At 42.2% G+C, this 72,089-nt stretch overlaps 2 protein-coding genes and 1 non-coding gene across 5 annotated transcripts in view; 2 read left to right on the forward strand and 1 right to left on the reverse strand.

Annotated features, from left to right (window-relative positions):
* Nucleotides 1–16,318, forward strand: part of Megf11 (multiple EGF like domains 11) — a 325,074-nt gene extending 308,756 nt beyond the window's left edge. Inside the window, exons 19-25 of one of the 3 annotated variants that reach the window (XM_028752345.1) lie at nucleotides 548–784; nucleotides 2,048–2,166; nucleotides 3,987–4,053; nucleotides 4,494–4,595; nucleotides 7,027–7,083; nucleotides 12,829–13,035; nucleotides 13,660–16,318. In XM_028752345.1, the coding sequence (XP_028608178.1) occupies nucleotides 548–784; nucleotides 2,048–2,166; nucleotides 3,987–4,053; nucleotides 4,494–4,595; nucleotides 7,027–7,083; nucleotides 12,829–13,035; nucleotides 13,660–13,826 (956 nt within the window). In that variant the 3' untranslated portion in view covers nucleotides 13,827–16,318. Of the gene's footprint in view, nucleotides 1–547; nucleotides 785–2,047; nucleotides 2,167–3,986; nucleotides 4,054–4,493; nucleotides 4,596–7,026; nucleotides 7,084–7,294; nucleotides 7,923–12,828; nucleotides 13,053–13,659 lie in introns of those variants that run through there. The other 2 variants (XM_028752347.1, XM_028752346.1) reach the window with 2 other exon arrangements.
* A 7,197-nt stretch (nucleotides 16,319–23,515) lies between these two features.
* Rab11a (RAB11A, member RAS oncogene family) lies at nucleotides 23,516–44,807 on the reverse strand. The gene is made up of 5 exons (XM_028752395.1): nucleotides 44,647–44,807; nucleotides 35,359–35,554; nucleotides 33,748–33,941; nucleotides 32,661–32,741; nucleotides 23,516–23,900 (listed from the first exon to the last, which is right to left on the reverse strand). The coding sequence occupies exons 1-5, from the start codon at nucleotides 44,684–44,686 to the stop codon at nucleotides 23,761–23,763; spliced, it is 651 nt and encodes a 216-aa protein (XP_028608228.1). The 5' UTR covers nucleotides 44,687–44,807; the 3' UTR covers nucleotides 23,516–23,760.
* Nucleotides 44,808–45,106: 299 nt separating this feature from the next.
* Nucleotides 45,107–45,178, forward strand: Trnaq-cug. The gene has a single exon. It is a non-coding gene; the product is annotated as a tRNA-Gln (tRNA).
* Nucleotides 45,179–72,089: the final 26,911 nt, after the last annotated feature.

Here is a 72,089-nt window from a genome sequence, read left to right on the forward strand (position 1 = left end):
CACATGTATAATCAAGAGGTGTCTTGGGGCGGTAAAAGGCAGTCAGAGTTCCCAGCTGTCAAGGCTAGTCTATCATTTGGTGTTATGAACCCCCAAGGAAGCTGGAGTTGCTGTTCCCACGAACCTTCTAAGTCACATAGCTGGTAGAGCAGGAGGAGTAGCTGAAGCCAGTTTTTCCTGACTGAACTACTGGTTGGGTAAACTTAGACAAGTTCCCTAACCCTAGTGACTCAGTTTATTTATTTTTTCCCAATCATGTAGAAAGGGTAAATAATTAGATCCCTTTCTGTAGGCCTGCCGTGATAAAGCAAGTAACTTTAACTCACGCGTGGGTCAGCATTCAGCAGGCATTTATTTTGCTTCACACGTAAGTCACATTTTCTCCTTGTAGCCCTGAGACTCAATCACTTTCTGGCATTGGAAGAAATGGAGGCACTGTGAGGGTTGGGTTAGACAGGGTTGGGTTAGGTAGGGGTGAAGGGGCAAAGGCAGGATGGAAACATTGGGATCAGGCCCACCTCTGGCTCAGGCCTCTCTCTGCCCACAGCTGCCCTCATGATGGACGAGCTGAATCCCTACACCAAGATCAGTCCAGCTCTGGGAGCAGAGCGGCATTCAGTGGGTGCCGTCACAGGCATCATCCTCCTGTTGTTCCTGGCTGTGGTGTTGCTGGGTCTGTTTGCCTGGCGACGGAGGCGGCAGAAAGAGAAAGGCCGTGACCTGGCTCCCCGTGTCTCCTATACCCCAGCCATGAGGATGACCAGCACAGACTACTCTCTCTCAGGTCAGGCTATGCCTCAGCATCTCTTCTTCACCCATACAACCTGGTAGGAAGCACGTGGTCTTCTCAGGACATCCACATTCTGGATCAACATGGGTGGTCAAATCTGCAGATAGGTGGCTGGGGATGGTCACCCCAGAGAGACAAAATGGGGTGGGAGCAATATGTGGTATTCCAAGAGGAATTGCTTCCTGGAGCCCAAGCTCCTAACAGCTAAGTCTGAGTGCCACTCTCCACTTCCCAATCCTCCTCACATGGCTGTGCCTACAGGAGCATGCACAGTAAGTAGTGACTTTTTAAAGCAACCCAGACAATAGTTCCCCAGTGTGAAGCCAGGGCACGTGATAAGCTGTATCCTATCCACTTTTTGCTTCCTCTGGGATGGTCTCAGGCCATCCCCAAGGAGTGTGTAAGAAGCATACTGGCAAAGGTGGTGCCTTACGTAGGAAAGGCCTACATGTGCCTACATACGGTAGAAATGCCAATGGGCATCCTGTGGTAGGCTGGTATGTATGCAACTGCACCAGATCCTTTGCTTTCCCCTGGACTGGGACCTTGAAGAGAAGGCTTTGTGCTTCATATTTAGCTAACCAGTAGAAGCTCCCAAACTGCCCTGTTGAGAGAGAGTGGTTCCTTTCCAATGGCTCATAGCTTGCTTAATTTCAGAGTGCCCAGACCACATGTGCCGTTGCTGCTAAGTGTCACCTTCTGTGTGATAGCTCTATGCCAGGAACAAGATAGAAAGAGCCGGCCCCAGTATAGACAATGCATTTAGAGACCTCCTAGCCACCCTGGGGCAAGCCAAAGCAACATCCTCTGATGAAGGCCAAGGCTCATAGAACTTTCGAGTTTATGACAATGAGCAGGAAGGGCTGGATTTTTTCCAGTCCTGTAGAATCCTCAGAAGAGCTGGGGTCAACAAGAATGGAGTTCTCGAAGTGCTTATTACTAGGGTCTGAACATAAGGGAACTCAAGAGAAAGTCAATCCACCCAAAATAGCAACTCAGAGACACAGAACTGTTAGAGCCAGCACTCAGCAGCTTCCAGCTGGCCGTGCTGCCCTATACTAGCCAGCCTGGTCCGTGAGCTGCAAAGAGGGCAGGCATTAGTGAGAACAGAGTTGGCGGGCTCTCTCCTGCTTGCTGGAGGATGTGGGACATCAGCTGCCTCTCTGCTCAAAACTGCACACCCCCAGCATTAGTTTGGGGGGTATCTCAACCAAGGGCAGGTGTATAATGGAATATGGCTCCTTGTTCTCTTCCCAGATTTGTCTCAAAGTAGCAGCCATGCCCAGTGCTTTTCCAATGCCAGCTACCACACACTGGCGTGTGGGGGGCCTGCCACCAGCCAGGCCAGCACTCTGGACAGGAACAGCCCCACCAAGGTACTGGCCCCCTGGCTCCCCAATCCTCACCCACTATTCTCTCCATTTAGCACTCCCCTCTGCCCAGGAAGGAACTGCACCCCCACATAAAGGCTGTGTGGAAATTCTACATTAAGAGCAGTCCTAGGACTCGTGGGACATGAGAATCCTCTGAATCGTGTAACAGGGAAAGAGTATGTTGTATGTAGACAAGCTCTATCCCATGAAACCACACCACATTGCCCACTCGTTGGCACACGCCTGTATCTCAGGCGTAGTTAACTAGTATCTACCAGAACATAGTAATATCACATGTCAGATAGATATCCTATCTCACACCTGTGTATACCATACACATTACTTATCATGGATTACTGCAATGTATTAAAGCAACTGTAGTTCATTCAATTAACCACTTGATGCCTCTTAAACTTGAGCATAAACTTCATCAAATATGCACGTCTGATGTGAACCCAAACACTGTAGTGTTCTTGCTGAAAAGGGGAGTTGGGGTGGACCAGTGTCCTCCCTGACAGCTCCAAGCACAGCACTCGGTCATAGAATAGGCAGATGTCCTTAGTGACAAATATTACAAACCTTAGAAAGAGATGTCTTAGCATATATGTGTGTAGACAGCATGTGGTGCATCCTTTGATGGACCAGTGAGAGACAGACATCAACAGCCCACTAAAGATAAGGTTTCTGAGGGGGTACTTGCTATGCACACTTCCTAACACCCACCTAAACACGTGCCACACACACATACTCAGAATGGCAGGACTGTTTAGCGAGTGACAATCCCAGAACACCTGGCTTCCTGCACCATCTATCCTGGCTCAGGAGCGTAACTTTCATATTTCGGGCGTCTTCCTTGCAGCTGAGAATGTTCCCCACTTGTTCCCTGAACATTGACCATCAGCCCACAGACCTGGGTCTGCTTTTCTATCAAACAGGCAGGTTGCATGCAGGGTACCTATAGGCCCAATAGCTTTGACCACTCTGCCTGCCATCTTCTACTCAATACTTGTTTCCAGCTTGAGGAGCTGAGGGTAGAGAATTTAATTGCCCAACAAGTAGCTCTTGATTAACTACAGCCATGTTATCAAAGCTGCAACAGGCTAGAGGTACCAGCCAGGGATGAGACAAAGGTTCCAGGCCATGTCATTATTTAAGAGTCAGCCATTCTTTCAGTAGAGAACTGGAGGTACTGAAGAGGAGGCCAGTTGCTGACCCTCTGGTTTGGCACACCTCACAGGGGCTGAGACTGGCCCTATGTAGTCAAGAACCCCTCCTGGCAGATCATTTGCACAAAAGGTAGGCATGATGCCATTGAGGGGACAGGCAGCTAAGATCTGAGTTCAAGAGCCAACTTTTGCCTCTGGCTCCTGTGTGTCTATGAGTATGGTTCCATGTCTGAAGTAACATCCTTGCTTCACACAAAGGGCAGCTAAGAGAATGCAGGGAGGGTACTGCACCATTAGTCACATGAAAGAGACTCTCATATATGGCCCAGAGGGCAAGCACTGCAGGCAGCTGTACCTCTGTGCTGGAGATGCCGTTACACACAGGGAACCGACAGAGCCTCTTTTCCTGCGTCATAGCTCTGCATGTCTGTTTCTACCCATGTATGCCACAGGCGCCTGAGAACTTGGTTTGGGTATGTTCTGTTCTCACTAGCTTCAACTACAGCAGGATAGCTTGTCATATAACATAGCATCTGGTTATCCGGGGCCTAGGGGCTCAGGACCATGTCAGGGATGGGTTCACTAAGGCTGGGCCAAGCACCAACTTGGGGAAGGGCAGCAGAGAGATGAGGTATTAACTGTCTCCTCTCCAAACAGCTCAGTAACAAGTCCCTTGACAGAGACACAGCAGGCTGGACCCCCTACAGCTATGTGAACGTGTTAGGTCAGTAGCGGTTTCAGTCATCTTCCCCACCAGTCCCACCCTGATCTCTGTACCGAAGGGAGCTGCCCCATCTCAAATCGAACGAGTTGAGTCCTGAGCATGGCTTCCCCAGTGGTTAAGTGTACAGGGAGCATGTGGTTATGGCCCAGTTTAGGGATGGGATATAGAGATTCCCAGGTGGAGCAGAAAGTTTATTTGCCACCATGGAAAAGGATCCTCCTCCTGGCACTTTTCAAGGGCTTCCTCCTTCTGCCCTAGTAGAGGGTGGAATGGAATGGGAAGGGAGGAGAAAAAGACAGATGCCCCAGCCCCTCTGGATGTTACATGAAGACCTTGATTCCTTCTGGTCTGCCCCTCACCCCATCCTTTGCTTCCCACCCCCTTCTCCTGCCATCCAGGCCTTGGGAATAATGGCTCCTCCCTGTCATTCCTCTCACTAGACTCCCATTTCCAGATCAGTGCCCTGGAGGCCAGGTACCCGCCCGAGGACTTCTACATTGAACTTAGACACCTCAGCCGCCATGCTGAGCCACACTCACCAGGTCAGACCCCCCAGCCCTTCCTTCCACCCTGAGAACAGACTGTTCTACACCCCATCCCTGTCCCTATGGAGCCTTCCCATGACTAGTCTATAGTCCCTATGCCCTACCCAAAGGTGGCAGTCTATCCTAGCCTTTCCCACTACCCTTTTTACCCCACCATGCTAGCTGAGGTAGGTAAATTGGGGTTGCTTGTGGACAGGACACAGCCTAGCTATATTCCCTCCATTCTGCAATACGCAGCCCAATCACGGTATAGGTAACAGAAGGCTGGTTTTCTGGACAAAAAAGCTCAATGATTTCCAGAAAGGCTCCAGACCTAACAGTGGCCCAAACTGTATCTTCTTAGAAAATGAGGTAGGATTGTCAAGCAGAGACTGGGAAAAGATAGGCAACATCTTCTCCCAGTATCTCTGGACTCATATACTGAGCTTGAACCTAGTACCCTGAGAGAGGTGTCAAAAGACACTTGACAACTAAGTCCTGACAGGGGAAATGTGTAACAGAAATGAATGTCAAAGAAATATAATGGATGGACAGAGAATGTGGCCTCTCTATAAGTAGCTCCTCTAGGGCAGGCACCCTGGGGAAAGGCCTTAGTATGCTGGACGGCTCCAGGTAGGACTCGTGGTCTAGTAAAACTGAGTCAACTTCCACAAATCTCTGGTCCAGGAAGCATGAAGGTTCAGAATTTGTCTTGTTGAGCAGGCATGGCTGCAAGGACCCTGATGGCTCTGTGTTCCTCAGCTATGGCCAAGCATTCAATACCCTTGGACTTTTAATCACTACCTTCACGCCACCCTGAGGTCTAAACAGGAGTACGAGGCATCGTCTGGGCTCAGCCCCAGTTCTTCCTGTCCTACAGACCTTCAACCACTGTAGCCAGAGCGTCACAGTCATTTGTTAGCTCATGACCAGCTAGGCAGGCTGTGGCCACTAGGAGAGAATAACTCTGTTTCTTGTTTTATAAAAAAGGGGTGGTGGTGGCTAACATTATATGTACCCTCCTTCCTTCAATGACTACTATTAAGTGATAAATCCAGGACAATATGGCTTGCTGCATGTTTTTGAAGGGTATGGGTTGCTACAGGCATTTTAGAATAGCTCAGTTCTGTTTTATCTCTCAGGGAGGCATGTAAGACAAGATAGATATGAACTCTATATGGAAGAAGGACCCAAGTATCAGCGGGTTTGTCTTCAGTGCAAAAAACGTGGGAAAGTTAGGTAGAGTCAATATATTTTGAGACTGTTTTTAGTTAAAGACCAGGGTGTATCTGGTTGAGAACCCATACTGCTCTTGGTTCCCAGCAGCCATATCACCTGGAACTCCAGAGAATTGAATACCTCTGGCATCCGTGGGCACCTGCACTTATGTGTACACACACACACACACACACACATATATATATAATCAATATTTGGAAAAACTACCAACAGAGTGAGAGTGAAGGGGTTAACTGTAAGTTAAACATTACTGTCCCAACATGGAAAGGCTAGACCTGCTCCCACCCCTAGGAGGACTTGTAGCAATCAACTCAAGTCTATGTCCTGCTTCTAGCTAGGGCTGAGGACCATGCATTCTGGGAACCCAAGAAAACGTTAACTAACAACAAAATGAAGAAATAATTCCTTGGGGCTGAAAAACACTCACAGCATTTTCAGGACAAAGCTCTCCTCCTCCACCCCCTTCAAAATGAGTAACTAAGCAAACTGGCTGTGGTCAGGAATGACTGTTCTTCCTGGAAAGATGATCATCAAGTACCCCACCTACTTGTTACTTCTCTCTGGCACCCCCAGATCCAGGAAAGGCAGGATCAGAGCTAACGGGTGAGAAACTTTGTTTCCAAACCAAGAGAAAGAATCAGACCTCTCGGTCAGTGGTGGCACACGCCTTTAATCCCAGCACTTGGGAGGCAGAGGCAGGCGGATTTCTGAGTTCAAGAGTTCGAGGGTAGCCTGGTCTACAGAGTGAGTTCCAGGACAGCCAGGGCTACACAGAGAAACCCTGTCTCGAAAAACCAAACCAAAACCAAAAAAAAAACAACAAAAAAACAAAAAACAAAAAACAAAACAAAAAGAATCAGAACTCTCTGCATCTTTTCCTCCAGCTAAGCACTGGTCTGGCTTCATTTCTTAACCCTGTGCCCCCAGAGCTTGGCACAGGCTTCACCTACAGAAATCATGGACGGCATCCTGCAAGGAGCAGGTTAAGAGGAAAGCCAAAGAAAAGAGGGCACTGGAGCCCATCTTAATGTAATGAGCCTTTTAAGAATCCCTCTGTGTTCAGAATTATCTAGAATAGATTGAATCTGGAATAGTCTGCTAGGAGCAAACAACTATTTTCTTGGTAAAAGAGGAAGACTGCATGGGGAGGAAGAGACACCGGTGGTCTAGGGAGCCTCACCTGGTATTCTTTCCTTCTGTTTTTATGCAGGCACTTGCGGGATGGACAGACGTCAGAACACATACATTATGGACAAAGGCTTCAAAGGTAGAGTATCTAATCCTGATGTCCTGTTACACAGGGCTTAGCAAGGGATTACAGATCTGAGATGGCAAGGAATTCTACCTGGGAGAAACTGCAAACCTTGAGCCCCTTAAAAAAATAAAAAAGCTAAAAAGATCACAGGACCCAGAGTCACTGGGCGGCTCTGCCCAGGAGGAACAATCCTAATGGTAATGAATTCATCTTTCCATTGCAGTTGCACCTGCTTAGCAAACACTTGTGGGTTTGTTACAGATGCCAACTAAATGTCTTCAGAAATGTAGAAATGTAATGATGTTGGATCGTCATGATCCAACAAATTAGTATGAGTTAAATTGATTATAAATCTGAAATAAAGTCAATCTACCTGCCCCAGAGGCCTTCTGTCACTGTACTGACAAGGAACACCACCCTGCACCTGCCACCTTTCTGGGGCACAAGTAATGCAAATGATAACCAGTGTTAATACTGTATGGCCCTCACCCTCAAGAGATCTCTGCACCTAAGAGCAGGGAAGCCAAGACTGAAGTTTGCGCCACAGGAACGGCATACAAGGTGGACCATCCCTCTAGGAAGTCTACAGGGGAAGCCAAAACCAAAGATCAGGTCCAGTCCTGGATTAGGTCCTAGGTTTAAATGCTAGGACATGTGAGCTAGGCAGGGAGCTTTGGAACCCTGTCACTTATTAACCCTGTACTTCCTAAGGTTGTTTCTTCATCTGCAAGGTTGGGATAATTATGCCTGTTGACTCATGCCTGTCTTTTTATCTAACAAGGTTATTTTGGGTGTCCAATAAAGTTGGATGGGAAGTGCTTTTGTATATTATAAAAGTGGAACCAATGTGATGTCTCTGGGAAATGTCTCAAAATCTCAGTCAAATTGAAAGAACAGTAATAAAATTCAACAAAGATCCCAACTGATACTCTAAATCCAGCTCTACACCAGAATCTTCTAGCAAGTGTGTTCAAACTCAGATCTTTACACCCACAGCAGATTCTTTTGCAGTAGATGGAGCAGCTCTGCACTCCACAATTGCAGCATGGAGTACCTGAGGATATCTTTATGCAATCTATTACCCAACTATCATTTGTCTAAACTCTCCCAGGTTTCTGTTCTCATCTTTCAGACCTAGCATGGCCATCTCCTAACCAAGGAGAGCAACTTGTGTACAACTCTTGGGGAAATGGCTATCAGAAGTGGGATGAGCAAGACCCAGGTGGCATTGTGTTCTACAAGCAAGAGAACATCAAGGCTGAGTGACCATCAGCTTGGTTTAGGATATGCAAACCCCTGGAGACCTGTCTGAGGAGGGAGCCCATTCCCAAACTCCATGCCAGCCCACAGGCAGTAATCCCCTGGGAGCTTTATTATGGAAAGTTTCTGAGGGTTCTGCCTTAAATCGCCGGAATGGAGGCAACACCATTTTGGTATGTGAGGTGGCCAACAGAAGAGCAATTGTACCACTTGGTCACTGTGACCCAAAGCCTCAGTTTCTTTCTCAGTGTGGAATGGGGACTAGACAGCTCTTCCAGGGCCTTTGAGGCTTTGTGAAGAAGTATGACTCAGTGGAGAATAGCTCAGACAGGCCCTGAGATTAGCATACAAGCACACCTCCCCTGTACACCCTGTCATCCTGTGCATGGTGTTTCGGGAAACCACTTTTAAACTCTAAACCATAAATGTAAAACAAAGCCAATGAAAGCCAGTCTCTGCCTTCATCATTGCATTCCTGTCTTATGGGATCATCTGAGTGCATGGGAGGCTCTAACAGGCAAGCAGCCAGATTCGTCACTGCCTCTAATCAGCTTTTAAATTAGAGAGAACTGTGTAGGCAAATGTACCATCAAGTGTTGGGAGCCAACATGACACAGTAAGAGTTCAAAGAGAGGCAAGTGAAATATTAGTGTAGAACTTTACAGAAAAGCTTATAAAACACATGGAACAATCCTGCCTGGTGGCTGAATCCCCAAACATCTGGATCAGCTACTTCACATCACCACTTTAAACTATTTCCTAAAGCAAAAAAGGCAAGGCCAAACCCAGCAGGACTAATTAAAGTCTGGATGCTTTCCAAACTGTGGGAGGAGGGGGAGAAGGACTCAGAGAATGAGAAGATTTGGGTTCCAGTTCAATTGTGTGGTGCTCACTAGACACAGCAGTATCTGTGGGGCGTGGCTTCTTCCTCTTTAAAAGGCACAGTTACAATAGCACCACCTCTAAGGCCCCTTACAACTCTGACATTTTAAAAGACCTAATTCAGGTAGCATCCACTTTTTTCTCTGTAACTGGGAACTCTGTCACCCTGGGAGGTTGAAGGAGACTGCTGACACAGCTAAGCACCTCCCTTTCCTCTTCAGCAATGACTGTACAATAAACTGTCTCGTGTCCAATTCCTTGTCTGTCATGCTTTCAAAGTGTGACAGAAAAAAATCCACTTCTCTCCACCTTCTGTCTGGGAATCCCAGCGATGTACTGCCACCCCCAGCCTGTGCTCCCTTGGGGACCCCAGAGCTGTACTGTCACCCCAGCCTGTGCTCCCTTGCCACCTCAGCTCCATGCCTCTCCAATTAATTTTGGGTTCTCAGACATTTAGAAGCCACTGAAAATCCCTTTTGTGGCTGGCCAGTATTCTCTGGACTTCAGATCCTCTGACCCATCCCTTCCCATATCCCCTCTCTCATTGAAGTGAAGAATGGGAACTTAACCCCAAGAACAGAAGCAGCAGGCCTCCTATTGATAGCAGTAGCTCAGAGGTGAGCAACAGATACTTAATGCCTGGGATTCCACATACGATTGCCTAAATTGGGGCTTATCTTGATAGGTGCAGAACACTCCATAGAGCAACTTTGGGAAGTCATTTCCTCCCTAGTCCTGTGCTTCCTCAAAAAAAAATAAGGGTGCTCATTTCAGAAACCCATTCAGACTGTGATAATATGAATGGCTACATATGGTCCAGAGGAGGAAACAAGGAGAGTAAATTCAGGGGCACTTGGGGGACTGCAGGCTTCCCCTTTCTTTGCACAGTGCCCTACAGGAAGGCAGTGGAGTGGGCGTGGCGAGAGGGGATGAGGAAGTACTCTAGCTCAGCTGGTTATTTTTCCCCACACCCTGCCCTCATAGCAGGCAGGTGGATGACTCAACAAGAGAAAAGCTTGGCTTCCTGAAGCTGAGTTTTCCAGCTTGCCTCGCCCCATCTCCTCCAGTTCTCAGGAAAGATGGGATAATTCAGCACCCTTCACAACCACCACTCTCCACGGATTTTTCCATCCTGTCTTGACCTGCAAACCTTGAGAAGACCCTTGGTCCTGAGCCTAGTACTCTTCCCCAGCTCCAACTTAGCCCAGGAAAACGAGTACACAGAAATGGACAAAAGCTAACATTCAAAAGTTATTTAAATACTGAGGGCATCCCACTGTTTCGCTTTCCAGTGAAAACACAGCTGAGTGCGGCTCTAAGGTTTTCCCACTACTCTAAGTCATTAAGCTTGAAGCTTAGCCTTTCCTCTCAGCAGGCCTTGGTATTGCTAAGAAGGATAAACTGAAGCAGCTGTAAAGAGCTTACACTAGGGGTAACTAGATCTCCTAAGGGGGAAATATCTTGACTGTCAGATAAGATAGTGGTTGAGTCCTAAGCACTAAGCATTAGACTAATAAACGGAGCTTTGGTTGCCTCATTTCTAAACAGTAATAGCAGTCCCGTCTTACCCAACCCCCCAGGCCCCAAAGGTACTAAGTTTCTTTCTGTTTGGTTTGAGACAAGGTCTCACTATAAATAAAGCCCTGGCTATCCCGGCTGTGATCCCAGCTGGTCTTAAACTAAGATATTTGCTAGCTTTTGCCTCCTAAATGATGCCTCCCAAATCACACCCAGCACCTGTTTCAAATAATCTAACTGGAATGAAGGTTGTTCATTCCAGTGCTACACAAAATAAGCTATCCCTCAATTCCACAAGGTACGCAGTCAAGCCCTGAGCCTCTCTCACTGCCTGATGCGTTCTAGATCAACCATACTGGGACTGACTGGGAGGTTCTCAGGCTTACATCACCCCCCTGTACTAAGGAAGAACTGAGAGACAAACTAAGATAGATGGCTTGAGGCAAGTCACAATGCAGGACCCAGACCACCTTTTTCTATGTGGGTAGGCTTCTACCAGCAGAAGTAGAACCTATTTACCTACCTTTCAGTCCAAGCTAGAACTGGCTGAGACTGCTTGTTATCTAGCAAGAATGATTTTACCTGAGTCAGGTGCTACAAAGGTCAGTCTTATACCAACCAGACTGAAGCCAACCTCTCTTCCAACTTGTTAGCTAAACTGGGATGACAAGGGCTTTGCTACTGAGAGACAGTGAAGTTTACTTCCCCACTCTTAAGTTTCAGTTTCTTCATTAGCATAGAGGTGGGAGGAAGGGGAAAAGTTACTGCTCTGTGTCACAGCCTTCTGAACCCGAAGGAAACAGTTGAATGTACTTCTACACAAAACCAAGGAGCTGCTGCCTGCTAGAACAAGAGCTACCTACTTTCAGAATAAATGCTCCTCACTGGATCTGCAGTAGAACAGACACTCAGGGCGGCACACATCACAGCTACTTCAACCAATTACACAGCCAGTTCCCTTTGAGCCACATGACTTTCACTATGACATTTTCAGTAAAATCACAAGCTGGGACAGGGAGCTTAGGTAACAACAGCCTGGAGTGTAAACTTCGGTGGTTGTCTAGAAGATTCCCTAAGAATTTCACAGACATTTAGAGGTGAGAGGCCTCTTAGGTCACACTTGACTGTCAAGCGCCAGCCATTCAGGCTTATTTCCAGACACCTTGCCTGTCAGTGCCCCACAGCTAAGGGTCACAACTGTCAGATTAATTTATTGTTTTACCCAGGCAAGTCCTAGAATGCATAGACAGATCATCACCCTCAAAAGGGAAGGAAAGTAGTAATTGCTTCTCTGTGACTCCAAGTCACTAAGGGACCTTCTTCCCCCAGTAGAGCTTCTGTCACTTCATCTCATGATGACATCACTTGGCACCCTTGAGCAACTGAGCTCTAGTGACAGAGACAAGCACGACCCACACATTCCCAAGGACTGGGTGAGAGGAGCCTGGACCGCACATCCAGCGGGATAAAGCCACATTTCAAAGGCCAACCTGAGACTGGAGCTTTTTATAGCGGTTACACGTCAGTTAGCTCATTCTAAGCATGGGCTCCTGGAAGGCAGGAATGCTGCTGTTTGCTTAAGGCTGCTAAACTCTTGACATCCACACTAGAAGACATATATGCTGCTGCTTCTGAATCAAAGCTTCTAGTCATGAGAACTCGGAAGAATGATATCACAGAAAATATGGGGCAAAGAAGTCCCCGAGCATAGATCTAAGTCTTGGCTCTGCAGTGCTATCGACTAGCTTATTACCCTAGCCAAGTTACTGCATCTGTCTGGGCTTCCACCCCATAAGAGGCCAGAGAGCATTTGTATAAACTAAGTGGTACATGTAAAAATACACTGTGAACATATTGGGCTACTATTTAATAACAATAACCAACCATTTTCTTGTCCTCCAAAAGCATGTTTTTATGAGAAACGAATGCCTGAAAAAGCATACCTTAAGACATTTAATAAGATTTAATGTTTTAGTATGATGGTCTTTTCTAGCCCCAGGATCCTGAAAGCACACAAAGTTTGACTGATGTCTGCTTCTGGTATTTAAATGAACCCTATGTCCTTGTTTGTCCTAAGAAATCTCTCTTGCCTTGCAGATTACATGAAAGAATCTGTGTGCAGTTCTAGTACTTGCTCCTTGAACAGCAGTGAAAACCCTTACGCCACAATTAAGGACCCACCCATCCTCACCTGCAAGCTTCCAGAAAGCAGCTATGTAGAAATGAAGTCACCTGTGCACATGGCGGCTCCGTACACAGATGTGCCATCCTTGTCGACATCTAATAAAAATATATATGAAGTTGGTAGGTGTCTCACATAACTTAGCAAAATCAGGGCAACAGTGCAGCATCTCAAGTGAAAAAAAGCTCACCTCCATTCACTCTATCTCCATAACATACCCTTCTGTTTGGTTGCATTTGAAGGAACCTGAGGAGAAACTCTGTCCCAGGACTGCCCTTCCCTCTAAGGCAGGAAACCAAAATCTTGTGCCACCCTGCTTACAAATCACAACTGATAAGCAGTAGAAACAGTGAGGGTGGAGAACCAGTATACACAACACTTCCACTACTGTTAATACAAATCCAAAGTTGAAAATGAAAACAATCAGAACAGCCATTTACAAGTTGCTAAATCGGTTTCTTACACCTCTCCCAGTCTCAATTACGATCCTAGATGCATTCCTAAGACCCACAGCTCTAGGATGTCTTGACTCTTTTGTTGTTGAGCCGAGACTGGGATTCTGACAGTACACTCTTAGGTTTTTCCATCTCTTGACCAAGCCTCCATCCAAATCCTCCTGCATTTGTCAGATGTATACATATACCCACAGTTCTTCTCCCAAACAAGTTGAATAGAACTTTCTTCCCTCCCACCAAGGCAGCAAATCTAATCTATTCTCTGAACTCACTTTTCACTATATTCCTTAGAGCCCACAGTCAGTGTGGTCCAAGAAGGCCGAGGTCATAACTCCAGCTATATCCAGAGTCCATACGACCTACCTAGGAACAGCCATATTCCTGGTCACTATGACCTCCTCCCAGTAAGACAGAGCCCTGCCCATGGGCTCTCCCAGGACACGCAGTCAGAGGGATAAGCTTCTCTCTTAGTGTGCTTTGCTCACTATTTTCTGACTCTGAAAGAAGACAATCCGCGACTTGAAACATCAGTGCAGATTGCCTTGAGCTGTGTGTTATTAGTTCCTTCACCTGGACTGAAAGAAGCACTTCCAAACGGGACTGGGGTAACTGTTCGAGAAAGTCTGTTCACAAGGGCAAATCCTATCAACCTTCAGCTCTAAATTACCTGGATATGATTTTTAGAACATTTAGAAGATATCACTATTCATCAACATCAGCTAAAAGATACGTATTTAATATTCTGAAACAATGCTTAAGGAGCATATAGCTTAGGTTCTGCAGAAAAGAGAATTGGGGAAGGGTGGGGGCACTTTAAAGTGCCTGAAATGTATATGTGCCATTGATTGTTGCTATCCTCAACATTTGTTTAGGTATCTAAGGGAATTGGTATGTGGACATGAACTGTTCTAATATTAATCACGAAGTCTGTGTTCATATAGGTATGGCCCATCAAATTATAACAGCCACAATCAGAGTTTAAAATATAGCCCAATTCTTTAATAAAGACAGGTTCGCTTTCTTTTGCCCTATTAGTGATAGCAGGCAAACAGAAAGGGGGAAAATGTTAATTGTTTCAAAAGAGGAGCAGTTGCATTCACTCTAGAATGATTTCTATGCCAGCCTTCCCAAATTTTGCCAAGTCAAAGTTCAAGAATAATAAACGCCAGTCCTAGCCTGGCTGCATTGCATTGGTTCAGCCAACACCAGAGTCACTCTGTGTGCAGCAGAGAACTAAGATGCTGTTTTAAGAACGTGGTCACAGGGCTGGGACTGCAGCTCAGTGGGAGAGGCCAACTGAGCAAGGACCCGGGGTAGATCAACAGCATCGGAAAAAGGCGCAGGCCTCTTCTAAGAATGAAGTTTCCCCAACAACAACTAATCGGGTCACTCAAGTTACTTAGTCAGAGTTCCTTGCTTTGTTTATGAGCAGTTCTTCACAGACAGTGCTTGATGTAGTGTGGAACCTAAAGTTGTAGAAGAAATTACACAAATTCGGGCATGGCAAGCTTGTGTTGCTTAGCATACATTATGAAATGAAATAAATGTAAAACAAAAACAAAAAAAAAGCCCACTGCCTGAGATGGGCAAATATGTATTGCATTAGTTGGTGCTTTCAATCTCCTGTTCAGAGAAAGAAGTCCATAACTTCCACTGCACAGGTAACAGCAGGAAAAACGAGGCTTAGGTAATCCTATAGGACCTCTTCACAAGAACTAAGAACAGAAAGGGCAAACTGGAAGTTAAAGGTCACCTTTGCGCCATTCCACGTTCTTTAGAGGAGTAAGAGTCTAGAGCCAGTAAAAATTACCTAAAAAGGGTTTACAGAGGAGGGACTAGAAGACTGTAAAGCTAGATACTGCTACGGGAAGTGGGGACTACAGGAAGTGGGGATGATAACCTTAGTTTGAGTAATAGTCAACAAAAAGAAAGAAAATAAACATATGAGCAAATCTCTTTGCTCGTTTCGCTCGAGGCGTAAGCCAGTCTTAGCATTAGAGGAACACATACATGAATGCTGCATGCGTGCATGGAAGCGAGGGGTCAGCAATAGCGAACTTTCCCAAAAGCCTTATTAAAATAGAAACATTAGAAATATTGGTAGGCCTAAGTTAATATTTCTCCGACATATGTATAAAGACATATAGTTAAGAGACTCACCTCAGTATTTCAGGGCCACAAGTGCTCTATTATCTTTGTGAAGCAAGGGTGAAGAAGCATGGCAAAGTCCAACCAGCAAGGAGAAATGGTGTCTCAATCCCAGGCTTTATCTTCTTCCCTTATCCTGCATGTACAATGACTGCTACCTGGCAAACTGCAATCATGCAAATTCCAAGTCTCACTTCTTTCTTGCCAACTACACTCTGCACAAAGTGTCCAGCAAGAGGTGGGATGGCTAGAGCATCAAGTCAAGGGAGGCTGGCAGCACTCTTGTTGAGTCACGTGCCCTCTTCGGGCTCCTTTATTACCACACATGAAAGAAGAGAGACACAGGGGGAGCAGTGCTCTGACAACGCTCCAAGTGTAGCACGCTACCACGGTTCAGGTAACATAGTTCAGTCAGGCAATACAGAGGAGAAGGGATTAACTATGGTGACAGAAGCAGCCTTCACATAGCTAAGAGTTAGCACTAGGACATTTCGATCATGCAGAGCAACTGTTAGGAACTTCTGTCTAACAATCACAGACAGGTTTGCGGTCAGCCTCAACATGTGCGCTGTGCATTCTATAGTTGATTTGGAAAGATCTGTTCAATTATTTTTCAAAATGAAAATTTCAATCCAGTAAATTAGTATGTATACAAGTCAGACGAAAACACAGTTACTGTACAATAGTGTGAGAGACTATGAAATGGCAATACTTTTTTAAACCACAGATTTGTAATATATTTGTTCACCGTGCAGAGGATGTACCTTATACAAAATAAAATGGTTTCTCAAACTAATGTTACAAGAATGCCTACTGTTGTGTTGCACACTGAAAAATCTATACATTTTATGTTTAAGACGGTACTAACCTACATTTGGCATGGTTACTTTAAACAGCTGGAAGAATGAAAATTACCACAATAGATGTTTGAAAAATGAAGTAAAATGTTATTTTTGAAGTAACAAATGGGATTTCCTTAACTCATGTTAAGTATTTTAAAATCCCATTCACACCAGTATTAGGTTTCTGTTTTTCCAAGGATGTGTACTCAACTGTAACTACTACAGCTTATGTTACCCTCCAGTGGCACAAAGAGCGAGTGTAAAAACTACCCAATTTATATAAACCCAAATGAATAGCTTTTAACTAATAGACTTTAGCATATTCGTCCACTTTAGGACATTTTAAACCAAATCTTCAGATAGCTGGGCTTAAAATATAAAGAGGAGTGGGAACTATAGGGTAGTCATGACTCACAACTATAAACTCAGCACTTGGGAGGCTGAAGCAGAAGGACTGCCAAGAGTTCCAGGCCAGCCAGGGCTACAATCTGAGACCCTGTCTCAAAACAAACAAACAAACAAACAAACAAACAAACAAACAGTGAAGGCCAGGCATGGTGCCATATACTCCTGAAATCTCATTATTCAGGAGACTAAGGCAGGAGAGTTTCAAGTTGAAGCAGCTTGGACTACTTGAGTACAAGAGTACTACTTGAGTTCAAGAGTAGCCTAGGCTAGGAGATTTTATTTCAAAAAACATAAAAGCCAGCAAGATTATTTTTTAAGAAAGTACACACAAAGCTCAGTGACAGAGCATTTGCCTAGCATGAAGCCCTGGGTTCAGTTCCCAGCATCACAAAAACTGAGAAGAAAATACAGACACCAAAAAATCATATACTGGGTTGGCAAGATGATGACCTGAGTTCAATGCCCAGGACCCATAAGGTATAAGGTACAAGTTGTCCTCTACTTTATACACACACACACACACACACACACACACACACACTCCAAACAAATAAATATAAATTAAAAAGTAACTTCTGAAATTAATTAAGTTTAATTTGCTCTCACACACACTCCAAACAAATAAATATAAATTAAAAAGTAACTTCTGAAATGAATTAAGTTTAATTTGCTCTTCAGACTTTCAAAGGTGTATATATATTATCCTCACACTAAGTCAACTCAAAATATTCCAACTTGTCAGTTCACAAGGCTTATGTGATTGTCAAATTAAATGGCTAGAAATGTTAGCTCTGCAGCAGAACACTTACTTAAAATGTGTGAGACTCCCAAGTTCAGACACCAATACCATCACCATCACCTTGTCCACCACACAACACACATACATATACACATAAAGTTATTTCAATTTAGTATAATGTTTAACCAAGAATGATATGTTTTTGCTACTCAGAAGTTAAGTGTCATTCAGAAGGGACAATTAACAGGTAATTCTCTAGGGCTGGAGGTTGACACATTTAGTGAACAAAGGGTAGTTATACTCTGTGAGTCTCTGAATATCACTAGTACCATAAATAATAGCCAAGAACCAATAGCTGGGGCTGGAGAGATGGCTCAGCGGTTAAGAGCACTGACTGCTCTTCCAGAGGTCCTGAGTTCAAATCCCAGCAACCACATGGTGGCTCACATGGTAATGAGATTGGATGCCCTATTCTGGTGTGTCCGAAGACAGCTACAGTGTACTCATATGCATAAAATAAATAAATAAATCTTTAAAAAAAAAAAAAGAACCAATGGCTGCAGGTGGTCCCCTTAGCAACCACACATCCTATTAGTCATCCATCTACTGAGAAGAAGACACAGGAGTTCATCTGATCAATGCAACAAGGGGAGATGGAAAACCTCCCTGAGAAAGATGGATTAATGGATGGCTACACAGGAGTTCGTTATGTTATTTGTGCTTTGTAAAGTTTTATGTCTAGATTTATAGAATTATATAACTATAATTCTGTTATTTTAATATAGAATAGTTAATTGTCAGAATATAAATAAACATGAACAAAATACATTTCCTCCCTGGGAATCTTACAATATGATTACAAAAGGGCAGAGATAAAGGGAGGCCGTAGGGCACTGATTATGCAGTTTCTTCCTTGACTTTACACAGCTGAACAGTGGTCCACACCAACCCCACACAGGTTGAAGCTCTGCTATTGACTTCAGTTGCCAGATTCCCTCCTCATTCTAGCACCAGCCACCTCAACAACTGTCTTCCTATCAAACTGTCTACTCTATATCCCTGGGTAAGAGGAAGTATGGGAACCAGAGATCTTACATAGTACTGTTATTTATGTGTCTACTTTAATGTTTTAAAAAAAGAAATAAAAATAGTTAACTAGCTGGGCAATGGTGGCGCACGCCTTTAATCCCAGCACTTGGGAGGCACAGGCAGGAGGATTTCTGAGTTCGAGGCCAGCCTGGTCTACAGAGTGAGTTCCAGGACAGCCAGGACTACACAGAGAAACCCTGTCTCGGAAAAAAACTAAAAGAAAAAAAAATAAAAATAGTTAACTAAGGACCCTACCTACTTCCTCCAGAGCTGGTTTCACATAAAAGTCAGCCTATAAAACAGTTTCTGGGGTTAGCATGATGACTCAGTGATAAAGAGCTTGCTGCATGGCAGATAAAACGTGATGGAAGGAGAGAACCAACTCCCTCAGGTTGTTCTCTGACCTCCAACCATGTACTGTGCCATGCCCCATCCCACACCCAATAAATAAAAGTAATACTTTTTTTCAAATGAAATAGTGTTGCTTCTTAAATTGTCCCATGTCAGGCAGGTGTAAGCGTAAGTGTAGGTGAGTGTGTTGACTTCATGCCTGTATCTGTGTTTCTGTAACATGTTTGGACCCGAATGATGAAAGGATTTGGCATAGAGGCTAGAACAGTGGGCAGCAATTCCTTAAAGAGATGAAAAGGAAGCACACTATTTCCTCAGAGGATCTGTGAAAACGCCTGAGTGAGTAGAGCTTGTCAGTAAGGGAACAGGTGGGAAAAGCAGGGTCTCTCTCCTCAGTGAGATGAGGTAAGAGGGTCTGAGAGTCTATGGTGTGAGGAAAGGGTAGGTTCTGCAAACTCAAAAATACAAACGAACGTCGCTGGCAGTACTAGTACTAGCTAGTATTGACAAAGAGTAGTTAACAGCCAATATGCTCACACCTGTTAACTACCAAGCCTGTGCCTAATAAATGCTAAGAAAAGGAAATCAAATGAATATAATGATTAGATCATATCAATAGCCCTGAAATGTCATTTAATCATATGCATACACATAATAATATTAATCCACACATTGGAGAGCATTTTGTTTGTTTTACTGAGGGGCGGGGTACACGGAGTCTTGAACTCCCAATCCTCCTTGCTTCTCCCTCCCAAGTGCTATGTGCCATCATACCTAGCTTAGTCACTAGGACCAGAGAGCTAGCTCTGAAGGGCCTATGAAAGAGATTTATTATTAAAGAGTATGTAAGATGATTTTACAAGTTCTCTTCCAGAATGCAAGCCAAGTACAGTGGCCCATAACTGCAATCCCAAAACTGCAGAGGTAAAGACAGGAGTATCACGAGTTCAAGACCAGCCTCAGCTACATGAGATCTTACCTTATAAAACAAAACAAGACCCAGATATTTTTAAACAGGAAAAAAACATAAGACAAAGGGTTCTCAATTTATAATTGACGCAGCAGCTGATCAAATGTTTCTCCCTTCCTTCACAGTTGATATTTTCCTGACACATTGACATTTTTCAAATGTCCTTAAAATTTGCAACTTATTTAACATGGAGCAAAATGATTTTATCAAGTTATTATGTCCCAAACCATTTTTTCTAAAGTATTTACCTGATATTTTACTAATTTCTTAAATTTAATATGTGAGTTACAATTTTTAATTTGATTTTAATACCTAACATGACCCAGAAATGATCCAGTTGAGTCACATCAAGGATATCATCACGTCAAAGGATATGGAGTAGTAAGAGATAAAAGGACAAGACTGGGACTGTAACCCTTCTTTTCTAAGCAGCCAACTGCTGTGTTAGACCCATTAGTTCAATCTTCTAACTAATGTGTAAATATAATTCAGCACATTTTTTTCCTTCCCCGTGCGTGCGTGCGTGCGTGCGTGTGTGCGTGCGTGCGTGCGTGTGTGTGTGTGTGTGTGTGTGTGTGTATTTTTAGACAGGGTTTCTCTGTGTAGCCCTGGCTGTCCTGGAACTCACTCTGTAGACCAGGCTGGCATTGAACACAGAGATCTGCCTGCCTCTGCCTCTGAGTGCTGGGATTAAAGGCGTGTGCCACCACTGCACATGTTCTAATACCTGCCTGGGATACAATATTCTTTCAAACACTGTCTCCACCAATTTTCAGGAAAATGGATACTGCTAATTAAAGTGATCTCACAGCTAAGGTTCTCTAGCATGCTGTGTCATTTTATTGCCATCTATAATACAGAAGAACAAAACTATTCTTTAAAATATTATTAGACTGGCAACTCTTGTATTGGTGAGGTATTCAACCAGGAAAAGCTCAGGTTGCTTTCTGGCCTCCTGTCATGATGCCCTTTCTGATACTTCACTAGCTCTTCAAAGTATGTGGAAGTGGCTCCTTTCATAGTCTTTGTCTGTCTGTCCTTTTCTGTACAACAAAAGCCACATTTTATTTTGGTTTGGTTTCATTTTGAGATAGTGTTTCTTTGTATGACTCCAGGTGTCTACTGCTTAGTAGACAGCCTAGGTGGGACTTGAACTTAGAGTGATATCCTGTCTTTGCCTCCTGGGTGCTGCCATAAAGGACATGACCGGCAGTTTTGAATTTTCTTCAGGATTATGAGCCACTTTTCTCCTCAGTTAATTTTTTAATTACCCAACCTTTTCTGCTTCTCATGTTGGCCAAAAATGTCCAAATGGTACACCTTTTTTTCTTTATAATAGATTAAGGAGATTAATTATCACAACAGCTCAAACCATTGAGAGCATTTGGATTTTTATAAACACTGAAGTCAGAAATGACAAAAATTAAAATATTCATTTTCCTAACAATCAAAGAACTAAGACTAGCTCAGACACATGATTCAAACTCCAGATTTAAAAAAAAAAAATCTATAGCAAAGAACTCATTGGCCGAAACCTCTGCTTACAATTCTAATTTAGCATACTCAGTGGAATGGCTAAAGAGAACTTTTCCTGACATAGCAACAACTATGAAAAAAGGCACAGCATTTCTGAATGACAAAGACAGGGTATGATGGCTAACTGGCTTTTCAGGAGAATATAACAGGTTTTAAAAAAAACACCTAAAATTAAAACTAATGAAAAGTAGAGTCAAGCACCAAAGTTGGCTTGAGCCTAAAATTGTCCGAGTAAATAAAACTGCAATGCTTCTTACTTAGGGCAGTGTGTCATCTGAGATCTAACTCAACATGAAGACTCTTACTGACATGCAAACCAAGTCACTTTGTAATTCCTAATGTTGCCTGGAGGTCTCCCAAAATCCACTATGTGCAAGTAGCATTTAAATCTACACTTGGTTTAAAAAAAAAAAATTAAAAGCTACTCTTAGTCATTTTCATTCACTGGATAATTTCTTTTTTCTTAGTTTTATTTTATAAATCTACTGTAAATTTTAATAGAGATGGAAGCTTTTCCTGTGTCTAGTGACAGTTAGAAAAGTACAGACTGTGTCACCACCATTTTTAGAAATATGTTTCCCAAGAGTACAAGAGAACTGCAGATCTAGAATCTACCTGAACTGACTGTTGCCCCCAATCCAAGTTTACTCAGCAATGCAAAGACTTATCTTCTCACTCATCAGAAGCAAGTTTTTCATGGCTACATCCAAAGCATTTAGAAGAAACATGTATCTGACAACACTGGGAACAGTCCCCCTATAACTGTTTATTAGGATGAGAATATACTCCAAATCAATAGATTAAAAAAAAAAAGTCAAAATACATAGCATGCATAAAATACAAAGTAGCAATTTATAAATAGACAGTATCTTTATAATCAATACACTAAAATAACAAATAACTACAAAAGAAAAACAAAATGACTGACTATAGCAATGCCTTCTGTGCTCCCCACACATCATGAGCACTGCAAAAGACAGAAGATTTAATCATGAGACACAGTCATCTATGCAAGCCCACACAGTTTTGCAGGTATCCCACCATCCTTAATAATGTCTTTGTAGTTAACTTTCAGAAAACTTCAGAGTAAGTGCTTAAATGTTATCCACAAGGAAGTAAAACTAAGTATTAGTGTGTACATTTCTGAATGAGAAACTAGTTGCTCCATTGATTTCAATTATGTAGTGGAAAATCTATTTCAGGACCCTACAATGCCTAAGTACATTCTACTTAAATTCAAGGTACTATTTCATTTTACATACTAAAAGAACACATGCCTTTAAGTGGTACCACTTGAGCATAAATTAACTTCTCACTGTATTCTTTAGACATACTAAAACCAAAGGATTAATTGAACTATATTCCATTATACACTGCAGAACTCAAATATAAGCATTGTTAAAATAATTACCCATGCTGGTTGGTGAATATGGTGATAAAATTAGGCTGCATGTCACTTACTAGACAGGTTTAAAGACAAAATTAACACTTCAAAATGTGATATTACCAGCATTAAGCTAGTTATTGCATGAGCAATAAAAATACCACACAATCTACTGCTAGGAAACAAGACTGGTTAAGCTACTCTGGCTGCTGATCACTGCAACAGACACCTCAGACAGAAGTCCACTAGCCTACCAGGCAGCAGGGTAACTTTGATCACATAACCACACCCTGTGCAAACCGTAACAGTCCTTTGTGTTTATTCTTTTCCAGAAAAAAAAAAAAAAGAATCCCCATCATCTTTGATGCCTTTGATGCTTACAAAAACTAAAGAAAAAATTTACAATATAGACCTATTAAGGCATTTTAGCAACTGACTTTCACAATGGAAAATCTTCAAGCTCTCAAAATGCTGTTGTGTTTACAGGGCAATCCTTAGATCTGTCAAAATATATATACTGTATTGAGAAGAGTGTCTTACAAGCTGCTCTGTGGTAAAACAATAGCTTATTTCTAAGGTTGTCTTAAATTTGATCAGGACCAATAGGTCTGAACTTCAAGTGATTGAGTTCTATTCTGTCCTACAGTGACAGGCTTCCATGATGAAGAGTAAACAATAACTGAGGACTTTAAACATTCAGTTTATTAAACTAAGGCTAGAGAAGTCATAGCATGAAAAAGAACTGCAGTCATTCAGGACAAAGTTGAGGATTTTATAAAGCCAAATCAAAAGACTTAAGACATGGGAAGATTCTTAAGTGTACGGAAGTAATAAAACACAGAAAGTGACCACAGAATTACAAATATATTTAAATCTCAGACCTGGGAATTGGACTATACACAGCCTGCTAGGGGAGAGAGACGCCTTAGATGTTCTGACAGCACTGCACCTTTGGCTTGTTCTCAGTGGTGGGCGGGACATGAATAGGAACCACATTGTTGCTTGGAGACATGTCATTCTCACGTCTGTCTGACATTTGCTTCTGAGAAACAATGCGGTATATCTCTGAATGACAAAAGAAACAGAAACAGTGTGTATAAACCCATGAAGACTTTGTGTAAAAGAGACAGAAGATACACAGAACAGAAACATACATATTTACATTTTATTTTTAGGCTAAACATGGTAGTGCACATCTGTGATCCCAACATTTGGGAGGTGGAGGCAGGAGAATAAGGAGTTTATGACCAACCTCAGCTACACTGCAAGTTTAAAAGACAGCCTGGGCAACTGGAGACTTTGTCTCAAAAAGTAAGGTTTTATTTTCAAATAGCCATTAACTAGAGTCAAAGCATATTTTTAATAATTTGTGTTATAGTAAGGAGAGTAACAAGGTTTCGCCATTTCAGAGGGAAAACTTCATCCATTAATTAAACTGCATTAAACACTGCCATATTTTTGGGCAGAGATCTGAATTAAATCCTTAAAATATATACTCAGTCCTCCATAAAAGTCCACACAAACTCACAATGAGACAAATCTACACTATCAGATATACCTAGCTGTTCTCTACGTTCTGTAGGGACGAACGCAACTTGTCAAACATATTAAAATCCAAAGAGCATTAGAAGAGAAAGGGCTCTCTGTTTACCACTGTCCACCTCTGGGGTTAAGGTTAAATTATACTTAATTATTCAAGAGATACTCTTAACATATGCCTTGCTACTTTACTTTCATGACATGTATCAAGATTTATCTTTTAGTCCTCCACTACACATTAATCTTTTAAAAACTAAAACTATTTGCTTTATTTGTTGCTTTAGTTGCACAGAATTGATGCTTGAGGAACTACTCGCCCAATTAAACATCACTGGATGTCTCCCAGTATCTATAGTAAATTCACTGGAAGTGGCCTTGAACTGCACTACCTAATCAAACAACAATCCACTTCTCAAGAACAGAGAACACAGGCCTCCATCTTACCTTCCCAGTGTTGCTTTTTAAGCAATATCATCAAAAAAAGTAGGAAAACTCTACAAACGGGCAATCAAGTATAATCAGCCTTTAATAAGATGTACTAGGAAAGACACAATATACTCCTGTGCAGGTTCCATGTGTCCCTGACAAAACAACTCTTGGGGAATGTGCTCAAGCAGAAATAGGACAAATGCAGATTCAGATAAGTATACATTTTCTATCTTTGCTACCTAATACAATAGCTAACTATTTAAATAAAAACTAAAATCCATGGCTAGGCATGGAGGCAGGCAGATCTCCGTGAGCTCAAAGACACCCTGGTCTACATAGTAAGTACTAGGCTAGTCAGGGCTATATAGTGAGATCTTGTCATTAAAAATATCAAAAGGCAATTCCATAGAAGATTTATGAATTAAGTGTATTATTAATACACGGGGATATCTGAATAAGAGCTGCACATTAGAAATACTACAGATATACTTAATTTTTAGACCTACAATGTGACTATGTAGAAACATGTGTGTTCGTATGAGATAGAATGTTAAAATTACAATGAAAAAAAAAAAGTTACATGATCAAAATATTCCAAAAAAGCTGGACACAGTGGTACATGCCTTTAATCCCAGCACTTAGCTGCAGGGTTGGGGAATGTAGAGGCAGGCAGCAGACCTCTGAGTTTGAAGCCATCCTAATCAACATATTGAGTTGTAGGACAGCCAAGGCTATGTAGAGACCCTGTCTCACCCCACCACCACTACCAAAAAAAAAAAAAAGATCTAAAATACATCAACCAATAATGTATCAACATTATCAAACATTATCTGAATCCTAATTTAAACTGTTGATTTTTAAAAAGTCATATCTTTTTAATATTATTTAGATAACAGATGGCAATAAGAAATTACTATAAATTTCTTAGTGGCTTTGTTGTTATGAATTTGAGTTCCACTTTTTAGGTATATATTCTGAAATATTAATAATTGAAATGACTTATTATCTGGGATTTATTTCAAAGTAATAAAAAAAAGGTAACAGGTCAGGAACAGACATTGATGATTATTACTAAAATAGGCTAGTATGAGCTACTCTACTTTAGGTGATCGGGAAGCCACACAACAAGGGATGAAATCAGTTTCTTGGTACTCAGGAGATGACACAGCAATTAGGAATACTTACTGCTCTTATAGAACCTGGGTTTGCTTCTCAAGTAGGCACATGATGGCTTACTGTAACTGCAGTTTCATAGATTCAATGCTTTCTGGCCTCCATGAGCACTAGGCATACTATGTAATACACACACATCCATAAATGAAAGCATTCATACACATAAATTAAAATTAATTTTAATAAATAAAAAAAAAACAATTCCTCTAAAGTTGAGCAACAGTAACTTAATAAGTGGGGCTGGAGACATGGCTCAGTGCTTAAGAGAACCTGCTAATCTTCCAGAGGATCCGAGTTCAATTACCAGCAGATGGCTCGCAACTGGTCCTAAGTCCAGCTCTAGGGGCATCTGACTCCCCCTTCTCACCTCTTCCATCACCCGAACACATTCGTGCGCACACACATGTTAATAGATAAACTAACAAAAACATTCATTTGTCTGAGAAGGTTGGTAGTGGTTCAAAGGTGAAGCAGTATCAGCAGAGAAAGAATACAATACAGACAAGCTATTGATTAAAGTTTAAAAACAAGAACACAAAGGATATGGTGTTGCCAGGTCTTTCACTGGGGAAGGGATAGGGATGGCCAGTGAGACGCTCAGTGGATACGGGCCCCTTTCCCTAATCCTGACAACTTGAGCAGAATCCCCAGAGGCTACCTGGTCAAAGCAGCCTTGCCTGCCTCCTGCAAGTTGACTTCTGATCTTCATTCTCAAACCGTGGCACTCAATGAGCACCACCACTACAGAAAATAAATACTTAAAATTTTGTCTTGAAAGAAAGAAAAAAAAGCCAGATGTGGTGGCATACACCTTTAATCTCAGGACTTGAGATGCAGAGGTAGGTGGATCTCTATGGGTTTGAGACCAACCTGGTCTACAGAGCAAGTTCTGGACAACCAGAGCTACACAGTGATACACTATCTCAAATAGGAGAAGACAGGAGTGAGAGGTGAAAGGACAGGAGGGAGGGAGGGAGGGAAAAGTAAATAGAAGAAGAGTTCTCTGACTGACTCATCATCAGCTCGTGGTTAAACTATACTGTCCAGTCTTTACCTTGTCCATTAATACCTAACTGAAAAAGAAAAACACTAAATATGTGATCCCTGTTAAATTTTAACTTCTTTACAAGTTGTTCTAAAGATTAAGTTAGGAAAACAAACTCAAAACACCAGAAACTCCTCTATAAATTACAAATGCATGCAACACTGGAAGAGAGACAACGGGAGGGTTCTCAGCGGAAAGAGAGGTAAATAATTAAAGAAATCTCATTACAAAGCGAGAAACTCAAGCAGTGTTGTGTAACAGTCTACAGGTGCTGCATTCTTCTACAAATGGTCCCGCTGCTGTGCTTTCTCCTGTCACCAAAAATGTATCTACTTTTGAAAAACACCAACAAGGCAATAAACAAATGAATTAGAAAAATATTTTTTCACGTCTAAATAGTTCTAAAGAGCTCCACAACTAATGTACTTAGTCTCTTGTGTGTGTCATTTTCTTTGATAAGAAAACAGTAAGCATGAACCATTCAGCAGGAGTCCGATTATAAAGGGTTACTTCAGCATGAGGGAGGGGCAGTAATGTGCTCCGTCAGAAACAGGTTCCTCACTTCACTCAAGGGCCTGTTCTCCTTTAGAACCAAATGAACGTGGTCAGTTAATTGCCATGCAGTCCCTTTTCAAGATGCCCAAAGGTTAGGAACAACTAGAAAAAAGCAATCCTGCTTTATCTATTCTTCTATCAGAATCTCTTATAGGAGATCTAGGCATGGAGTGAAATACTAATATATCACAGCTTTAAATATAAAGCAAAGCTACCTAAAAAGACATAAAGTCTGGTTTTCTACTCTACCTGAACCGTGCATGGATTGGCTGGCAAAATATTTCTAAGGAGATTGCATACAAGTGTTCCAAATTAAAGAACAAGAAGGGTTATAACTCATTAGTTGCATGGGTGCTGGAGAGATGGCTCAGGTGTTAAGACCACTAGTTGCTCTGGCAGAGAATACTGTTCTGTTCCAAGTACCAACAAGTCACCTATAACTGCAGCTCAAGTCACCTATAACTGCAGTTCCAGAGGATCTGACACCCTCTTCAGATCTCCTCAGGCATGTGGTACACATACATACACTCAAGTATGCATACACAAAATAAAATAAATTTTTAAAAAATCTTTAGTTCCTCCAAAGTTTTTAAAACCCAGGAGCCTGGGTAGTTCCATGCCAGCTTCCATAGAAGCTTCTTATTTATTAAGCTTTTTAAACCTCCTGTTCATCATGTACATTTCTTGAAGGTCAAAAAAGATTCCCACTTGAGACAGTCCTACATTTTCTGCAGCAAGTGAGAACCAAGTTACTATTACCCCTAATGTAAGGCAGACTCAGAACGTGGCTGGCAAGACAGTTCAGTGAGTAAAAGTGACCCACGTTTCCTACCTGGGGCCCATATGGTAGAAGTTAAAAACTGCCTCCTGCATTTGTCCTCTGACCTCCACTCTTGTGCCCACATACATATACATGCAGACAGGAATAAATTAAAATGTAATATAAAAATTTCTAACAATTCTCAGTATTCTCAAGAAGTTAATACCTGGCAACTTTAGCCCCTTCATTTTTATTTATTTTGAGACAGGGTCTTGTTAATATGATCCAAGCTGACCTCATACACATACAGCCTCTCAAGTACTGGGATTACAGATGTGTACCACCAAACTGGCTTTAGCTTTGTTTTAAAGAAACAGTATGTTAGTTAAAATTATTTCAGCCATAGAATTAAAAGTGTAGTCTTCAATTTAGAAATTTGCCTTGAATTTACTAATCACATGGAGAAATCTGGCTAAAGCAGCTGAACTGAAGTTCAAAGTTAGAACTACCAGTGAGTAAGACAAACACATTATCACGAGCCTCTTAAATGATGAGCTGAACCACCTTTATGATGTTCAGGCCACAAGCTGTACACCTGCATTTAATCATAAAGAAACACGGAATAAACTCAATCTGAGAAATGACAACTGGCTGATAAAGAAAACTAAAGGGACTACTGTCAAGCAGTGACAAGACAGATGAGCAGCACATATAATACAATCCCAGACCTTTTTTTTTTTTTAAATTGGAACAACTGGCAAAAGCTGAATAAGGTTTGTAATTAAAGATTGATGTGTTATTATCATACTATTGATTTAAATCATTGTGTTATGGTTATAAAAGAGAAAGTACTTGCTTCTAGTAAATATCCAACAACACAACAACAACAAAAAAAGATGTAGGGATAAATGGTAGTATACACAGCACTTACTTGCACATGAGTGTGCATGAGTGTGTGTGTGTGTGTGTGTGTGTGTGTGTGTGTGTGTGTGTGTCTTCATAAGGAAGGGAGAGGTAAATGGAAAGGAAAAAGACTAATACTTAAGGAAATAGGGTAAAGGTACTCACAAGTTCTTTATACTATTATTGTAATATTTAATCAACTCTGAAATTGCCAAAATATAAAGTTAAAATGAAAAGAGGGTATGGAAAACAGTGATTAAAAACATCTCTTAGGGATGAAACTCAGCTCGGACAAGTGCTTGCCTGACATGCTCAAGACAGAGTTGGATTCCTAACAGTTCGCCCCTCTCTCACCCAATCTCCTGGTGAACTTGAGGTGGAAAGAGCAAAGCTGCACTGAAAGGCAGGACTAAAGCAATCGTCAGCCCACCTTGGCACTAGTGAATTACTTCTAAAAGCACCATCAGATAAAACAGATGTAAACAAAGCATGGATCTACTGCAAAACATTCCCAATAGTTTTACATCTTGGCTCAGTGGATGACCTGAGTACCTGCCCCATGACCCACATGACAAAAGGCGCTATCCTTGGCTACCATACTATGAACACCATGACCCCATACCTTATATAAATGAATAAGTAAAATGTGATTTAAAAAAAATAATAAATTAGGCCAGGTGTAGTAGCATGTGCTTTTCTTCTCAGCACTTTCAAAGCAGAGGCAGGCGGACGACAGAACGTTCAAGCCTGGCCTGGCCTACACAGTGGAAAACAAACACAAAGTAGGACTTGTAGGCATACTGCAGATTCAATAAAATATTGCAAGCTTAAAACTATCTGCAGTGAGATCATGAAGAACAGATTTTTTAAAAAAGCTGCCGATGCCACAAACTACCTATTCCCCGCCAGCTGTAGTGACTATTCTTCAGATAACAAAAACAATTCTATCCTGACAATGATGGTGCATGCCTTTAATCTGAGTGTTAGGCAGGGGCAGAGGGGCAGAGGGGCAGAGGGGCAGAGGGGCAGAGGGGCAGAGGGGCAGAGGGGCAGAGGGGCAGAGGGGCAGAGGGGCAGAGGGGCAGAGGGGCAGAGAGGGGCAGAGAGGGGCAGAGAGGGGCAGAGGCAGGTAGTTCCAAGCCAGCCTGGTCTACAGAGCAAGTTGCAAGACAGCCAGGAATACACAGAGAAACCGTGTCTCAAAACAAAACTAAGCTAAACTGTACTGGCTGGTTTTGTGTGTCAACTTAACACAAGCTAGAATAATCAGAGGAAGGAGCCTCAGTTGAGAAAAATGCCTCTATGAGATCCATCTGTAAGGCATTTTCTCAATTAGTGATCAATGGGGGAAGGCCTAGCCTCTTGTGGGTGGTCCCATCCCTGGGCTGGCAGTCCCGGGTTCTATAACAAGGCAAATGTGAAGCAAGCCAGCAAGCAGAAGCCCTCCATGGCTTCTGTATCAGCTCCTGCCTCTACGTTCTAACCCTGAATTCTTGCCCTGACTTCCTCCAATGATGGAATAGGATCTGGAAGTGTAAGCTAAATAAAACTTTCTTCCTCAACTTGATTTTTGGTTGCAATGTTATACTACAGCAATAGAAACCCCAACTAAGACACAAATGAAACCAACCCCCAAAAAAATTGTTTTAATAAAATACATACAAATCACTAATATTTACATTATTTTAAAAAGTTGGTTTTTTCCATGTATTTTAACATGTTGTTTTTCCTTAATTGCTACTTAAGTACTGATTTATCAAATGTTTGCTATGTACCAGGAAAAGCTAAGCTCTTGACAGGCATTAACTTATAATTTTTTGGGAACTACTGACATATCAATGACAGTTCATTTTTTTTCCTGTGGAATAGAAAGAAAACAAACAAACAAAACAACAACAAAAACCCCTAACTAGCAATAACAAATTAAATCATTCCATACCAAATCATACTCCAGAAATTTAAAAGTACAAGCTATCTCATGAAGAAAATAGTAACTAACCAAAATGTGTCAAAAACTTTTATTTTAAATTATGTGTATGTGTGTATCTATGTGTGCTTATTCTCATGTATATGTAGATGCTAGAAGAGAGTGTTAGACCCCCTGGAGCTGGAGTTACTGGTGGTTATAAGCAGCCCGGCATGAGGATTAGGAACCGAACTCTGGCCCTCTGGAAAATACATATACTCTCAACTGCTGAGCCATTTCTCCAACCCAATATATATCCGAATTTTACAGATGAAGAAATTAAAGGCTTTGAAGGAGTAACTTGCTCAAGATTATAGTTCCAACAATAAGTGGAAGAATCAGGGTTTCTACTCTATGATCTAAACTCCTAGGCTATAATAAATAAATAAATAAATAAATAAATAAATACTTTTTAAAAGTTAAAATTCTGGTGCTCTCTTAATACAAGCACTACATACAGCATTTAAACTTGTTTCATTACAATAGGAAACTAAACAATTCTGTATATCAATTTATCAGAACACCATGTAAGATTCTACTATGTGTTGATTAATTTGTAAGTTCTTAAAGGTAACATATAACATATAATTTAGGTGTATTGAAAAACAATCTATGAAAATACTTCCTAATAGATTAAATGTGCTGATAATTTGGTTATTCTAATAAAGCCAAAGTAAATCCGAGCCTGAAGAAATAAAATGTCTTCTTTTCCAAGAAGCTGACCTGGTTACTCACATCCCAGAATAGCATGACCTTTGCCCCTTTCCATGTGCTCATGTAAACCTTCCCATATGCAGGCTGGGCTGACTGTGTTTACAAGGAACACACTCCTGTTATCTCAGAAGATGTATCCAGGCTTTCTTTTTTTCACTTAAATTTTTTGATATAATTTCCCTAGGTTTTTCTAATTTCTTTTTTAAGATTTTTGTGTATCCATGTGTGTCTGTCACATGTGTACGGGTACCAGCATCGGGATCTCCTGAAGCTAGAGTTACAGGCAGTTGTGAGCCACCCAACATGGGTGCTGGGAATACAACCCAGGTGCTTGAGAAGAGCTGAAAGTACCCTTAATCGCAAAGCCACCTCTCCAGCCAAACTTTTTCTAACTTCAAAAGGCATTTATAGCTTTCTATAGTAAGGATCTCAGTATTTACCTTATGAAAATACATTTTAAAAAGAGAAGAACACACATAAGAACATATAGCTCTGTCCCTTTGACTATGAAGAATAGACTACATGACCTGAACACAAGGAAATGAACAAAATCAAAGAACTGATTTTTCCCCAGATGAATTCACATGACTGCAGTGCAATGTGCAGGAGTTGTAACTGTGCGTATCATGGGACTCACGCTACAGCTGCTCTCTAATGATAGTCATTTTCAGATGGCATAACAGTTTCCTAATTAGTTTAACTCCAGTTCCCACTAGTATAACCAAAAACCACAGGTCTCACCTGTTAGAATTGTCTGAAAAGCAGCTTCAACATTTGTAGAATCTAGAGCAGATGTCTCAATGAATGACAAACCATTCTTCTCTGTGAAGAGAAACAAAATTTTCAGTCTGGTCAATTTTGATTGCTGTTTTAATAGTACTGGTGATTGGTTATCCAGGCCTTACTACTAATAGGCAAGCCCTCCACCACAGACCTACCTCCCCAACTCTCCACAAGGTGTTTTTTGGTGGTGGTTGTTGGGTTTTTTTGGTTTTTCAAGTCAGGATTTCTCTGTGTAGCCTTGGCTGTCCTAGAACTCCTTTGTATACCAGGCTGGCCTGGAACTCAGATCTACCTGCCTCTGCCTCCAGAGGGCTGGGATTAAAGGCATGCGCTACCACTGGCCAGCTTTCTCCAAGTTTTAAAACAGCAGAAGATGTGATAAGCTCACAATCACAAAAGGGAAGATAATAGACTACAACCTAACTCAGTGTGGCCAGGAATTCAAGACCAGCCTGGGCAACATGAGAAAGTATCTCAAAATACCAAACAAAAAACCCTAAATGGGACCAACTTCTGGTGTAATATAAGAACACTATTTTACTTTTACTTCAGTTAATTTCAAAGTAATGGTAAGAAATTTCCGTTACCATCTAAGTACTTCTGCATATAAATACCACCAATAACAATGAATCAAACTATTCAAAATTTAGTAAACTTATCAAACATCCTACTATTTCCACCCCAACCATCCTCCCTAGCAATTACATAGCTAGAAACACATTCACTTAGAATTCTATTTGAAAATTTTAAAAGTTAGAGGAAAATACTCACAATATTTTCACTAATACAACATCATGACTTCCTAGCTGATGCAATGCTACTGTCTTCTGGTAGCTTTCCTACCAGAAGGGAGGGCAGCTAGAAATAAGCAGATCCTATATGAAGTGCAAAGTCCTCAGCTTCTAAGTAGGTGAATCTTTGTCAGTCTTCGACATTCCTTGAAATACTACTTTTCAGACTCACACAGAAGATTGTTAAAGAGAGGTGTAATGTTCAAACAGAGAAATGCAGAATACTGTAATATTGTGGCGTTCGCATTACTGACCTGCAAAAGCTCTTGCTTCATCTGTTGGAACTGCCCTGAGATGACGTAGATCGCTCTTATTGCCCACAAGCATGATAACAATGTTACTGTCAGCATGATCTCTCAGTTCTTTCAGCCATCGCTCTACATTTTCATATGTGAGATGCTTAGCAATGTCATAAACCAGTAAGGCACCTACTGCTCCACGATAGTATCTGCAAACAGAAACATATGCAACAATCAGAAGACAATCACAAAGTAGAAGTGAACACCACAAAGAACACAAAATGGGATGGTATAGGGCTGGGGAGATGGGTCAGTGGGTAAAGAAAGCACTTGCTATCCAGAATGGAGATCTGCTCAGATGTTAAAAATCCCCACAACCCATGTAAAAGCTGACATGGTAGCACTCAGTAATCCTGGTCCTCCTACTGTGATATGGGGAAGTTGGGGAAAGGAGGCTGAAACAGAAGAATCCCAGAAGTTCTCAGGTATCCTGGCATAAACAGCAGTGAACAACAAATACTGCCTATCTCAAACAAGGTAGAGGGTGAGGACCAACATCCAAGGTTGTCCTCTGACCTCTATCCACATAGCAATAATATGTACACATATGTACTAACAGACACACCCTCTCATATACTCATCCATAGGAACACACACAAATACACATACAAATAGAGTTTTAAAAATAATAATACAAGCTTGTAAATAAAGTTTTGAAATTTCTTAATATCACATGAGGGATGGTGATACATAACTGTCCTGGGTGCTGGAGGTCTGAGGCCTGCCTGGGCTACATAATGAGTACCATGCTACAAAGTGAGACCAGGTCTCAACACATGCACACGCTCGGGCACGCGCGCGCGTGCGTGCGTGCACACACACACACCAGATATGGTAGACAGAAAACATCCCTTATATGAGGTTTTATGCCTAGTCACCCACAGGCCAAAAATATTATTAAATGGAAATTCTAGACATAAATAATTCATAAGCTTTAAATTGCCACCATTTTAAGTATTGTGAAGAAACTCCTCAGTGCTCCTCTTCATCCAGGCCAGCACGACTCATTCTTTTGTCCAGTGTACCCACATGATATAAACTACTTGCCTGCTGAAGTCACTCTGTAGCCCTCCCATTACTTATGGTCTTTTCTGTGTTCAAGTAATCCTTAGTTTATTTAATAATGGTCCCCAAAAGCAATAAGGACATGACAAAGAAAAAAAGGTCCATTAAGAAAAAAGATACAGGATGCTGGAAAGATGGCTCCGCAGTTAGGAGTACTTGCTGCTGTTGTAGAGGACCCAGGTTTGCTTTCTAGCTCCCACACGGTGGTTCGCAACCATCTGTAACTATACTTTCAACGAATCTGATACCATCTTCTTACCTCCATGTGTACTAAGCATGAACATGGTATACATACACATATGCAGGCAAAACATGAATAAAAATAAAAGGAATTTTAAAAAGAGAGAGAAACACATAGGGTTCAGTACAATCTGTGGTTGCAGGCATTGAAGGAAGGTCTTGGAACATCTTGGAAGGTTAAGGAGAACTACTGTTCCTTCCCAATACCTAAAGTCAGCAATTGACACCAACCTATTCCAGAACTGAAAACCATGAACTTACGCAGACGTTATAGCCCTGTACCGCTCCTGCCCTGCTGTGTCCCAGATCTGTGCCTTTATTGTTTTCCCATCAACCTGGATGCTTCTCGTGGCAAACTCTACTCCAATGGTACTCTTGCTTTCCAGGTTAAACTCATTCCGAGTAAATCGAGACAGGAGGTTACTCTTTCCAACACCAGAATCTCCAATAAGGACAACTAAAAAGACAAAAAAATAAAATACTATAAGCTGGATGAAGGCAAGCACAGTCAGAATACTAACATGCTTTTAATAGGATGTTTGGCTTCAAATAAATACAACCAAAGATTTTTAAAGAGACAGAAACATAGTAATTTATACCCACGACCAATCAATTAAAACCAATCACTTACTCTTCTCCATCTATTTCTATCTGCACAGTGACTTTCACACGTCATCTACTTAGCCCAGGTTAAATGTAGTACCCCATCTAAAAAACAGCCCCCCTCTTTTTTTTCCTACTTAGGAGCTCACACCCAGTGCCTTACTCATGATAAGTTAGGTAAGCACTTGACAGACTGAGCTATGTCCCCAGCCCTTAAAAACGCAATTTTGCAATTTTAATCGTAGGATACTGTAGCCACCGATGCAGACACCAATTACCTTTACCTTACACCAACCTCACACTACCTTAGAGAGCATTCTGAAAAGTAAGTAACAACTTGTGATTTTCACATGTTAGACACCAAACAAAAGATGTCAGTGCATAGAGCAGGAAAGTGTGTATGTTCTACTACTGTTATTAAAGCCTGGGTGTGATAGGGAGTTGAAACACATTTAAAACATGAGGTTTATTACATACTTTGCTGCTCTGCTCATAGAAACTATAATCATCTTTAATAGTTCACAGACTGGCAGAAAGCACGGGGGTGTCCCACCTCACTACAAACAGGAGCCCTAGGAAGTTAGCAGTTCTGACATACTGAGTCAAAGCCAAAGCAAGGAGGGCAAATACTTTCACTTAGGGCTTAAAAAAAAAATTTCAAAACAAATTTTGATTGTACTTACTTCCTGTGATTTTTATAGTTTATTTACAAGTAACTTCTCACGTCAAGTGTTACTATACTTTGAAACTCTTCAAATAGATCTGGTAAGATGACTTAGCAAGTAAAGGCACTTGCCACCAAACCTGAGGGTTAGAGCATTCCATCTCTAGGACCCACACAGTGGGAGAGAGCCTACTCCAAAGATTGCCCTGATCTCCACATGTGCACAGAACTCAGGTGAGGTCTGGTCTGTTGCTATGTACTGTTGCTATGTAGTATAACAGTAAACACTGTAATAGTAAACACTGTAATGGTGAACACTGGCCCTGGCTGCCCCCAGGGACAAGGTGTAGACCCAAGTGATGCTATATAACCTTGCCCCCCAAGTTATCCCTGATTGGTGAATAAAGATGCCTGTAGCTTATAGTTGGGTAGAAGAGAGGTAGGCAGATTTTGGTTCCAAGGCTTGGGGTCTGAGGAGAGACCACAAGGAGGGGGACCATGCCACAGGATAGGTGAATCATAAAAACACAGTCATGAGGGCTGACCAACTGGAGTTAAGAGCTGCCCAGATGGAACATGGTAAGTTATAACTCAAGGTTATTGACAGGGAAATAGATTTTAATAGCATAGAGGGCAGACATCTGCCCAGCTCTAGTGCATTAAAGGCTTATTATAATAAATATAAAAGTTTTGTGTCTTTTATCTGGGAATTAAATGATCTAAGGTGGGGTAGAAACCCCCAACTTAGATTAAATATATACTACTATGGAGTTCACACAAGTGAATGAATATAATTTTCTTTGTTTACAAACATGAGTATGTATGCTATGTGTATGGGCCAGAAGAAAAGAGAGCTAGAGTTACAGACAGTAGTGAACAGTCAAATATAGGTGCTGAAAACTGAACTGGGTCCTCTATAAGAGCAGCCAGTTCTTAACCACTAAGTCATCTCTCCAGTACCAATAAATGTAATTAAAAAAAATTTTTAAGCCGGGCAGTGGTGGCACATGCCTTTAATCTCAGCACTTGGGAGGCAGAGGCAGGAGGCCAGCCTGGTTTACAGAGTGAGTTCCAGGACAGCCAGGGCTATACAGAGAAACCCTGTCTCGAAAAACCAAAAAAAAAGAAAGGAAGGAAGGAAGGAAGGAAGGAAGGAAGGAAGGAAGGAAGGAAGGAAGAAAATTTTTTAAAAGGGAGGGAGACTTCATGGGCTAGAGAGATGGCTCAGTGGTTATGAACATTGGCTGTCCTTCCAGAGGACCCAGGTTTGAGTATTTGTACCCAGAGGTAGCTTACAATACTTTAACTCCAGACAACAATTTGTAATTCAGTCCCAGAATCTGATACCTTTTTCTAGCCTCTGCCTGTACTGCATACAAGAAGTTAAGAGACATAACTGTAGACCAAATCAACCACACACATAAAAACTTCAGAGTCAGGCATGGTATACTTCTTTTAGAAGTGTACTTCATGGTGCACTGCATTTAGAAGGCAGAGGTTGGCAGATCTTTGTGAGTTCAAAGCCAACTTGGTCTACACAGAGTTCTAGGCCAATAAGAGCTACAAAGTGAGACCCAGTATCAAAACAAAACAAACAAACAAACAAAAAGAAACAAAGCCTGCCAGTGGCATGCATGTTTAATCCTAGCACTTGGAAGGCAGAGGCAGGTGGATCTCCGAGTTTGAGGTCAGGAGTAAGTTCCAAGACAGGTAGGGATACACAGAAACATTGTCTTTCAGGGAGAGGTGAGAGGGGTTGTGGGGGCTGGGTAAGACAGGAAAATGAAAAACGAGTTGTTTGTTTTAATAGAGGGTCTCAATCTGGAACCCAGGTTGGTCTAGAACTCACAAAACTCTTACTTCTGCTTCCAGAATGCTAAGATTATAGGTATGTACCATGATGCCCAACTTCAGACAAGCTGGGTTAAAATGTAAATTTAAAGATCAAAACGAGGTTGGAGGTTTACAGAATCTGAGCCAGACAACATTTTTCCCTGCATGATTTTTTTCTTTTTGGTATTTATTTACACTGTATTTACTTCTACTGTTGACTAGTAATGCTTTTTAACTAGCTAACTGGTTTAGGCATCAGACTAGAAAATCAACACACAAGGTTAAGGCCACAGACTAATAATAAGCCATGTTTTACTGAAAACATTTGATAGTGCATGTAGAAATGAAGCTGACGGCACTCCAGCCAAGGGAAAAAGAGAGTGCACCTTTCTTGTCACAGAAGCACACACAGCTAGCCCCAGAACAACCATGCATTATCAAATGCATATCTTTCTGGCCTCCTTTATCAGCTGATTCAGCAAGAAATCCCAGCACAGTGACTCCATGTAACAAAGAAGATAATTCTGTCTTTGTAGTCAATCAGAGGGTACCCTAGCCAACAGATACAAAATGCTTTTACTGGATACCAGGGAAAATGATGTCAAGGTCATGAAAACAGAAACAATGTACTTTCAATTTACAGAATGATTAGTAGGCTGGTTTCCAAACTCCATACTGTAGGTATGAGGTTGAATCCCAGCAACATTAACAGAGCCTCCTTATTAATAAGAAGCACTCACTGTGGTTTCTTATTATAAGAGACTAAATGGTCAGATCATAACTCCTAGGTGGGAACAGGGAGACAGTCCTAGCCAAGAACCTAGTCTGGGCTTCAGCCAAAACTTCCTATACCTTTCCTGAATAGCAATCCTCAGTCACTCCAAGAATATAGAAACTTAGGCCTGAAAGATGGTTCACTGGTAGAGGCAATACTACCAAGACTAAAGACCTGAGTTCAATCCCATGGATCCACACAGTAGAAGGGAGAAAATCAATTTCTTTAATTGTCTTAGACTTCTGTGCATGAACACCATGGCATGAGCCCATTCCCTGCCCCACCCCACCCCAAAAAACCCTTAAATAAATAAGTGTGATTTTGGGAGGACGGAGACTGGATGATCTGCTGAGGAAATTTCCTTTGACTCACTTCTGGTCACACACTAGCATCAACACTCACTTGAGGTATGAAATAGCACAGAAGGAAAAATCAAAGATTAGAATGCATCTAATTAATTCACAGGCACTCCAACTTCAAATAGTAATTCAGAAACTACTCACAATTTAAAGTAAAAAAGCAAACGTAAGCATGGCACCTGGGTCACACCATTTTTTGGTGGGGAACACCTTCAGAGAGGAGACCTCCCACAGAAGCTCCAGCACTAAGTCACGCTCTGTTTTAAAGTATTAGCTATTCTTACATTTTGGGGTGTTTTTTTTTTTAAATTTTACTTTATGTGTGTGACTGTTTTGCCTACATGCATGTATGTATATTACATTCATGCTTGTCATGTCACCTGGAACTGGGGTTAAGAATGGTTGTGGGTGCTTGGAACTGAACCCAGGTTCTTTTTGCAAGAGTAACAAGTGCTCTTAATTGCTGCGCCATCTCTGCCGCTCCCTGGCTGTGTCTTGACCCCTACTTGACTAACGACTAAACTTACCATCTCATCATTGTCAAATCTTTATACTGTATTAAGTGAAGAGCCTGCACCCCCCATGTAACCAACTAATTTTAATATTTAACTTACTTTAAATTTTTATTACTTAAAAAATAGCAATAGTTTTTAAACAATTCAAAATTCACAAATGATCTAACAATATAAAATAGCTATATCAACTAGTTACTGACAAGATCTCCAAAGACTAGCAACTTGTCAAAGGAAAAGGATACCTTAAATGACCCAAGATTCCAGTTTTGTAAGGATGAAAAAAAGATATTGAAATGTGACATGATAAGGAGAGCTATTTCTTTTTTCTAACCAAAGCAAGAAGTGATCAATGGCTGGATAGATGGATGGAATTATCTAACAAACAAAAGACCAATTACCATTGGTCATTGGTAATGACTCTTTATTTTTTTATTTTTGGTTTTGGTTTTTTGAGACAGGGTTTCTCTGTGTAGCCCTGGCTGTCCTGGAACTCACTCTGTAGACCAGGCTGGCCTCAAACTCAGAAATCCGCCTGCCTCTGCCTCCCAAGTGCTGGGATTAAAGGCGTGCGCCACCCCCGCCCGGTGGTAATGATTCTTTAAAAAAACAAAAATTAATGGACATTTGTTTGTTGACTCAAAACTAAACAATTTCAAAGCAAAATATTTTCATTAAGATGACAACATTAATTGCACACACACACACACACACACACACAAACCCCAGTGGTGCTGGGGATCTAATAAAAACCTAAGGCTAATGCTAAGCACATTAGTTTTCACTGAGGTCTTATTTACCACCAGCCCCTTGGATTTTTAAAAATGTGGGATACTATGTATTCATATCCAACAATTAAAGAAATCAATTTCTGGGCACGCAAGATGGCTCAGCAGATAAAGGCACTTGCTGCCAAACCTGAGGATAGAGAAGTCAGACTTCTGACCTCCACACATTCACCAGAGCATACACTCCCAACATACAAACAGTCACACTGATAAGTAAATAAACACATGCAAAGAGAATTTAAAGGAAGTCTCAGTACATTTTCATATATCCGTTACTAATATCCTAGGCTGGGTGGACATAACAAAACCTATATACTGGACGGCAATAGGATTCCTAAATATAATGCCCCCCCAAAACTTAGATAGCCTCATCTACTGAAGCTCAACCTAATACTTATGTTAAATAGGTTTACATATATGCTTTATATACTATACACACCACAAATATCAAACTGTTAAATACTGTAAAAGCAGAGTCTGTGTGTGTATGTGCATATACATATCTTTTTATTTATATTTAATTTAGTTTCTATCTCTAATCACATTTAAGTATTTTTGCTATTGCTTTTGTTGTTTGTTTCTAAAACACAGTCTCATTCTGTAGCCCATGCTGACCTCAAAATCATGGCTATCCACTTGCCTCGGCCTCCCAAGTACTGTAACCACAGGCATAAGCCACCATGCTCAGCCTACATCTAGTTTTATGCTTCTCTAGTAAGCTCATTTTCTGGACTAAAAGTTAACTTCTCACCGAACCTACAGAATATAGCTTTAAAATTAACCAACTGAAATCACTATTGTCACACTGGTTTTCAAAAGCTTGAAAGATTGTTCTTCTCAACCACATTCACAGTCCAACCTCAACAACTCTTTAAAATAAAATGCATCAATAAAGCTGAAGTCTAGACAAGTTCTTCCAGAGTCATCAGAATCTGAGTTGCTAAACCAATAGTTGTGAAAGAGAAACTACAGAGCCTCAACTTCAAGACGGTGCTACTGATGATCAGCTGATGACTCATGACACCTTGACTTCAATGAGACTCAAAAGAAAAAGCCAGCAGAGGTAAACTATGCACCCAGCTGTGTCGAGAAAGTGCGACATTGACTTTCCTGGTACCCAGCTACCTCACTTGTGCCCCACACCTTAACCACAGTGGTATATGTACAAGATTAAAAGGTTTTAAACAGCCATGCTTAAGTAAAAATTAATCTTCAAGAATACATCATTCAGCATTGCTCTCATCTGCCCACATTACATTCCCAGTCAGACTAATCCACTCCATGCTAATAAACATACTTCATGCCCAATGTACAAACCCCAGTTTCCTTAACTTTATGTGTGCTAGGTTACTCTTCCCCAAAGCAGAAAATGCTACAGTTCATCTTAGTGAAAAAATCTCTGTAGAATGAAATCATTTTAAAATAATTGTATAAGTAAAAAATTGGCTAAGTAATCAGTGTTGAAATAAAAAATAAAGTGACTCATATCCTGTAGCAGTTTCTAAAAAGTGGAAACTCTTCTCAGCAGAATTTTTAAACAACCAGTCTCACACTGCAAAGTATACAAAAAATAAAACCTGAACTCACGTAGATACAAAATAATTCAGAAGTTTCTAACTTCTGTGCTTCTATATTAAAATTTACATGCTCTTTAATTTAAAAAGATGTATTGTTTAGTGAGGTGGCTCAGTGGGGAAAGACGCTTGCTACCAAGCCTGAGTACCTGAGTTGGATCCCTGAGACTGGCGGGGTGGAAGAAAAGAACTGACTCCCAAAATTTGTTCTCTTACCCTCACGTGTGCTATAGTACACATAAGCACACACAAATCAATAAATACATTTTTACAAAATTTTAAAAGTCTGACTACACAACTGCTTATTGACACTCCCCAAAAACTATCACAGCATTTCCTTTACTGAGGAAACTGAGGCCCAAAAAAGTTGAGCAGAGGAAATAGTATAATTATATCATAATCTCAAAAAGTAAAAAAAAATACTTTTTAAAAAGTTAACTTTTCCAAGGCCACAAGGCAAAGAAACATTAAAATCCCCGTCTTTTCTCATTGATCATAGGACGGTCTAATCTAAAAATTTAAACTTTAATTCCTTCAGCCAATCTAGGATAAATTAACATTCTTAGGAAAAATAAACAGCTTTCTATAACCAACCTTCACATTCCAAACCAATTAACAGAAATGACTTCAAAAGGTACTGGCATTACAAAGTACTTAAAAATAAACCTTTCTTGACTGACTAAACTTTAGGATTTAGGTAATTTCACATAATCTCAGATGTTAAAAAAAAAATCCCAGGTCTCCTATTTGGTTTAATTTTATTTATTTATTTTTTTTTTAAAGACGAGGACTCACTATGTAGCCCTGGAATTTACTCTGTAGACCAGGCTGGACTGGAACTCCCAGCCTCTTCCTCCCAAATGCTGGCATTTTAAAAGCCCTGTACCACCACAACCTGCTTTCCTGGTTGTATTTTTAAAGTTTGGTGCCTTCTTATCTATACATTACTTTCCAATATGGTAGTAAGGATAGACACTGAAGGTACTTACCCTATAAATAGAATATTCGGAAGAGTAACTAATGATAAGGGTGTACCAGCAGCTAATATGCCAAGCCTTGTAAAGTATTTGGAAATGTTTCCTGCTTCTCCACTTAGTCAATCATTCTTAGCACCCAATGGCAAAGCCAGGAACGTTCACCATGCTTAACACTCTGGAAACTCCACCCTCCACAGGAAAGATTTAACAGCCAGGGCTTCTTCCTCTCTGGTTATGATCTTTGTTCAACAAATTACTGATGGCCGCCCTTCTAATTCAGGTGCAGAGCAAGACTATGAAAGTGAGAGCCCACTCATGAGCAAAAAGCGTTCACTGTACTACTCTCTTTTCACTGAGAACTGTATCCTTTCACTTTGGCTTCTTCGCAGACTCAACCAATCAGCAAGTGTCTATTTACATCCTTCCATGTTCTGTTCGCCGGGCTCCACACTTCCCCCCCTACCCTGTAATAAATTCTTGATTTGCCTAAAAGAGCACGCTAGCACTAGAACCCTCTCTCCCACCGTTTGGGAAAGGTATGTGACCGACCAGGGTTCTTCTTCCCTTCCTGTTGGATCTTCCCAGTATTGCAGCAGGAAGCAACCAGTCCACAGTGATAAGCTAGCTAGTATTTGTGCAGCGCACAACCTTTCCTGTTCAGGAACTGGGCCTTCAGGTCTGGCAGGGATAACAGCCACCACCCATCCGCAGCCCCTTCTCGAAAGCCAAGTAAAGGCGTTATCCCGGGCTGGTTTGTAGCTGGGCAAGGACAAGAGAAGGAAAGGGGGGAAAAGAACGCGAGGTGGGAAGTCATCTGCCTGCCTAGACACTGCGACAAGTGCACGAACGCCAGGAGTGATGGACAGCCCCTCTCGCCCTCCCTTCCTCTCCCTCCCACCAGCCAGGTCGCACCGGAGCGCCAAACATTACGTGAAGAGGAGAGACCACAGAGTTGCCCGTCTGTGGGGAAGGGAGGGGACAGTCCGCGGGTACTGACCTCGAGGTCTGCGGGGATGGGGGTGGGGGACCTAGGACGGGAGAATCTGGCCGAAGCCCAGGAAAGGCTCACGAGGAGGAAAGGGAAGGGAAACGAACAGAAAATAAAATAAAATAAAATCCATAGAGACGGCCGGTGTCCCAACATGGGTGCTCAGCCGACATGTCAGAGGGGGGGCGATGTGAGACCGGCAGCACACATCCAAGAGGAGGGGCTCGAGACGCCCAGGGAAGGAACTGCACGGCCGTGAGGAACGCAGCCACCGGGGAGGACACACAGCGAGGGGCGCCGTGGCCCGACAGGCCTCCCCCAAGGGCGCGGGAACCCGGACGAGCAGCGGGACCCCCGTCGGGGCGGCAGGAAGGAAGCGCCCAGGCGGACTCCGTCCAGGGCAGGGCTGGCCTTGCGCGGGTCCCCCCGGGAGTGTCTCGGGCCCCAAATGGGCTACCGGTGGCCCACTGCCTCACCTTTAAAGAGGTAGTCGTACTCGTCGTCGCGGGTGCCCATGGCGCGGCCGAGGAGCTGAGGGGCGGGAGCGGCGGTGGCAACGACGGCGGGACCAGGGGGCGTCGCTGCAGGGGTAACCCGAGCGTGGAGCTTCAGCTGCCGGACTCGGTGAAGAGCCCCGCCCTGTCTGCGTCACTTCCGGAAGGCCCCAGCCCCTCGCCGAAAGTACTTCCGGAGAAGTGGAGCCCCGCCCATGAGCTAGGCAGAGAGAAGTGCGCAGGAGTGTACTCCGCGTTCTCACCCAGCTTGGGAAGTCTTACAGGAAAAAAAAACAATCTTAAAATGGTCCCCGGAGCCTTTGGCTTGTCCTTCACCCAACCATTCAGGGAAACGAAGTGCCGGTCTCTTAGTGCCTGGCGTCCGGTTGGGGGCGGGGTTTTGTCAGCATTAGCCATCCCAAGACAGGGTGGCCTCCGTGTTGGTTCCATGGTGTAATGGTTAGCACTCTGGACTCTGAATCCAGCGATCCGAGTTCAAATCTCGGTGGAACCTGCTCTTTACCTTTTTGTCTGTCATTATTGACTGTATTCTTAATTCATATTGAATAATAGAACAATCTCGTTATATCTGCTCTTGGATTGAACCACGTGTAGCCTTTACGTATGAAGACTACGCTAATCAATATCTTCAGTTCAGTAGTATCTGCTATATGGAGACCTAGTAATTAAACTCTTAGGTTTTTTTTTTTTTTCTTAACCTTGGAGGAAGTTTGTTACTTGATATATTTTGCTGGAATTTTATGCCCTCAGCTTCAGTTAAGGATAGGCACTCCTCACCCACTCAATCTCTCCAGAAGTCTCTCACGCTATCTCCAGATGTCATTAAGAGAACTTCGCCCACCCTCCTCATAAAGATTCATCAAGATCTTGAGTCCTATTTTCTCGCCTTCGAGCTAAGCCCGATTAAATAAAATTTAACACAAGAAGAATGGCAGTTTCCATTTTAGCGAATATCAGTGTTAAGACTCAAGAAATATGCCACAGCATCCCCTCGTAGTTGTTTTGTTCTTATTGTTGTTTGAGGTGGTTACACTCCACTCCACTGTGTACCCCGGAAGGTAGCCCAGGCTGGCCCTGCTGTCTTCTGCCCCTTCCCACTCCCACCTCTATACACACAGAGGCATAGATAGTCACCTAATAATTCCTGGGAAACAGATGTTGGTCGTGGAAAAGGAATTCAGCCTACAAATGGAATTCAAATTGGTAATCAACTGACCTTAAGCAGGGATATTATCTTCGATTATCTGAGTAGGCTCAGGGTTGTTCTGAGGGCCTTTCCAAAGTTGGAAAGGAGGATTGTCAGCAGGGACAGGAACGAGATGTTCTTCCACACTGCCACCAGCTGTCTGAGGAGTTCCCTTATCTATTAGGGACCTGCAGGAAAACATTTCAGGATGATCCAATGTGAGACAATCAGAATTTACTAGAAGAGATTTTAATATAGATTCTAAGCTCTATACTTGAGAGGAAGTGAGGGTCTCAGAAAGAAAGGTGTGGTTAAGAGAGTTGCTGAGGAATCTGAGATCACAGGGCAGCTCCTTGTTTGGTGAGTAGAAACATAACAGATGGGTAAAAACCAAGGTCACAAAAAAAGGGGAACCCTGTAATGTGTTTACTGTAAACAAAGCTTTAGCCTTGTTTCTGAGATCTGGGAGAAGAGTGAGGCCGTACTTAATCATCAGGGCTTAATCCTTAAGGATAGTTCATTGCTGTTTTAACATTCTCTCTGTACATGTAATGTTTTAAAGACCATCACTAGGCCAGGTGTGGTTACACATGTTTTTAATCCCACTTGGGAGGCAGAGACAAATGTCTCTGTGAGTCCAAGGCCAGCCTAGTCTCCATAGTGAGTTCCAGGCCAGCCAGGGTTACAAAACATACAAAACACAACACAGTAAAGGCCATCCCTATAGCTGGGGATGGCCGCACCTGTGATCTCAGCACTCAGGAGGTAGAGGCAGAAAGACTGCAAGTTCTAGGCCTCTCTGTGGAGATCCTGTCTCAGAGGTGGTGTGTTCCTGTTCATGATAGCTCAGCAGGTAAAGGTACCCACCACCAGGCCTGAAGGGCTGCGTTCAGTTGTAGAGACCTACATAAGAGGAGCAAACTAACTCCTAAAAGTTGTCCTCTGACTTCCACAACATAGACACGCACATTAGATAAAAATACAGTTTTAAATTTTTTTAAGGAGAAAGCACTCTTACTTTCTCTTTCTTTCTTACTTTCCAATAATAATAATAAAGAATGTCATCTCCACATTGGCAACCTTCACAGCAAATACTAATTGCATTGGAATCATTCATTATAGGCATGCGCGCGCAAAAGAGAGAGAGAGAGAGAGAGAGAGAGAGAGAGAGAGAGAGAGAGAGGAGAGAGAGATTTCAATCAAATGGTAGAGGTAGAGTGGTGGCCCTTCTGCCTCCCCAGATCCTCATAACTGTCCCTATCTTGTCTCAGGAGCCTTGTGTAGGAGCACATCACTGCAATTCCAGTCCTTGAGATGGGAGGATCAGGAGTTCAAGGTCACCTGGCTACTTGAGACCCTATTGGGAGGTAGGGAGAGAGGGAGAAAGGGAGAAGGAGAGGGAGAGGGAGAGGGAGAGGGAGAGGGAGAGGGAGAGAGATCACAAAAGAGATCAGATTGTTATGGTGACAACAAGCAGTCCCTGATGGCTCTGAAGGTAAGATGGAGGGAAGTAACCATGAGGCCCATAATCCAGAGGCTTCTAGAAACTGGAAAAGAAAGGAACCAAAAGAGGTTCTTCCCAAAGAAGAAACACAGCCTTTTCTATACCTTGATGTTATTACTAGTCCAGCTAAGAGTTGATTTAACTCTTCCAAGCTCATGGTGATTAATTTTAGCTTGGATAGAAAATGACTACAATGTCATTTCCAGTACTTTCTCCACCAGTACAAATGGATAGAGTGCCAGGTATGCTAGCAAACGCCTGTAATACCAGCACCTGGGAGATGGAGGCAAGAGGATTAGCAGTTCAAACTCAGCCTGAGCTAGTTTTATCTAAGCAGTTTGAACTGCGCAATGTACAGGTAACAGCCATTCGAGCTAGAGGATTGTGTATATGACTTACACAGCCACTGGTTTGTTTTTTTTTAAAGACTTATTTATTTATTTATTTTATATATATAAGTACACTGTAGCTTACACTGTCCTCAGACACACCAGAAGAGGGCATCAGATCTCATTACAGATGGTTGTGAGGCACCATGTGGTTGCTGGGATTTGAACTCAGGACCTCTGGAAGAGCAGTCGGTGCTCCACTGAGCCATCTCACCAGCCTGACACAGGTTTTCAAGGTACATATATGTGACCAAAAAACTATCATCAGACAGTCTTGGTGCTGCTTAGATTGAGGAGACCAGACAGGGCTAGGAATGGGAAAGTTAATAACTGGGCACCGAGAGGGTTTTCCCTTTCGGATGGAAGCTCATTTCTGGAAGTAAGGAAGAAACGTAACAGCTAGTGTGCGTTGAGCAAGACCAGGGACACTGCCAGAAGCTTTAAGCACATTTTCCCTCTCACATCATTATGTCTCAATGTGAGTTCCTGAGCAGGACAACAGTGTTTCTCAAAAGAAACGTGAGATCAACTACACTGAGAACTACACATTGTCTCCCATCCTAGAGATTCCCTCCACTCATGGGCACTTTAAAGTCTATAAACAGGCACCTCTGAAGAAATATGTATTAACTGTTAAAGCATTGTGGGGCTCACCTGATGGGAGTTCCCAGCACCCAGGTAAAATGGTTGACACCCTACTACAATTCCAGTCCCAAGGGATTCCTTGCTCTCTTCTGGCCTGCATGGGTACTTCATACCAGTGCACACATTCATGCACATAATTTTAAAAAGTCAAGTAAATCATATATATGGTATATATGTGGTTCATATGTATGTACACACATATACACACACACATGTATATAATAAACCACAAAATATCTAATATATTCACCAGATTCACCAGACCACAAAAAAATTCCCATGGACTAGTTAGCATCCTTTCAATAATCTGAAGGAATGCAGAATAGATCCTCGGACAGAGGAGAGAGGTGAGAGGCAAACTCAGGTCCCCTAGAAGAGCAGCATGTACTCTGAGCCAGCTGAGCTGTCTCTCCAGCTCTGGGACTTTATTGCAGATTTTGTTGCTGTTGTTGTGTCATTTTTCTTTGTTCATTTGTTGTCTGTTTTACTCTTTTTTACTTTGTTTGAGGCAAGATCTCTCTGCCTGTTGGACTTTATTCTTAAAGTAAATAAGATAGAAATATAGAGTAAAGCCTTAACATCTCCCTCCACCATTTCAGTTCCTCCCCAGATCCCAGAGATAGCAGGTTATTTATAGTCTTCTCCTCATCTTAAAATGCAGACAGATTTAACCAATTATCCAAACGGCTTTCCCTTAACCAAGATGTATTATAGTTTGTACAATCATGCTTACTCTCTTACCTGTAGTCAGGAAAAAGCAAGATACTGAAGGTTTATCAAATTAAACTTGTTTATTTTTTTGTTTATACAATATCTCACATAGCTCAAGCTAGTCCTGAACTCAGGATGTAGTCAATGACCTTAGACTTCTGGGATTACAGTTGGTCACCGTACCTCTTCTATGCAGCATTGGTGACTGAACCTGGGCTTTGCGCATACTAGACAAGCCCTCTACAAATTGAGCTACAACCCTAGACTCTAAAACTTGTTTCTAATTCTTTCCCCCCCCCTGTTTCCTATCTCCATACAGAGGCTTGAAAAAGTAATTATTTGTTGTCCCAACTATCCTGTTAAGAGCAGCCGTGTGAGACAATTTTAATGACATGAAAGCCAGAACCAAGGGTTTTGTTAATAAGAGTGGCAGGGGCTGCCCCTTGGCCCTGTCCTCCCAGGATGTGGTCTCTACAGATATGGAGGACTTAGTCCCCCAAGAGGATTAAGTCAGATATAATGCCAGCACTGAGCTGTAAACCAGTGAGAGCAGCTACTTCCCGGTCACCGACACTGAATCCTAGCAATATTTTTCATCTGTGCCCATCTCATGGTTTGCCCTCAGATTATCACTTCTACAGTAACAAGTGATATTCATTTCCCCCTATATCCATTATCTATTTATTAATTATTCTGTAAATTGCCTGGTCATTTGTCATTTGTCAATTTTCAGAACGAATTATCTTTTCTTATTGATGTGAAGAATCTTTTTTATATATTCTACCTAATTTCCTTTGGTTTTTGTTTGTTTGTTTGTTTGTTTTTTTCTTTTAGAATTATTTATTTCTTTTTTTGTTTGTTTGTTTGTTTTGTTTTTCTGAGACAGGGTTTCCCTGTGTAGTCCTGGCTGTCCTGGAACTTACTCTGTAGACCAGGCTGGCCTCGAACTCAGAAATCCGCCTGTCTCTGCCTCCCAAGTGCTGGGATTAAAGGCGTGCGCCACCACGGCCCGGCTTCTTTTAGAATTATTTCATGTTTAGGGGATGGAGAGATGGCTCATGAGTTAGGATCACTGATGCTTTTTAACCACTGAGGCATCAGGGTTCAATTCCCAGCACCGATATGGCTGCCCACAGTCCTAAGTCCAGACAACTCGCTTACTCCAGTTCTAGGGGATTCAATGCCCTCTCCTGGCCTTTGTGGTGCATAGATATGCATGCCAGCAAAAACAGTCATTTGCATAAAATTAAAATTATTGTTAATAATAACTTTTAAAATATTAATATTTAAGTGTGTGTGTGTGCGCGCGCATGTGTGTGTATGTGTGTGTGTGTGTACAAGTGCAGGTGCCCATTGAGTTGAGAAAAGAGTACTGTACCTTTTGGAGCTGAGTTATAAGTGATTCCTGCATGACTGGTAGGAATCAAAACCCAGGTCCTCTGCAGGAGCAGTAAGTGCTCTTAACCACCCACAGAGCATCTCTCCAGCCCTCTATGATTTTGTTTTTTTTTTTTTGAGACAGGGTTTCTCTGTGTAGCCCTGGCTATCCTGGAACTCACTCTGGAGACAAGGCTGGCCTCAAACTCAGAAATCAGCCTGCCTCTGCCTCCCAGGTGCTGGGATTAAAGGCATGCGCCACCACTGCCCGATATATTTTTTTTTTGTTCCATCGTTTCTTTTAGCTTTAGCTTTTTTGAAAGGAGGTTTTCTGTGTCTCAGGCTTGCCTGTAACTGCTGCTTTTGTCTTGGTCCTCCAGAATGAGATGACTTGTGTGTGCTCCCATACCAATGGGGAAAAACGAGAGAGAAAGGAGTTGGTGGAGCTTTTATGACAGGGTGAAATTGTTCTACTACATTTTCTTTTGTGTGTGCACATGTGCAGGTGCTTACTAGCATAGATGGATGTAGGTGCATGCCACTTCACAGGTGTGGAAGTCAGAGGACAACCATGGGACTTGGTTCTTGAGTCTCAGGAATCCAACTCAGGTCTAGTGCAGGTACCTTTGCCTGATGAATCACTTTACTGGCCCATGAAGGGGTAAAATCTGTCTTCTATATTTCTCATATTTTCAATAGAAGATAATATATTTATTGGTAAGAGATATATAAAGCTTAAATGTATCTATTATAAGCAGTTTACTATTTAAACTATGTAGCTCAATCATACTTTTTCTATATTGTAAATTTAAAAAACAGAATAATATGGAGCTTCTTTTGTAACAGTTGCCTCTTTTGTTTTATCAGAATATTTAGTTTATGTATAAGAGTGTTTTGCCAGGTTGGGCAGTGGTGGCGCATGCCTTTAATTCCAGCACTTGGGAGGCAGAGGCAGGTAGATTTCTGAGTTCGAGGCCAGCTTAGTCTACAGAGTAAGTTCCAGGACAGCCAGGGCTACACAGAGAAACCCTGTCTTGAAAAAACCAAAACAAAAAAAAAAAAAAAAAAAAAAAAAAAAAAAAAGAGTGTTTTGCCAGGCTGTATGTCTGAGCTCTGCATGTGTGCCTAGTCCCCAAGGAGTTCAGAAGAGGGACCTGATCCCTGAAACTGGAGCTGCAGATGGTTGTGAGCCACTATGTGGGTGCTGGAAACCTAACTTGGGTCCTCTGGTAGAGCAACAAGTGTTCTTAACCACTGAGTCATCTCTCCAGCCTCTGATAAAACATCTTACCAAAAGCAACTGAGAGGAGGGAAGCATTTATTTCAGCTTACAATTCCAGATCATAGTCCATTATTGAAGGAACTAAAGGCAGGAACTCAGGACAAGAACTGGAAGGCAAGCTTGTTTGCTCTTCTACACTGTGTTATTTCCAACCAAGAAAGTGATTTCACAGCCAAGAAGTACAGCAGGAGAATGCTACTTGCTAGCTAACTGGCTCAATCCCCAGCTTATACTCAGCTAGATTTCTCTCCTACCCTGATAGGTTTTTCAAGACAGGGTTTCTCCGTTTAGCCCTGGCTGTCCTGGAACTCACTCTGTTGATCAGGCTGGCCTCGAACTCAGAAATCCACCTGCCTCTGCCTACCAAGTGCTGGGGTTAAAGGTGTGCGCCACCACTGCCCGGCCCCTGATAGCTTTCTTATACAGTTTCCCCCTCCTATGTCAATTAACACTCAAGACAATCCCCCACAGGCATGTCCACAGGCCAACCTGATCTAGGCAACTCCTAAACTGAAGCTCTCCTCCCAGATGATTCTAGGCTCTGTCAAGTTGACCAGTGAAGCTAGCCAAGGCACAAGACCATCAAGATGGGTCTGTAGGTAAAGATGCATGCTGCCTAAGCCTGATAGGCTGAGTTGGATCCTGGCACCCACCTGGTGGAGGAGAGAACCAATTTACACACACCTAACCTTCACGCACACACACACAGCATGTCTGACACGCATGTACATGCGCACACACAGGCACACATGCATAAAGAAATTAATGTGATTTAACAAAATACAAACCAGAGCCACTGAGATGGTTCAGCAGGTAAAGGCACTCACCACATTGATGCCCAGAGTTCAATCCCAGAACGCACATAAAGGCAGAGGGAATAAATCACTCCACAAAGTTGTCCTTTGACATGACTGCATGTTATGACATGTGCACCCACACCATGCACACATGCTAATCATAAATACTTTCTAAAAATTAAAATACAAGAGCTAAACATGGTGGGGCATGCTTTTAATCCCAGCACTCAAGAGGCAGGGTCACACAAATGTCAGTGAGTCTGAGGATAACCTTGTCTACACCGAGTTCCCTGACAGCCAAAAATAGAGTGAAACTCATTCTATAAATGAATGAATGAAACCAAAGAAAAACTAAAAGGAAGAACAAAAGAGAGTATAGGACATACAGTGGCCTTGTCCACTAGCAAATCAAAGTGACAAACAGCCCCATTTATAGGAGGCAAAGGACTTGAAGCCATTTAAAGATCTATAAATGGCTTCAAATGCAGATCAGAGCCAAAAGAGTTACTGCTTCACACCTCTTAGGATGGCTATTATGTTTTAAAGTCAAAAGTCACATGATTGTGGGAAAGGATGGTGCTAGGACGAAGTGAAGACTTGGAAAGCCTTGCTTAAGGAAAAAAAGTGCAATACTTTCCTCTTTTCTTTCTTTTTCTTTTTTTCTGCTTTTTGAGACAGGGTTTCTTTGTGTAGCCTTGGCTGACTTGAAACTTGTTCTATAGACCAGGCTGGCCTGAAATTTAGAGATTTGCCTGCCTCTGTCTCTCATAGTGCTTGACTTCAAGGGATACACTGCCACTGCCCAACAACAGTTTCCTCTCTTACGAAGGCTTAGGGCCCTGTGAGAATGGCTCCATGGCTACAGTGCTTACCACACAAACATGACATCCTGCGTTTGTAGCCCTTGAACCCACGTTAAAGCGATGAGCCTGCAATCTCAGCTCTGGAAAGGCAGAGGCAGAAAGATCCCTGAGATTTGTCAGCCAATCTGGTTTAATTGCTGAGCTACAGGTAACTTAGAGACTACACTGTCTCACAGAACAAAGTAGAAAAGCGAATGAGGAAGACACCCACTGTTGACTTCCGGTCGGTAGACATGCATGCACAAATACCTGCACATGAGTTATACTCATAACTATCATGTGATTCAACCATTTCATTCTTAGGTATATACCCCAAAGCAAGGATTCAAACTGTTAGACTTGCTGTCAATCCTGAGTGAAATACCAGACACAAAAACCCAAATAGATACATCTCATTTGTGTGAGGTGTGTAGAATAGATAAATTATAGAGACAGAAAGTTGCCAGAAGCTAGAACATGAAGAACTGGGCAGCTGTGAATGGGAAATCCAAGAATCTAGTAGTTGCTCAGTCCCCCCCCGCCCCAGGCCAGGTGCTTCAGCTGGTCTTCTGTATAAGCTGGAATCCTGAAGAAATAGATTCCAACAGATGTGCTGGCAAGTAAGTGCATACAGTCTACTGATTAATCTACATTCTGGGCACAAAAGTACTACATATTCACACACACACACACACCCCGTATGCAACCTAGGTGTTATGGCATATATCTTTAATGCAAGCACTCTGGAGGCAGAAGCAGGCAGCTCTCTTTGAGTTGAAATCTAGCCTGGTATATGTCAATCCCAGGCCAGTCAGAGCTATGTTATGAGGCTCTGTCTTTATTTGTTTTGTTTTGTTTTGTTTTGTTTTTCGAATCAGGGTTTCTTTGTGTAGCCCTGGCTGTCCTGGAACTCACTCTGTAGACCAGGCTGGCCTTGAACTCAGAAATCCACTTGCCTCTGCCTCCCAAGTGCTGGGATTAAAGGCGTTGGCCACCACTGCCCAGCGAGGCTCTGTCTTAATAACAACAAAAGCCTACAGTTGGACGTAGTGGCTTATGCCAATAATCCCAGCAACAGGTTAAGGCAAAGGGATCTCGTTTTGGACATAGCAATTGAGATCCTGTTACAACATAAATAGGAAGAGCCTCCAGAACGCAAACAGACCCACAGTGATAGAGAATGGTAGTTGTCTGGAGACAGAGCAAAGGGAAGACCAGAGGGATTGAAAGTATTTATTGAGATGTTTCAGAGATAAATACTGGATGTTTATTGTCTTGATTGTGTTAATCATTTCTCAGATGTATGAATGTCTCACAACTCACTAAGTTTCTAGCAGTAAAATATGCATTGCATCAGGAGGAAATTCCGGGGAGAGGGGAGAAAGAGTGGAACAAGGCAAGGAAGGGGAACACTTTTGGAGCAGGAAGAAAGCAGCAGGTTGCTGTTTAAAGTAGCTTGGTCAAGCTGGGTGTGGTGGGACACAGCTGAAATCCCACAGCTCTAGAGGCAGATGCAGAAGAATTGTGAGTTCTAGCTCAGCATGGGCTATATAGTAACACACACACACATACACACACACACCTGACCATATGTACATATTCAAAAGAGTGGTCAAAGCAGAGGTCACTAGAAAGTATATTTGAGCAAATGCTAAAGGAGGAGAATGAAGGAGGAGAAAGAACTAATCATGTAGAGTATCAAGGGGGAAAGTATCCAGGAACAGGCAATGGTCAGTGCAAAGACTCTAAGACATAAAGATCGATGAGATAGCTCAGTGGGTAAAGGTCCTAGTCTTTACTACGAAAGCCTGATTATGGTAGTTATCCTCTAACTTCCTTCCCCAAGTGTGCTGTGGTGCAGGCACCCATGTGAGCAAGAGCACACACACACATACATGCACACTCGCATACACATGCACACACACATATATACACACACACACACACGTACACACATACATACACAGACACACACATACACACACGCACACACATACATGCACACAGACACACATGTACATACACGCGCGCACACACACACTAATAACTTAATAGTAATAGTTATAATTTTTAATTAAAAGAAAGGGACTCTATGCAGAAGTTTGTCTATCAAATGTGTGCTCCGTGCATGGACCAGAAGGCAGACTGGAGGCAGTAGTATAAATAAAAGCAGAAGTAGGAGGTGGATCAGAGGAGGTGAAAGAGCTGAACGGTGGGTGAAATGAGAAACAAAGGAGGAGGCAGGAGACCATTACAAGAATCCAGAGGAGGATGTCCTGGACAGTGGCACAGCCTTTAATCCCAGCACTTAGAAGTGCTAAATTTGAGGCCAGCCTGGTCTAAACAATGAGAACATGTCTCAGAAGAAAAAGAGAAAGAAAGAAAGGAGGAAGACAAAAAGAAAGGCAGAAGAAGGAAGGAAGGAACGAAGGAACGAAGGAAGGAGGTGAGGAATTAAGGAGCCAGCTTCACGCAGACCAGTCCTATATTTCATAGAATCTGTAGTATCTTTGATTGGGGGATACATCCTGATTTCAGAGACATTGAAATTATGCAGGTGTGAACTGTACTATGCAGTGTGAATTGCAACGTGCAAGCCCAAAAATCTATGAGTCAAACACCACAAGTGTCTGCGGCTAAAGATCTGGTTTTCTGAAAGAGTGCTGAACTCTTGGAAACAATCCGAAAGTAACCAAGTGCCATTTTCTCTCAGCTTACCCACAGTTCCATGCCTAGAAGTTTAGTTTATATTAAAGCCACAGAAACCAGTTCATGCTTATGTAAGATGGAGTTAGAGTGAAGGTTCACAATTGTTATACATATTTTTTAAATTCTGCATTTATATGGGGATGAGAGAGGGCTCAGTAATTAAGATGATGTACTGCTCTTCCAGAGGACTAGAGTTCAGTTCCCAGCCACCATGTTTGGTAGCTTAAAACCACCTGTAACTCCAGCTTCCATAGGCACCTGAATACACACACACACACACACACAAACACACACACACACAAATTAAAAAAAATAAATACTTAAAATAAAAATCTACATTAATGCACACTAAAAGGTGTAAGACTAGGAGAAAAATGTCTGCAATGTACTTGACTGTCCCTTATATTATCATATTATCAGAAACCCTCAGCCCACATTTTTAAAATTATTGAGACAATTTTTTTCTCCAACGAGTGTCTAATAAAGTCTCTAGAATGTGATGTCAACTGAACACCCATAGCCAGACCCATATTATGGTCCAGTCAGCAAGAAGCCAGGGACTAAGGAGTGATTCCTCAAGGGTGATTCACCACACAAAGCAGCCCAGAGCTACAACCGCAGCTGGAACAGGCTCCCACTGCAGTCAGCCATGTGCGTCATCAGGTTACCTCATGTATTTAGTGCTTATGTTGTTGTGATGAAACACCATGACCAAACACAACTTCTGGAAAAAAGAGTTCATTTTGGCTTATAGTCTCATAATAGTCCATAACGGTTGGGAAGTCATAGCAGCAGGCAGCTGGGTCAGGAAGCTAAGACATAGTAGATCTCCAATCACACACAGGAATCAGAAAGACCTAGTTGGGAATGGGGTGGGGCTGTGAACCCTCAAAGCCCATCCCTCAGTGATATACTTCCTCCAGCAAGGCTCAATCTTCCAATGGATCAGTAACCTCTCCAAACAGCACCACCAGGGACCAACTGTTCAAATACGTAAGTGGTGGGGGATGGGGGCATTTCTCATTCAAACCACATTAGGCTTAGATTAGGCTTAGCGTCAAGAGTCTTTATTTGCTGAGACATTTTTTTTTCTGGTTTTTCGAGACAGGGTTTCTCTGTGTAGCCCTGGCTGGCCTGGAACTCACTGTAGACCAGGCTGGCCTCGAACTCAGAAATCCGCCTGCCTCTGCCTCCCAAGTGCTGGGATTAAAGGCATGTGCCACCACCGCCCGGCTTGCTGAGACATCTTACCAATTTACATTTTAACAATTATGGTAAAATGTATAAAAATGTCCACCTTAGCTTTTCTTTAGATAGAACCAGGGGTTTTTATATGCTAAGCATGTATTCTGTCAGCTGTGTCTTCGAAGTACGTCTCTCTACTGGCCAGTTTTGTGTCAACTTGACACAAGCTAGAGTCATCAGAGAGAAAGTAATCTCAGTTAAGGAAATGTCTCCATGAAATGGAGCATTTCCGGCATTTTCTCAATTAATGATCAACAGAGGAAAGCCCAGCCTATTGTGGGTGATGCCATCCCTAGGCTGGTGGTCCTGGTTTCTATAAGAAAGCTGGCTGAGCAAGCCAGTAAGCAGCACCCCAGCATGGCCTCTGCCTCAACTCCTGCCTCTGGGATCCTGTCCTGTTCCTGACTTCTTTTGATGATGAACAATGCTATGGAAGTGTAAGCCAGATAAATCCTTTCCTCCTCAACTTGCTTTTTTGGTCACAGTATTTTGCTGCAGCAATAGGAATCCTAACTAAGACAATCTCACATATCCCAGGTTGGCCTTCGCCTCCCTATGTAGTCCAGGATGACCTTGGATTTGTCATCCTCCTGCCTCAGCCTTCTCGGTACTGAGATTACAGGGGTGCAACATGACACCCAGTTTCTTAGCTATTTTTTTTTTTATTGGATGTTTTATTTACATTTCATATGTTGTCCCCTTACCCCATCCCCCACCCACCCAGGAACCCCCAATCCCCTCACACCTCCTCCTTCTTCTTTGTGGATGTAACCTCTATCTACCCCCCCACTCCCACCTCCCCACCCTCAAAACTCCCACCCCCTGGAGCGTCCAGCCTTCATGAGGTCAAGGATCTCATCTTCCATCTGTGCCCAGCAGGGCCCTCCACTCTTATATATTCAGCTAAGGCCCTGGATCCCTCCATAAGTGCTCCCAGGCTGGTGGTTCAGACCCTGGGAGCTGTGGTTGGTTGGTATTGTTGCTCTCCTCATGGGGCCACAAATCCTTTCAGCTCCTTCAGTCTTCACTCTAACTCCTCCATTGAGAACCCCATGATCACTTCAATGGCTAGTTGTGAGCATCTGCCTCTGAATATGTCAGACTCTTGAAGACCTCTGAGGAGACATCCATATCAGGCTCTTATCAGCATGCACTTCCTGACTTCCACATCAGCATCTACCTTTGGTGACTGCACATGGGATGGATACTCAGGTGGAAAGGTCTTCAGACGGCCCCTCCTTCAGTTTTTGTCCCTCGCTTTGTCTCCATATTTGCTCCCTTGAGTATTTTGTTGCTCCTTCTAAGAAGGACCGAATCACCCCCACTTGGTCTTCATTCTTTATGGACTTCATGTGGCCTGTGAGTTGCATCTTGGGCATTTTAAGGTTCTGGGCTAATATCCAATAATCAGTGAGTGAATACCATGTGTGTTCTTTTGTGATTGGCTTACCTCACGCAGTATGATAATTTCTAGTTCCATCCATTTACCTAGGAACCTCTCAAATTCATTGTTTTTAATAGCTGAGTAATACTCCATTGTGTAAATATACCACATTTTTTTAATCCATTCCTCAGTTGAAGGACATCTGGGTTCTTTCCAGCTCCTGGCTATTATAAATAAGGCTGCTATGAACATAGTTGAGCATATGTCCTTATTATATGTTCGAGCACCTTCTGGGTATATGCCTAGGAGTGATATAGCTGGATCCTCGGGTAATGCTATGTCCAATTTTCTGAGGAACCGCCACACTGATTTCCAAAGTGGTTGCACCATCTTGCAGTCCCACCAACAATGGAGGAGTGTTCCTCTTTCTCCACACCCTCGCCAGCATCTACTATCACCTGAGTTTTTAATCTTAGCCATTCTGACTGGTGTGAGATGGAATCTCAGGGTTGTTTTGATTTGCATTTCCCTGACGACTAAGGATGCCGAGCATTTCTTTAGGTGCTTCTCGGCCATTCGAGTTTCTTCTGTTGAAAATTCTTTGTTAAGCTCTATACCCCATTTTTTAATAGGGTAATTTGGTTGCCTGGAGTCTAATTTCTTGAGTTCTTTGTATATATTGGATATTAGCCCTCTATCAGATGAAGGATTGGTAAAGATCTTTTCCCAATTTGTTGGTTGTCGTTTTGTCCTATTGACAGTGTCCTTTGCCTTACAGAAACTTTGCAATTTTATGAAGTCCCATTTGTCAATTCTCGATCTTAGAGCATATGCCATTGGAGTTCTGTTCAGGAACTTTTCCCCTGTGCCCAAGTGTTCGAGGCTTTTCCCCACCTTCTCTTCTATTAGTTTCAGTGTATCTGGTTTTATGTGGAGGTCCTTTATCCACTTAGATTTGAGCTTTGTACAAGGGGATAAGAATGGATCAATTTTCATTCTTCTACATGTTGTCCTCCAGTTGAACCAGCACCATTTGTTGAAAATGCTGTCCTTTTTCCACTGGACAGTTTTAGCTCCTTTGTCAAAGATCAAGTGACCATAGGAGTGTGGGTTCATTTCTGGGTCTTCAATTCTATTCCATTGATCTTCCTGCCTGTCTCTGTACCAATACCAGGTAGTTTTTATCACTATTGCTCTGTAGTACAGCTTGAGGTCAGGGATGGTGATTCCTCCCGAAGTTCTTTTATTGTTGAGAATAGTTTTCGCTATCCTAGGTTTTTTGTTATTCCATATGAATTTGAGAATTTCCTTTTCTAACTCTGTGAAGAATTGAGTTGGGATTTTAATGGGGATTGCATTGAATCTGTAGATTGCTTTTGGCAAGATGGCCATTTTTATTATATTAATCCTGCCAATCCATGAGCATGGGAGATCTTTCCATCTTCTGAGATCTTCTTCAATTTCTTTCTTCAGAGACTTGAAGTTCTTGTCATACAGGTCTTTCACTTGCTTGGTTAGATTCACACCAAGGTATTTTATATTATTTGCAACTATTGTGAAGGGTGTCATTTCCCTAATTTCTTTTTCAGTCTGTTTATCTTTCATGTAGAGGAAGGCTACTGATTTGTTTGAGTTGATTTTATAACCAGCCACTTTGCTGAAGTTGTTTATCAGGTTTAGGAGTTCTCTGGTGGAAGTTTGGGGGTCACTTAAGTATACTATCATATCATCTGCAAATAGCGATATTTTGACTTCTTCCTTTCCTATTTGTATCCCTTTGACTTCTTTTTGTTGTCTAATTGCTCTGGCTAAGACTTCCAGTACTATATTGAATAGGTAGGGGGAGAGTGGGCAGCCTTGTCTAGTCCCTGATCTTAGTGGGATTGCTTCAAGTTTCTCTCCATTTAGCTTGATGTTGGCTACTGGTTTGCTGTAAATTGCTTTTACTATGTTTAGGTAGGGGCCTTGAATTCCTGATCTTTCCAAGACTTTTATCATGAAGGGATGTTGAATTTTGTCAAATGCTTTCTCAGCATCTAGTGAGATGATCATGTGGTTTTTTTCTTTAAGTTTGTTTATATAGTGGATTACATTGATGGATTTCCGAATATTGAACCATCCCTGCATTCCTGGGATAAAACCTACTTGATCATGATGGATGATTGTTTTGATGTGGTCTTGGATTCGGTTTGCTAGAATTTTATTGAGTATTTTTGCATCGATGTTCATAAGGGAGATTGGTCTGAAGTTCTCTTTCTTTGTTGGGTCCTTGTGGGGTTTGGGAATGAGTGTAATTGTAGCTTCATAGAACGAATTGGGTAGTGTTCCTTCTGTCTCTATTTTGTGGAATAGTTTGAAGAGAATTGGTATTAGGTCTTCCTTGAAGGTCTGATAGAATTCAGCACTAAAACCATCTGGTCCTGGGCTTTTTTTAGTGGGGAGACTTTTAATGACTGCTGCTATTTCCTGAGGGGTTATGGGACTATTTAGATGGTTTATCTGCTCCTGGTTTAATTTTGGTACCTGGTATCTGTCTAGGAAATTGTCCATTTCATCCAGGTTTTCCAGTTTTGTTGAGTATAGGCCTTTGTAGTAGGATCTGATGATTTTTTTAATTTCTTCCGTTTCTGTTGTTATGTCTCCCTTTTCAGTTCTGATTTTATTAATTTGGATACTCTCTCTGTGCCCTCTGGTTAATCTGGCTAACGGTTTATCTATCTTGTTGATTTTCTCAAAGAACCAACTCCTGGTTTTATTGATATTTTGTATTGTTCTTTCAGTTTCTATTTGGTTGATTTCAGCCCTGAGTTTGATTATTTCCTGCCTTCTACTCCTCCTGGGTGTATTTGCTTCTTTTTGTTCTAGGGCTTTTAGTTGTGCAGTCAACTTGTTAGTGTGTGCTCTTTCCAGTTTCTTTTTGTAGGCACTTAGAGCTATGAGTTTTCCTCTTAGCACTGCCTTCATGGAGTCCCACAAGTTTTGGTATGATGTGTCCTCATTTTCATTGAAATCTAAAAAGTCTTTAATTTCTTTCTTTATTTCTTCCTTGACCAAGTCATCATTGAGTAGAGAGTTGTTCAGTTTCCATGTGCACATGGGTTTTCCATTGGTTTTGTCATTATTAAAGACCAGTCTTATTCCATGGTGATCTGATAAGAGGCAAGGGATTATTTCAATCTTTTTGTATCTGTAGAGGCTTGTTTTATGACCAATTATATGGTCTATTTTGGAGAAGGTACCATGAGGTGCTGAGAAAAAGGTATATTCTTTTGTTTTAGGATGAAATGTTCTATAGATGTCTGTTAAGTCCATTCGGTTCATAACTTCTGTTAATGTCAAAGTGTCTCGGTTTAGTTTCTGTTTCCATGATCTGTCCATTGCTGAGAGTGGGGTGTTGAAATCCCCCACTATTATTGTGTGAGGTGTAATGTGTGTTTTGAGCTTTAGTAAAGTTTCTTTTATGTATGTAGGTGCCCTTGCGTTTGGGGCATAGATGTTCAGAATTGAGAGTTCACCTTGGTAGCTTTTTCCTTTGATGAGTATGAAGTGTCCTTCCTTATCTTTTTTGATTAATTTTGGATGGAAGTCGATTTTATTTGATATTAGAATGGCTACTCCAGCTTGTTTCTTGGGACCATTGGCTTGGAAAATTGTTTTCCACCCTTTTATTCTGAGGTAGTGTCTGTCTTTGTCACTGAGGTGTGTTTCTTGTATGCAGCAAAATTCTGGGTCTTGTTTGTGTATCCAGTCTGCTAGTCTGCGTCTTTTTATTGGGGAATTGAGACCATTGATGTTAAGAGATATTAAGGAAAAATGATTGTGGCTTCCTGTTATTTTTGTTATTAGAGGTAAAGTTATGTTTGTATAGTTATCTTCTTTTGGGGTTGTTGGAAGATTACTTCCTTGCTTTTTCTAGGTTGTAGTTTCCCTCCTTGTGTTGGCGTTTTCCATCCATTATCCTTTGAAGTGCTGGGTTTGTGGGAAGATATTGTGCAAATTTGGTTTTGTCATGAGAATATCTTGGTTTCACCATCTATATTGATTGAGAGTTTTGCTGGGTATAGTAATCTGGGCTGGCAATTGTGTTCTCTTAGGGTCTGTATGATGTCCGTCCAGGCTCTTCTGGCTTTTATAGTCTCTGGTGAGAAGTCTGGTGTAATTCTTATAGGTCTGCCTTTATATGTTACTTGACCTTTTTCCCTTACTGCTTTTAGTATTTTTTCTTTGTTTTGTGCATCTGATGTTTTGATTATTAAGTGACGGGAGGTATTTCTTTTCTGGTCTAGTCTATTTGGTGTTCTGTAGGCTTCTTGTATGTTTATGGGCATCTTGTTCTTTAGGTTAGGGAAATTTTCCTCAATGATTTTGTTGAAGATATTTACTGGCCCTTTAAGTTGGGAATCTTCATTCTCATCTATACCTATTATCCTTAGGTTTGGTCTTCTCATTGTGTCCTGGATTTCCTGGATGTTTTGAGTTAGGAGTTTTTTGCTTTTTTCATTTTCTTTGACAACTGTGTCAATATTTTCCACCGTATCTTCTGCATTTGAGATTCTCTCTTCTATCTCTTGTATTCGGTTGGTGATGCTTGCGTCTGTGACTCCTGATCTCTTTCTTAGGTTTTCTATCTCCATGGTTGTCTCCCTTTGAACTTTCTTTATTGTTTCTATTTCCAGTTTCAGATCCTGAATGTTTTTGTTTAATTCCTTCTTTGTGTTTTCTTGCATTTCTTTAAGGGATTTCTGTGATTCCTCTTTAAGGGCTTCTATCTGTTTACTTGTACTCTCCTGTATTTCTTTAAGGGAGTTACTTAATTCCTTCTTATAATCCTCTATCATCATCATGAGAAGTGATTTTAATTCTGAATCCTGCTTTTCAGGTGTGAAGGGGTGTTCAGGGCTTGCTATATTGGGAGAACTGGGCACTGATGATGCCAAGAAACTTTGGTTTCTGTTGCTTATGTTCTTGCGCTTGCCTTTCGCCATCTGGGTAACTCTAGTGGTACCTGCCCTCTCTGTGTAAGATTGGAATATGTATTTCCAGTTATCTTGCTTATTGCAGAGCTCCTCGGAGTCCAGAGGTCTCTGTGGTCTTATGCCCCTAATCTCCCGGGTGGAAGAACTCCTGGGACTCAGGCCACCTCTTGGATCTGGTAATCCTTCTGTTCTGAGTGCAGTGGCTCCTCGGCTGCTCTGAGTGCAGTGGGTTCTCGATGACTCAGGATTCAGTTTCAGCTGCTCTGAGTGCAGTGGCTCCTAGATGACTCAGGATTCAGTTTCTCCACAGGACAGGAGCAGACCAACTCTGTGTCAGCTGCTCTGAGTGCAGTGGCTCCAGCTGCTCTGAGTGCAGTGGGTCCCTGATGACTCAGAATTCAGTTTCAGCTGCTCTGAGTGTAGTGGCTTCTCGATGACTCAGGATTCAGTTTCTCCACAGGACAGGAGCAGACCGACTCTGTGTCTGCTCCAGTCCAAGGGACCAGGCAGGGGCCGAAGGGAAGTGGAATTCCGGAGGGGCGGGGTTTGGGTAGCTGCTGTGCCCTGGATGTCCCTGGCTCCCAGATGTTTTTCTGGGGCTTAGGGAGTGAGATGGAGTTCTTACCAGCTGCTCTGAGTGCAGTGGCTCCTGGATGACTCAGGATTCAGTTTCTCCACAGGACAGGAGCAGACCGACTCTGTGTCTGCTCCAGTCCCAGGGACCAGGCAGGGGCCGAAGGGCTTAGCTATTTTTTTTATACTGTGCCTTCTACTCTCCAGAGTTCTTTCCCATCTTATGAAATAAACTGTGTACACATTACCCAGCTCCTTATTCTTCCCTCCCTCCAGATCCTGGCAACGACCACTCCACTGTTTATCCTTGTGCCTTTGACAGATTCTAGGTACCTCATACAAATTAGATCATACGATATTTTTACCTTTATGTCTGGCTTATGCCGCTTTACACAATGTCCTTGTGAGACTTCCTTCCTGAAGAGACATGAATAATGTCTGCTCTGTCCTTAAGAAGTCTCAATCACAAACCAAAGTTCAAGTCCACGAATGTCCATCCAGGGGATCCAGTGAGTTTACTGAGCCTTGCTCACAGCACATGGATGAAGGCTGTGACAGGAGGGTGAGTACCCCAAAACAGCCACCCTGTAAAATCTTTACCCTGCGTGAATGACGGCTTCCTCATAACTGCATAGATGAACCGCTGTTCAAGTATCCGCCTCCAGCCCATATACTCTCCGCTTCCCTGGATTCTCAAGCTCCACGAAACTGGGGTAGAACTGCATATCAGTGACTGGGAGTAGTGGCTGGAAACGCAGAAGAAGGGTCAATGACTTTGTCAACCTCTTCTTCCTGTGAGGTACAGTCAGCTGTACATAGGCCGAATTTCGAGGCTCTCAGCCACAGCTGAGTTCATAAAGACGCAGCTGTTGTGCTTAGAGCTCCATGTTCTACAACAGCCTTCAAAAAAAACTTTTGTTCATTTACAGGGTACAACAGAGAGAAATCTGAGAACTAAAGGATAATGACAAGATCTTTGTTAGTCCCTCAACAAACCCCACTCTACCTCTCTCTCTCTCTCTCTCTCTCTCTCTCTCTCTCTCTCTCTCTCTCTCTCTCTTTCTCTCTCTCTTTGTTTTTTGGGTTTGGTTTTGGTTTTTTATCTTTTTCATTTTTTTTGTTTTTTTCGAGACAGGGTTTCTCTGTGTAGCCTTGGCTGTCCTGGAACTCACTCTGTAGACCAGGCTAGCCTCAAACTCAGAAATCTGCCTGCCTCTGCCGGTTTTGGCTTTTTTTTATTGTTGTGGTTTTTCAAGACGGGGTTTCTCTGTGTAGCCCTGGCTGTCCTGGAACTCACTCTGTAGACCAGGCTGCCTCCAACTGAGATTCCACCTGCCTCTGTCCCCCAAGTGCTGGGATTAAAGGCCTGTGCCACCAGTGCTGGCTATATATGACTTTTTATTTGGTCTTTTTATATTTTATATTCTCTTACTTACTGATATCTTCCTCTTCCTTCCATATACAGTTTCAACAATATGACACAGTCTCATAGACACTTTAGTAGATAGTATCTTTAGTATATATGTTATCCTTTTTTAAATTATATGTATATGTATGAGTGTGTGCATGCAAGTGTGACTGCAGGTGCCCCCAGAGCCCAGAAGAGACTGCTGGGTCGTTGATGCTTGAATCATAGAGGTTGTGAGCCCCCTGATGTGAGCACTGGGAGCCAAACTCAGGTCCTCTACAGGAGCATTGTGCTCTCTTAACTGCTAAATCCCATCTATCCAGCCTCAATATATGTTACATAAAAATATCTTTGGGGGAAGCACAAATGAACTAAGATACACACATACACACAAATCAATATTCAATAGTTATCCTATTGTTAAATAAATAATGATATTATTAATTGTTGCTATTAATAATAAATGATATAATGATTATTTAATAATTTGACTTTTTAATAATGATTACCAGATAAATAATGGTTATATTATTGTTAATTATTATTTTAAAGAGAAAAGGAGGCTGAAGAAATGGCTCAGTGGTTAAGTCACTTGTTGTTTTGTCCAGAGGACCTGAGTTCAGTTCCTAGCACCACAACCATCTGTAACCTCAGTTCCAGGGGTTACAGCTCCTTCTTCTGGCCTCTGTGGGCATCACGGACTCATTAAAAAGGTATTGATTTACTGAAAGATATAGAATGAATATACATCATATTGATATTGTTGTTGTTCTTTTGAGATAGGGTCTCGTGTAGCCTTGAACTTGCTATGTAACCAAGGATAACCTTAAGCTTCTGACCTTCCAATTTCCCAAACACTAGGACTAGAACAGTGCCTCACCACGGCTGTGTCATACATATATCTTTTTAAATACTTGCAATCAGCCAGTTTAAGAAAAACAGTCACATTTTATTATGGCAAATTTAATTGAGTTAGTTAGTTGGTTGATTTTTTTTTTTTTTTGAGACAAGGTCTCACTGTGTAGCCTTGGCGGACCTGGAACTTGCTACGTAGATCAAGTTGACCACGGACTCAGATCTGCCTGCCTCTGCCTCCCTAGTGTGAGGATTATAAGTGTGCACCACCTGACCCAGCAAATTTAAATATAGCACAGAAGACAGAGTAAAATAGGAGTCCATGTCACAGTCAGCCCTCCAAAACATAAACATGTGGCCAAGCCCATGGCACCCACTCCCAGCTACTTGCCCTGTCCGTTGCTTTTTGAAATGAATCCCAGACATAATCTCTTTCTGCCTATAAATATTTCAGTAGTAACCATTAAATTTTTCATTCATTTTTTTCTCACTTACAGTCTAAGGAAGACAAAGGCATACATAATTCAACTCAAAATCTTCAGTACTCTGAAGTTGGCAGTGAAGGCTGGTGGGAGGGGTAAGTGAGAAGCGGTGCCGTTTACAGAGGTTGATTATTAAATCTTGCATTTGATATTTAAAAATTGTTTCAGATTTATTTATTCTACATGGACGAGGGTTTTGCCTACATCTATGTACGTACACCATGTGCATGCCTGGTGCCCCGATAAGTCAGGAGAGGCATCACTGGAACTGGAGTTACAGATGGTTGTGAGCCTCTATGTGGGTGCTGGGAGCCAAAGTCAGGTCTTCTCCAAGAGCATTGAGTGGACATAATCACTGTGCCATCTCTCCAGCTCATCCCCTAGTCATCTTACTGAATTCTCTAGTCAGTCTTTTTCTCAATAAATAATAAAATTTCTCTAAATAATAATTCCTTGGAAAAGTCTTTCTCGGGAGTTACATATCTTACTTATTTGCCTTCCAATTCAGTGAGCAAGCCTGTGTTGAAAAAGCAGAGAAGCAATTGGTGAAGACACCCAACATCAGCCTCTGGCATCCATATGTACCTCCATGGGAAGTACAGCTGCATACATGTACACACATGTATACACTGCACACAAACACACCCCAATAGCTTTATTGATATATAATTCACTGAATATAAATTTTATCCTTTTGAGCCGTACAATTCTTAGTGTCTTTTTAGAATGCCGAGGTGTATCCTAAAGTCATGAATGGCTAGAAGCTGACAACAACCACACTCCCTACAGCCAAAGGGCAAGAGATTTAATCCCAGCACTTGGGAGGCAGAGGCAGGTGGATTTCTGAGTTCGAGGCCAGCCTGGTCTACAGAGTGAGTTCCAGGAACAGCCAGGGCTATATAGAGAAACCCTGTCTCGAAAAACCTAAATAAATAAATAAATAAATAAATAAATAAAGGTAGCTTTGAGCATTATGCATCACACCTAATAGTTGGCATAGTTATATTTATACTGTAACTTTTTATGTGTATGCTATTTCACAGGGCTTAGGATAACTTTCTCTTTAAAAACGTTATTTTTGTTTTATGTATGTGTGAGTGCCCATCTGCACCTGTGCATGCCCAATGCTCATGGAAGCCAGAAGAGGACACTGGATCATTACAGGTGACTGTAAGCTGCCCCATGGGGCCTGGGCCCTCTGCAAAGGCAGCAAGTGCTCTTCACTAAGCCATCATTCCAGTCTTGGTTTGTTTTTTTCATGCCTGCATTTGTGGTGACATGAAACAGTATCAACATACATATAAATTTAAAAGGTAGAAATCAGTTAAGATTTCACAGCTTATCAGACACATCCGGATCTAACATGGTTGGATTCACAGTATCTGTATAATGATGTGGTGGTTTGAGTGAGAAATGGCCCTCAGTCATATATTTAAATGCATGGTTCCCATTTGGTGGCACTGTTTGGGAAGGTTATGGAACTGTTAGGACACAGACTGTCGCTGAAGGAGGGCTTTGAGACTTCATAGCCTTGGCCTCTTCTACTTCATTCTCTCTGCTCCTGCTGCCACGCTCTGCCTTCCCTGTCACTATGGACTCTCTCTCTGGGATTGTAAGCCAAAATAAACTTTTCCTTTTATACACTGCTTTTGGTCATGGTGTTTCATCATACCATACATATGTCATATGACAAATACCTATAAAAACCACGTCTTACTTAACAGATCAGAATCCCAAAGCAGTTTTTAGCCTCTTCTCCAATGTCCACAATCTTAGTGGGTTTCACTCTGACCCCCACACCCTGCTTGGATGTATTTTATTTTGAAATTCTCCATCTGATGACACATTTGTCAGAGGTCTCCGGGGAAGCAGGTTAGCCTCCCTTTTTCTCTTCTGTTCTTTTCAGTCTGCAGTCTTCAGTCCCACCTCTCAGCCCTTTATGGAAGCTCAGAACAGTGGAGTCAACACTGGTGCTCAGGCTTCGGCAGAAACTTGGCAACAGGAAGTCCTTATTAGTACCATAAGTGGCATCTGAGATTCTGTAGTGTTACAGGTATTCTTAGGGCCTGGGGCCTAGTGGCCCACATTATTGAGGAAAAGAGAAGACGGTGAACTGGGGACGGAGTTGGCTCAAAATTACCTGTTGGAAAATAAGCCTTACTAAGAGATGAAAGTCGGGGCCGGGATACACAACTAGAAGCTCTGGCTATGAGGTACATCATGAGTGTTGTCATAACATCATAACATACATGTTATGATGTCATACATCATAACAGCGGCAGCATGACCCAACCATCAGGTGGCCATTATGGAGCCTAAATGACTCTCTGCTCTTTTAACTTTTCTCTCAGGTAGCCTGGTCACAGGTTTGCCATGTACAAGGCCTATAGTGCAGGAATGTTGTCTGTAGTTCTAGATGTTTGCATTCTTCCTTGCTGGGCTCTCCCAGGCAAGGTCCATTTATACCAAATTTGCAGGTGAGGAAAGCAACACTCAGGAGATTTTTACTCAGTATAAAATACTGAGATGGAGAAGATCCAGGATCTGGGCCCCAGCACATCATCTGGGGTCGCTTTGAAATTGGCTGAGTTTGGCTCAGAAAAGGGGAGATGGGATATGAGACAACCCAAAGGATGAAGGAGAAACTGGAGGTGACTTGCTAGAGTCAGGGCTTAAGAAAGTCCAGCTGATAGTCTGGAAAGAGTGGGCAGCACACACTCTTCTGTTTGTTTGAGACAGGGTCTCATTGTGTAGCCCTGGCTAGATTTCTAGAAACTGCTATGTAGGCCAGGCTTGACTTGAACCTATGGAGATCCACCCGCTATTACCACCACTTCCTGGGTTCTGTTATTAGAGGCAGGTGCCGCCTTGCCTGGCTAGCCTTGTTTTTCTTTTTAAAGATATATTTATTGTATGAGTATTTTTAATGTACAGTCATCGCTTGCACCTGCCATCCTGGGATGTTAGAAGAGGGAGTCAGATCCCCCAGAGAAGGAGTTGCAGACAATGCTGAGAATGGAATCCAGGTCCTCTGGAAGAGCAGCCAATGCTACATCTCCGAGCCATCTCTCCAGCCCGTTGCTACATTATTTTTCTGAAGTGAGAAGAGGACCAGGTGTGTGGTGCACATGATGCACACCTGCAGTCCGGACTTGGAAGGTGAAGGCAGGGGTGGGGGTGGGGGCTTGGGAGTTTAAGGCCACACTCAGCAACACAGTGAATTTGAAGCCTGATAGGGATTTATAGGCTGTGCCCCCCCCCAAAAAAAACTACACACAATAATGAAAAAGAAAACCAAGCACAATTGCTCACACATTTAATTCCAGGAGGAAGGGGAATCCCTGAGATCAAGACCAGCCTGGTCTACAGAGTCAAGTTCCAGGACAGCCAGGGCTATACAGGGAAACCCTGTTTGGAAAAAAAATTATAAAGAGATAAAAATATGACTCATTAAATCCAACATTTATCTACAATATTATCATCCTAACATGTAACTGACATAATTATCATTAACATTTATTAATAGTTTCTTTAATTTTTTTTTGTTATAAATCTGGAGAGATGTCTCAGTGGTTAAGAGCTTTGGCTGTTCTTCCAGAGGAGCCAGGTTCGATTCCCAGCACTTACATGGTGGTTCTCAACTGTCTGTAACTCCAGTTCCAGGGATCTGACGCCTCTTCTGGCTTCCTTGAGTACCAGGCGTACTTGTGGTACAGAGATATACATGCAGCCAAAACACTGTTACACATAAAGTAAGAATAAGTAAATATTTAAAAAATTACATCGTGGCTGGGCGGTGGTGGCGCATGCCTTTAATCCCAGCACTTGGGAGGCAGAGGTAGGAGGATTTCTGAGTTTGAGGCCAGCCTGGTCTACAGAGTGAGTTCCAGGACAGCCAGGGCTGCACAGAGAAACCCTGTCTCGAAAAACCAAAAAAAAAAAAAAAAAAAAATTACATCGTGTGTGTGTGTGTGTGTGTGTGTGTGTGTGTGTTATAGCCACTGATTAGGTTTTCATGCTTTTACACATAATGTAAGCAAGCCTCATGAAATTCATTTTAAAAAGACGACATGAGGGTTGGCATAGTTGGAAAGAAGAGACTCAACATGAATGGGGGGGGGGGGATAGAAGAGGCTAATGAAGGGAAGGTGATCAAAATACACTCTGTACATGCATAAAATGTCATAAAGAAATTGGTGTACATTAAAATCTTTTTTTTTAAAGCAGTGGTTCCCAGTTCCCCTCTAATAGTGAATTGCATGGTGGTGTGTGTGTGTGTGTGGTTTTTTTTTTGAGGATTATTCGTGACGAATTCCAATAAAGCCGGTACAGCTAGACAAGAAGTCTATTCTTCAAGCCTCACTGCCTTCTGTCCCTGAGGAGGAGAAGCAACAGCTAGCAGAGGCGTGAAAACAGCCCCCAAGTATCTATCGTGCAGCTGATTTCATTGAGAACAACGAATTCCTTTTCACAACACAAAGAAATGGAGGCTGGAGCTGAACATTCACTGCTCGGAAATGAAAAAAAAAAACAAAAAAACAAAAAAACAAAAAAACGTGGGACCGAAGCGCTCAGAAGCATGAGAGATTTTACAAACTCAAGATTCTGATCTACTAATGTGTCTGTCTGTGATGCCACATAAAATTCAGGAACAAATTCAGGAACAAGGCCCAGGGAATGGCTCTGAGGATAATGATGCTTGCTGCCAACCTGACAACTCAGGTTGGCTCCCCAGGACCCATGCATACCCACAATAAACACCGAGCACACACAATAATAATGTTTAATTTTTTTTAATGAAGGGATAATTTATTCATACATTCTTAATCAGATCTACCACGCATGCACACGCACTTTTGTATCATATCCAAAAATCTTGCACTAAAATTTCAAAATAAAAGCTCTTCATGGGCCAGTGTGATGGCTGGATGGGTAAAAGTGTCCACTGTCTAACAGCTTGTACCCCATTCCACAGACCCACCTGATGGATGGGAAGGACTCCTGAAAGTTGTCCCCCATCCTCCATGCATTCTCAGGGG

Source organism: Grammomys surdaster, unplaced genomic scaffold, assembly GCF_004785775.1.
Source record: "Grammomys surdaster isolate TR1022 unplaced genomic scaffold, NIH_TR_1.0 125896, whole genome shotgun sequence".
In the NCBI taxonomy this organism is placed as follows: Eukaryota; Metazoa; Chordata; class Mammalia; order Rodentia; family Muridae; genus Grammomys; species Grammomys surdaster.

Coding starts and splice junctions, on each gene's coding strand:
- Rab11a (XM_028752395.1), bottom strand. CDS start 44,686: ATGGGCACCCGCGACGACGAGTACGACTACCTCTTTAAAG. Junction 35,555..44,646: donor GTACGACTACCTCTTTAAAG/GTGAGGCAGTGG, acceptor TTGTCTTTTTAG/TTGTCCTTATTGGAGATTCT. Junction 23,901..32,660: donor TTTTCAGACAATTCTAACAG/GTGAGACCTGTG, acceptor TTTGTCATTCAG/AGATATACCGCATTGTTTCT.